Source organism: Mustela lutreola, chromosome 13, assembly GCF_030435805.1.
Source record: "Mustela lutreola isolate mMusLut2 chromosome 13, mMusLut2.pri, whole genome shotgun sequence".
Classification (NCBI taxonomy): domain Eukaryota; kingdom Metazoa; phylum Chordata; class Mammalia; order Carnivora; family Mustelidae; genus Mustela; species Mustela lutreola.
Window position 1 is genome coordinate 80,548,137 of NC_081302.1, and position 72,089 is coordinate 80,620,225.

Consider the following 72,089-nt stretch of genomic DNA (forward strand, 5'->3'; position numbering starts at 1 on the left):
TTTGGGAGAAGTTTTTTGGGTAGTAAGAATATAGGTTGCAAATCCATCTATTAACTTTTTTGTGGTTGTGATATATCCAAGACAGGCAATTTCTCAATGTCAATGCAAATTTTCTGATGTATTCTATGGTTTGGGTTGGTTGTATTTTTATATGTCCCTGGCTTTATGTAGGAAGAGTACCTCATTAGACTCCCCATTCATTAGGCCCTAGATTTTAACTTCTGAATTTTATGTCCTGTAAGAAATATAAATGGCCCTTTTGCCACAATTTCACTATTCTGCTTACCTCTCTGGGTGTACAGTTTCTTATAGTGTATAGTGTATAACTTCTCTACTCAAAATGCTAACAAAACAGGAGGCTGGGTACTGAGACACTAGGAAACAAGCTCAAGGAATAATATAAGCCCATGATTTAACTCTTTGAAGAAATAATCTTGGTTTCCTCCTTGGCTTTTGAAGATTGGTTAACTATCATGAAGGACACAATAACTATCTGGACCAGGAAGTTCACACCATCATACTATCTCAGTGGAAACAAATGGTCATTGATGTTCTTCACTCCAGAAAGGCAGCAGAACAGGAGACAAAAGTTTGGGAAAAACTAGCCAAAATGTATAAGACCACAAGAGACGTCATCTTTGTATTTGGATTCAAAACCCATTTCAGTGGTGCCAAGACAACTGACTTTGGTATGACTTAGGATTACTTGGATAATGCAAAGAAAAATGAACCCAAAAATTGAGTTGCAAGACAGAGGATGTATGAGAAGAAAAAGACCTCACGAAAACAGTGAAAGTAATGCAAGAGCAGAATGAAGAAAGTCAGGGGGACTACAAAGCCAATGTTGGTGCTGGCAAAAAGTGAACTGGAGATTCAACAACAGAAGGAGAAACACTTGGCAGTGACTTTATCTGTGGTGATTGTGCAGATTTTTGATGAGAGAATTAATAAACCAGAAATTAAAGGAAAAATGAAAGTATCCTCATGATTCCTATAATGTACCAAACCACAGCAAGGACAAACACCCACCAGAACAAGAGATGTGAAACATCATCTCAAATAATCAAACTATTTACTAGTAAATGGGTACATTCCTATTGAAACTTGAAGGTATATGCTATAAAATAAATGAACTATGGATTAAAGTCATTTGGAGAATCCACAAGCACTTTCTCCAAGAAATGCTTCTCCAACCTAAGTAGAATTTTTCTGATTTAATTCTTTCTCATCTTTAAAGCTTTTCTGGTTCCTCTCAGTATTTGTCTGACTTGACTCTCAAAGTCTTTTCTTTGGAGTGTGCCATAGCAATTATGTTTCTCAAGGTCAGGTGATAGGTGGCAACTAGGAGAGCTCAGGTCCAGGTCCTGGCTTCACCATAATTCCAAAACTCCTTTGGTTAATGAAATGCAAGTCTGATGGATTATTATTTCTGGATCTTGACTCTGTAAACTGGATTAGCCCTTGCAGTCTCTGGACTGCTACAACAGACTAGAAGGCTAAGACTTGAGCCCTATGGGCTAAGTGCCTAAGGGCACTTTTGGTCACTTACTGCCCACTAAAGTGGGTTTATTCAAGAGTGATAATCTTCTGAAAGCTAAACATGGTGAAAAAGCTAAGTGTATGTAAACTATGTATCTGTATCCAAAACTAATATTTGTAGATGTGAAACTAATTTGTTCATTATTTTTTACAGAGAATAGAGAAAAAAGGTTTAAAATGTGTGTGTGTGTGTGTAAGTGAAGAAATGCCATTTCTCCCCTAAACTGTGCAAGGCTATAAATCATACTATTTGAGACAATTGTGCATGTATTTACTTCCTCTGAATTATATTTTCACAACACAGTTGCCAAGTATAGGTCTATTTCTACTGCAGAGAGTGGTGCCTGGAATTTGTCAGGGTTCCTCTGCTATTACTCTGTGGGTTGTGCGGTTGTCAGGATTACGTTCAGTGTGTATGCGTGGGAAAGGTGCTGGCGGTGGGTGGGAGGTAGGCAGAGGGAGAGGCAGCAGGAAATCTGAAGAGTAAGAGATTTACCTCAGAAGAATATTTTCAAAAAAAAAAAAAAGGAAGAAGAATATTTTCTTTTCTTTCTCAGAAAGAGTAAGTCTGATAAAGAAATATAGTGTATAAAACAACAAATATTTAGGAAAAAAAACCTCAAATTTTTATTTTTTAAAAGACCAATTTATAATATTAAATTTCATGCTGTTAATAATTCTTGAGTAAAACAATTTTATGTATAGCATGACTAATTTCTCATATCAAGATTTAGTAACAATAACAGAAATTTACAGCTGGAAGGAAACTTAGTACTCTCCTAGACCTTGCCTTCATTTTTAAGAAGAGAAAACAGAGCTAAAAGTTTGACTTGCCAGAGGTCATAGTCAGTGATAAAAAAGCTAGGATCCAGGTCTCATCATTTCCTCTCAGATGTCCTTAACACAAATAGTTTTGAAATATTAACTTTTCCAATTTGCAGAGCTTTTCATTTGAGCTCCACAACACATTTTCACATAAATCATATTTGTAGGAGATATTATAAGCATTGCACCACATCCCAACATGAACATATTTCAAATCTGTACCTCTCTACTTTTAATTCATTTTTTTACTAAGAACAGTTAAGAAAAGATGTTTGTATATAAGTATATATTAAGAATGCTGCCTTAGACTATTCTTACCAATTTCATTAACATGAAATATATCTGAATTACTACAATTTTAAAAATTTACAGCAACCATCAATCTCAAAGATAGACCTATTTTCTAAAAGTCATACCTTCTAAAATCAAGCAAATTATGAAAAAGGGGAAGTGAACATGAATCTTTTTGAAAATTACCCAGCACTCTAATTGAAAGTCCTTTACCCTTCTACCGTTTTTATTGTTTTTCATCTTTCCCCAAAACTACATATAAATAATATGAGAAAAGGTCTTCATCAATCCATACAAAGTTTTTAAGCAACAATGTAATACTACATCATTACAAGTCCTCTGGGTACAGAATCTTTTGGTGTGGACATGGAACTGACCGACGGAAGTTTCAGTCTTCGAAATGCTAGCTCAGAATAAAGACCAACATGTGGAGGATGATAAACTAGTCTGGATCCCCTTAATAAAAAGACCAATTTTCAATAAAAATATGGTGAATACATTTGTATGTTTAAAAATGCACAACTGTTTATGTTAAAAATAAAATAGCTTTGGGGGGAAACCTTAATAACGAATTAATCGAATTCATAGCACAGTTTTTATAAGAAAATATTTTCTAGGTTCCTTGTTTGGAGGCTGGGAAACTGTCTTCCTTTTGTCATGGATAATGGCCACTGGCAAAAAGGCAACATGGAGGCTCAAGGAATAAGCCCTCCTCTCCAGAGGAACACAGCATGAGCACAGTACAAAGACAGCATTAGTTATGTCTTCATAAGTCAGATGCTCAGAATCCATAATACCTAGACTCCTATTAATGTTGAATGGGACAATCTATAATAATGTGATCACAGTGATTACAGGTCCGAAAGGCATAAAATAACATTTTGTCCAACTCATAAAAATCTCACCGGATCATGAACATCTAACTAAGTCTCTAGTTTATGTCATATATGTTCCAAATCTCATCACCACTGAAATCTTAGGGTATAGGTATTTTCATCCTCATTTAGCAGATGAGAGAACTGAGAGACTAAGAGAAGACAAAACTCTGGATGATTGACACATCTCCAAAGGCAAGAGAAACAAAAGCAAAAATGAACTACTGGGACTTCATCAAGATAAAAAGCTTTTGCATGGCAAAGGATATAGTCAACAAAACTAAAAGGCAATCTATGGAATGGAAGAAGGTATTTGCAAATGACATATCAAATAAAGGGCTAGTATCCAAAATCTATAAAGAACCTACCAAACTCAAACCCAACAAACAAAAATTCCAGTCAAGAAATGGGCAGAAGACATGAATGTTTCTCCAAAGAAGACATACAAATGGCCAACAGACACATGAAAAAATGCTCATTTCTCACCAACGGGGAAATACAAATCAAGACCACCACAAGATACCACCTCACACCAGACAGAATAGCTAAAATAAACAACTTAGGAAACAACAAATGTTGGTGAGGATGCAGAGAAAAGGGAACCTTCTTACAGTGCTGGTGGGAATGCAAACTGGTAGAGCTACTCCGGAAAACAGTATAGAGGTTCCTCAAAAATTTATTTTTTTTTAAGATTTTATTTGTTTATTTGACAGAGAGAAATCACAAGTACACTGAGAGGCAGGCAGAGAGAGAGAGAGAGAAGGAAGCAGGCTCCCTGCTGAGCAGAGAGCCCGATGCGGGACCCTGAGATCATGACCTGAGCCGAAGGCAGCGGCTTAACCCACTGAGCCACCCAGGCACCCAGGTTCCTCAAAAATTTAAAAAGAGAGTTACCCTATGACCCAGAAATTGCACTACTAGGTATCTAACCAAAGGATACAAACATGGTGGTTTGAAGGAGCACCTGCACCCCAGTGTTTGTAGCAGCCATACCTACAATAGCCAAAATATGGAAAGAGCCCAGATGTCTATCAACAGATGAATGGATAAAGATTTGTTATGTGTGTGTGCATGTGTTATATGGAATATCACTCACCCATCAAAAAGAATGAAATCTTGCCTTTTGCAATGGATGGAACTACAGTGTATTATCCTAAGTGAAGTAAGTCAGAGAAAGACAAATACTATATGATTTCACTCATATGTGCAATCTAAGAAACAAAACAGATTAACATAAGGGAAGGGAAGGAAAAATAAAACAAAATGAAAATGGAGAAGGAGGCAGACCATAAGAAAGGCTGAACTCTAGAAAAGAAACTGAAGGTTGCTGGATGGGAGGTTGGTGGGGGGAAGGGGTAATTGGGTGATTGGCATTAAGGACATAACCTGATATAATGAGCACTGGGTGCTATATGCAACTGATGAGTCACTAAATCCTACTCCTAAAATTAGTAATACAGTATATGCTAACTGAACTGAATTTAAGAATTAAAAAAACGTCTGTGATTCCTTTGCTAAGATGTGCTGAGCTCTATCACAATTGTGTGACTTAAATGAGCTATAAATTAGTGTTCATTCTTTCCTATAGATAATTCTCATTGTTCTTTAGTGTAAATTAACCGAGCCTTATTAAGTGTGGCTAACTGTCAGGCTAAGGATACACGGACAAAACCAAACCCAGAGACCCTCAAAGAGCTCAAACCAGTGGAGAAGTTTAATATATAAACACCCTGTTACAGATGAAGGTGATTGCAATGAAAAGATCACACAGAAGTGGGGTGGTAGCATGGAAGAGTAAAGGATTAACTTCGTTTGAATTTTCTGGGGAAGATTCTTATAGAAGATGACTTCTGAGGGGCACCTGGATGGCACAGTCAGTTGAATACCCACCTCCTGTTTGCAGGTCAGCTCATGGTCTTGGGGTTGACGGATGGAGTCCTGTGTCAGACTCTGCACTAAGTGAAGAGTCTGCTTGAGTTTTTCTTTCCCTCTCCTTCTGCCCCTCTGCTCAGGCTCACTCACTCTGACTCAAATAAATAAATATTAAAAAAAAAAAAAAGCGATGACCTCTGAGATTATTTTTGAAAGATAAACATGAATTCACAAGATTGGGAAGGGCCAAAGAGCATTCCAAGCATTTGGTAGGTCCTGGAGACTTCTCCCTCCTGGCATGTAATTATAAGCTGTCCCGCACTGCTGGTGTATAAAGTAAGAGTGGGGCCTGTGGGACCTGAGGCTGAAGAGGCAAAGGCAGATTAAAGAACCTCACGTGTGCCTGTTACAGTTTGAATTCAGCAGAAAGCCAGTAAGGAATCATTGGTGGGTTTCAGTTCTCGGAGATAAAGTATGTATTATATTCAAGTTTGAAACTGATGATGTTGGTAACAGATGGATTAACCAAACACCCTAAAAGGGCCTCTAGAGATCATACATGATCTGGCTCCTTTGTATTTCTCCAGCTTGATTTTGAGTCATCCTCTTCTGTCCTCTATCTGGTAACACTAAACCACATTCGGTTCTCTTTTCTGGGCTTTTGTACAAGTGGTCCCTTTGCTTGGAAATTCTTTCTTTTCATTTTGAGGGTCTAACTCTTCAACTTATCTTTTAGAGCTTAACAGGAAGATAATTTCTGTTGGAAAGCTTGCACTAACCCTCAAAAATTGGAGCTACCCATCTACCATGTGGTACTTAGTCTGCTTGTACTTCCCTTCTCAAAGCACTTACTTCACTGTCACGTGACCAACTGCCTGTTGATTTTTCTCTCCAGATACTGTGAATTTTCTAAGGGCAAGCTTGATGGCCTGTGTATCTACAATACCTAGTGCAGCCCTGCAATGCAGACAGTGTTTGAAAATAAGCTCCTGAATGGGTGCTGAATATCAAGTGTGCAGCTAGCAGTAGATCAATTGGGTGACCAATGATAAAGGTCTGAACTGAAGAGGGTTAGGATCACTAAAACTTGGTGACTTGCCAGAGTTAAAGGGGAAAGAAAAAAAGGAAAAAGATTAAGTAGTGAAGGATAGTTACCAATTTTTAAGAAAATAGGTAGGACAACACAACCATGGTTGCCTATAAACTCTCTCTCTCTGACCTCTCTCCTATTGCTCCTACCTCAGTTTTCCCAAAATGCGAGACTTACTCTTGCTTCACAATGGGCGACTGCTGTTCCTTCATCCTGGAAAAATATTCCCCAAATGTCCCCATGGCTTACTCCCTCACCTCCTCAGATCTTTGCTCAAATGGTAACTGTATAGTGATGGCTTCCCTGAGCATCCCACTTAGAATCATAACCCTATCCACATCTTGGCTCTCCTTAGTCCTCTTTCCTCCTCTATTTTTCCCCACAGAATTTATATCAGACACACAACAGATTCATTTGCTTTGTCTTTTCCACTACAGATGTGTTCCCTGAGGGGTAAATAGTTGTTAATTTGTTTACTTCACTACTGTACCCTCAGGGCCTAGGACATAGTAGGCATTCAATATATGTTTAATTAGTGATTGAACAAGTGAATTAACAGTAGCATCAACATCGGTACAGAGTGGGGAAAAAGTATGCAGAAAATGATTATGTGCACTTTTAAATATGCTCAATTAGAAGAGGTCACTGAGAAGAAAGACAAAATTGGAAGAGTAGCAGGGGGACCCTGGGTTTGCTTTATCCCTCAAACAGAGGAGCTCAACATCAAATCATTTTGAACAACTAGGAAAATAGATTTGAGGATTAAGAAAATAATCTGCGTAACTGGAGGGAAAGTGGCAGATGTGAGGTTTGGAGCTATGAACTAGGGGAGAGAAAAGCTGTGGTGCTGGGAAAGGGAGGGAGCCATTTGTGTAGAGTGAAGCCAGGGAGAGAGGGAGAGGGCAGGAGAAAGAACAGCATATAGGGTTCCTGCAATATGCTGGGGTGAGGGGATCCCCTGAATGGCACTGAGAGAAATCACTCCCCCTCCTGGAGTACATGTGGAAGAGGGATTTTGCTTTTCTGTGGACAAAAGGCCCCCTAGGAGCCACTGAGTGGCTGTTTAGCAGCAGGGGACAGAAGCATGTGTAGAGGGCAGATATGCTGGTCACATCTTTCCACTGTGGGGCCCAACAGACTCCACTCTGTGTGACTGCCTTTATGGGACAGAATGGTGCTGGGCAAGCTGCAAGCCTCTCCTCCTAGGGAGAGAAGCAGGCCCACACCTTGCTGGGTCCTTTAAGATTTGGAGTTTTCAATACCAGCCATGGGACAAAGATAAAACACATAACTGTGGCATAGCGTGTGCAGATGGCCAGGCACAGGGAAGTTGAGGTGCAGTGATATGATGAAAGCCTGGAACACAGGAGAAGAAGTTGTTCACTTTTTTATCAGGGCCTCCTAAACAGTAGCAGCTGTGAGTTTTCCCCCAGGTTGAGATGGTGGGGTGATAGGATCTTCCACACATTCCCTTCCCCCCACCACCATGGTTGGACTTAAGAGAGAATCAGAACCTCCAGGGGAGGCTGGAGTCCCTTACACCAAACCCTGCCCTTGTGCACCCAACAGGGGCAAGTTTCCTAAGGCAGGTCTGACTGTGAACCAGCACAGGGGGCCTCTCCCTCAGAACAACATACGCTGCCCCACATGTACCAGGTCTACTAATCACAGAGTGCTCTAAAGCATCAGCTTCAGTCCTGGTGGAAATAGGACCAGGTTTTCTTTTCTTAAGAATTATTTTATTTCTTTATTCTTTATTTTCTTCTTCCTTTGGCATTAGGCTTATAGTTTTGTGTTTATTTGTTGGTTTGTTTCTTTTTTTCCTTTGTAGGATCAGCCTTTTTTTGTTGTTGTTGATTCCCCCCCTTTTCCTTCCTTCTTTCTCATTATTTGGAATCAGGGTTATAGTTGTTTGTCTGTCTGTTTTTTCTTCCTTTTCCTTTTCTCTTTTCTTAGATCAGCCCCCTTTTTTTTTTTAATTTTTTTTTAAATTAGGCTTATCTCAACAAACAAATCAAAGCACACCTAGTGAAAGGTTCAACCACCTCCCACTGCAAGCAAGGAGGAAGTCTGAGCAAACTGACCTATGGAAAAGGGCAGCCAAAACACTACATCAGAGTGCACACAGCATACAACAGAAACACTTCCTGAAGTGCAAGACCCTGGACAGTGTGTGACCCCTTCTTAATATAGTATTCCTCTCAGGAGCAGGAAACCTAACATTCTTTCATGACATGCAAAAGACAGAAACCTAGACATAATGACAAGACAGAGGGATTCTCCCTAAAAGAAATAGCAGAAGAAATCACAGCCAGGGATTTCTCAAAACAGATGTAATCAATATATCTGAACAAGAATTTAGAATGACAGTCATAAGAATACTACCTGGGCTTCAAAGCAGCATAGAAGAGACCAGAGAAATCCTCACTGCAGAGATAAAACTAGTCATGCTGAAATAAAAATGCTATAGCTGAGATGCAGAACCAACTGGATGTAGTCACAATGAGGATGGAAGAGGCAGAGAACCAAATAGGTGATAGTGAAAATTATGGAAAATAACGAAGCTGAAAAGAAGAGGGAAAGAAAACATCATGAATACAAACTTAGGGAATTTAGTGATTCAACAATGTGCAATATTATCTGTATCCCAGGAGTCTCAGAAGAATAAAAGTGTGAAAATGGGGCAGAAAGTTTATTTGAACAAATTATAGCTGACAATTTCCCTAATCGGGGGAAGGAAACAGGCATTTATGTCCAAGAGTCACAGAGAACTCCCCTCAAAACCCAAACAGAACAGGTCAACACCAAGATATATTAGAGTGAAACTCACAAAACAAAAAAGATAAAGTGAGAATTCTGAAAGTAGCCAGGGGCAAAAGGTCCTTAACCTACAAGGGTGGACACATAAGGTTAGCTGCAGACCTGTCCCCAAAAATGTAGCAGGCCAGAAATAAGCAGCATGATATATTCAACACGCTGACTGGGAAAAATAACACAGCCAAGCAGCAAAGCTGTCATTAAGAATGGAGGGAAAGATAAAGAGTTTCCAAGATAAGCAAAAACTAAAGGAGTTCATGAACACTAAACCAGCTCTGCAAGTAATACTAAAAGGGATTCTTAGAGCAGGAAATAGATACCAAAAGTGACAGGAACTTTTTAAACCATTTTTAAAAGGAACACAGACAATCTACAGGAACAGCGATTTTACAAGTAATACAATGGCACTAAATTCCTATCTATCAATAATTACTCTGAATGTAAATAGGCTCAATGCTCTAATCAAAATACACACGGCTTCAGAATGGATTAAAAAAGAAAAAAAAAAAACCCACCAAGATGCTGCTTACAAGAGACTCATTTTAGACCAACTGACACCTCCAGACTGAAAGTGAGGGGTGGAGGACCAGGCTAATGGACACCGTGCTAATGAATCATGCTAGTGGACATCATAACAAAGCTGGAATAGCCATACTTACATCAGAAAAACTATATTTTAAACCAAAGACTGTAGTAAGAGATGAAGAAGAGTACTGTATTATAATAAAGGGGTCTATCCAACAAGCTCTAACAGTTACAAATATTTATACCTCCAACTTGGGAGCAGCCAAATATATAAATCAATTAGTAACAATCTTAAAGGAACTCATTGATAATAATATGATAGTAGGAGGGGCCTTTGACACCTCACTCACTCCAATGGACAGATCATCTTAAGGAGATCAACAAGGAAATAATGACTGAATGGCACACAGGACCAGATGGACTTAAGGGACATATTCAGAGCATTCCATCCTGAAGCAGCAGAATATATATTCTTTTTGAGTGCACATGGAACATTCTCCAGAAGAGATCAAATACTGGATCACAAATCAGGCCTCAACAAGCACAGGAAGACTGAGATCATACCATACATATTTTCAGACCACAGTGCTAGGAAACTTGAAGTCAACCACAAGAAAAAATTTAGAAGGACCACAAATGCATGGAGGTAAAAGAACATCCTACTAAAGAATGAATGGGTTAAGCAGGAAATTAAAGAAATTAAAAAAAAATTGGAAGCAAAAGAAAATGAAAACACAACAGTCCAAAACTGCAGCAAATGCAGTTATAAGGAATTTTATCGCAATATAAGCCTTTCTCAAGAAGAAAAGTCTCAAATACACAACCTTAACTTACACCTAAAGAAGCAGGAAAAAGAACATCAAATTAAGCCCAGAATCAGCAGAAGAAGGGATATAACTATGATTAGAGCAGAAATAAATGATATACAAGTAAAAAAAAAAATTAGGACACATCAATGAAAGTAGGACCTGGTTCTTTGAAAGAATTAACACAATTGTTAAATCCCTAGGCCAGACTTACCAAAAAGAAAAGAGAAAGGACACTAATAAATAAAATCACAAATGAAACAGGAGAGCCCATAACCAGCAATGAAGAAATTCAAATAATTACAGGAGAATCTTATAAGCAATTATATGCCAAAATATATAAACTACCAAATATATGGAAATATATAAACTACCAAAACTGAAATAGGAAGGAATAGAAAATCTGAACAGACCCATAACCAGCAAAGAAATTAAATCAATCATCAAAAATAACCCAAAACACAAGGTCCAGGGCTGGATGACTTCCCAGTGGAATTCTACCAAACATTTAAAGAAGAATTAATACCTATTCCTCTGAAGCTGTTTAAAAAAGTAGAAAAGGAAGGAAAACTTCCAAACTCATTCTATGAGGCCAGCATCACCTTGATTGCAAAACCAGACAAACACCTCATTAAAAAGAATTACAGACCAATATGGCCAATGATCATGTGCAAAAATTCTCAACATGATTCTAGCCAATCAATTTCAACAGTAAATTAAAAGGATTATTCACCAAGATCAAGTGCAATTTATTCCTGGGCTACAGGGGTGGTTCAATTTCCGCAGGTCAATCAACACGATACACCACATTAATAAAAGGATAAGAATCATATGATCCTCTCAACAGACGCAGAAAAGCATTTGAAAAAAGTACAGCATCGTCCTCGAAAAAAACCCTCAAGAATGTAGGGATAGAAGAACATACCTCAACATCATAAAGGCTGTATACAAAAGACTAAGAGCTAATATGATCTTCAATGGGGAAAACTGAGAGCTTTACCCCTAAGGTCAGGAACATGATAGGGATGTCCACTCTTACTGTTATTGTTCAACACAGTCCTGAAAATCCTAGCCTCAGCAATCAGACAACAAGAAGAAATAAAAAACATCCAAATTAACACAGAAGAAGTCAAACTTTCACTCTTCTCAGACAACATGATACTTTATGTAGAAAACCTTTATGTAGAAAGATTCCACCAACAAATTGCTAGAACTGATATGTGAATTCAGCAAAGTCACAGGATACAAAATGGACATTCAGAAATCTGCTGCATTTCTATACACCAATTATAATAAAAGAGCAGAAAGAGAGATCAAGGAATCAATCCCATTTACAATTACATCAAAGACAATAAGATACCTAGAAATAAACCTAACCAGAGAAATAAAAGTTCTGTACCGTGAAAGCTAGAGAACACATATAAAAGAAACTGAAGAAGGCACAAAGGAATGGAAAAACATTCCATGTCATGGATTGCAAGAAAAAAAATACTATTGTTAAATGGTCTATTCCACCCAAAGCAATCTACATATTCAATGCAATCCCTATCAAAAATAACACCAGCATTTTTCACAGAGCTAGAACGAACAACTATAAAATTTGTATGGAACCAGACAAAACTCTAAATAACTAAAGTGATGTAGAAAAAAAAAAAAAAAAAAAAGAAACGCTGGAGGCATCACAATTCCGGACTTTAAGCTTTATTACGAATCTGCAGTCATTAAGACAGTATGGTATTGGCACAGAACAGACATATAGATCAAAGGAACAGAAAAGAGAAACCAGAAATGGACCCACAAGTGTAAGGTCAACTAATCTTCAACAAAGCAGGAAAAAATATCCAATGGGAAAAAGACACTGTCTTTAAAAAATGGTGTTGGAAAAAACTGGACAGTGACAGGCAGAAGAATGGCACCAGACTACTTTCTTACACCACACACAAAAATAAATTAAAAGTGGATGAAAGACCTAACTGTGACACAGGAAACCATCAATATTCTAGAGAAGAACACAGGCAGCAACCTCTTTGACCTCGGCCATAGAAATTTCTTACTAGACATATCACCGGAGGCAAGGGAAACAAAAACAAAGATGGACTATCAGGACCTCATCAAGACAAAAAGCTTTTGCACACTGAAGGAAACAATCAACAAAACCAAAAGGCAACCGATGGAATGGGAGAAGGTTTTTGCAAATGACATATCAGATAATGGGCTAGTATCCAAAATCTATAAAGAACTTATCAAACTCAACACCCCAAAAAACAAATAATCCAGTTAAGAAATGGGCAGAAGACTTGAATAGAACCTTGTCCAAAAAAGACTTTCAGATGGCTAACAGACACATGAAAAGAGGCTCAACATCTTGCATCATCAGGGAAATACAAATCAAAACCAAAATGAGATACTACTTCACACCTGTCAGAATGGTTAAAATTACCAACTCAGAAACAACAGGTGTTTGTGAGGGTGCAGAGAAAGGGGAACCTTCTTGTACTGTTAGTTAAAAGGCAAATTGGTGATCCACTCTGGAAAACAGTATGGATTTTCCTCAGAAAGTTAAAATGCGAGCTACCCTATGACCCAGCAATTGTATTATTAGTTATTTATCCAAAGGATACAAAAATTCTGATTTGAAGGGGCACATGCACCCCACGTTTATAGCAGTACTATCAATAATAGCCAAATTATGGAAAGAGCCCAGATGTCCATTAACAGATGAATGGATAAAGAAGATGTGGTATATGTACAATGGAATACTACTTGGTATCAGAATGAATGAAATCTTGCCACTTGCAATGATAATGGATGGGACTAGAGGGCATTATGTGAAATAAGTCAGTCAGAGAAGGACCAATACTCTGTGATTTCACTCATATGTGCAATTTCAGAAAAACAGATAAACAAAGAGGAAGGGAAGGAAAAATAAAATAAGATAAAAAACAGAGAGGGAGGCAAACCACAAGAGACTCTTTAATGTAGACAAGAAGCTGACAGTTGCTGAAGGGGAGGTGGGTGGGAAAATGGGCTCGATGGGTGATGGACATTATGGAGGACACTGGTTTGAATGTGAACTCGGTGTTGTATGCAGCTGATGAATAACTGGATTCTGTTCTTGAAAGCAGAGCCACACTCTATGTTACCTAACTTGAAATTTAAAAGAAGAAAGAAAGGGGGGAAGGGAGGGGCGGACGGACGACGGGAGGAGGAAGGAAGGATGGAGGAAAGAAAGAAGCAAAGGAACAAAGGATATAAAGTAGTGCCCAGAAAAACAAGTAAATGGTTCAGAAACTTGCAAATGTGTTTAACTAATTCCAAAGACATGCCCATCACAGTTACAGGTACCATTTTTCAACCATTAGTAGATTAGTAGAGATTAAAGATTTGGAAAAGACCCACCTAATTAATGTTTTTGGGTTAAAGTCACAATACAAATGCATACCCACATACCATATAAATACTTAAGGCTATAAATGAAGCAAACTCGAAAAGAAAATGCATTCCTTTCTCTCACTTTAAAAAAGAAAGAGGTCTCTGAGCAATACAACTGGTGCTCCGGGAAAAGGTTTCAGCTAGTATAAGAAGCATTATCATACTCACAAACAATGTGCACGGGAAAAAGAAAAATTTAAAAAGCTATAGAAATTGGGAAACAACAATATTTAAGGTTTGGGCAAAGGAAGAAGAATAAGCAAAAGGGGAGCCTGGGTGACTCAGTGGGTTAAAGCCTCTGCCTTCGGCTCAGGTCATGATCCCAGTGGGTTAAAGCCTCTGCCTTCGGCTCAGGTCATGATCCCAGGGTCCTGGGATGGAGCCCCGCATTGGGCTCTCTGCTCAGCGGAGAGCCTGATTTCCTTCCTCTCTCCCTGCCTGCCTCTCTGCCTAGTTGTGATCTCTGTCTGTCAAATAAATAAATAAATAAATAACCTGGGGGGAAAAAAAAGGCTAAGAACAATGCCAGAAAAGGAGAAAGGAGAGAATTTGAAGAGGTTCAGTAGTATCCAGTGTAAGACAAACTATAATAAAGGAAGAGAAAGACCCAGAGTATTTCATAATTAGGTTACTACTGACTTTAGTCAATGCAGTTTTAGAGGATCACAAAGTAACAATGACGAATAACCACCACTTATGGAACAATCACTTATAGGTATATTCAAGGGGGTGATTCAAATGTACTATCGCTAATCTTCCCAACCACATTACCAAGTACCTCTCCTATTATCCAAATTTTATAGAAGAAAACTTAGGCTAAGTAAGATGAAGTGTCTCATATGTTACAGATGAACAAAAAGTGGAGGAGCTAAGGTTTGAGTCCTAGTAAAAATATACCTTATAAAATGTTTTGTTCATATGACACTCTTGATGTAAATTCCACATGCATAAATTTTTGAGGTACAAAAATCTTGCCACTTTAAATACCAACAGTCACATATTTTAAAGATCTTTAAAAGAATTGTTAAAAAACCTTATACTTGATCATTTATGAATGCCATTATGAATGTCAATTGCTGTATTTATGCCTTTGGGAACAGTTGAGACGTTTAGATTTTTTTGCTTTTATGATGAAAGGCACTACGGTTTTTTTTTTTTTTTTTTGAGAATCTGTGTCTTCATTTTATGATTTTTTTTTTTTTGCCTATGGGCTAGAATCATGCTAAGTGCTATACATATATCTTCTAAGGTAATCCTCACCATAACCTTATGATTTAAGTTCTAGTATAAGAAAAAAGAGGAGAGAGTAAATAACTTATCCAATGTCACATATTCAGTCCTAGCAGAGGTTTTAGGTCTCTGAGCCTCCAACTCCAAAGCTCTTAATCTTAATTCTGACTCAGCTGTTTTCCAGGGTGATATGCCAATGAGGTCCTTAGTCACTTTGCAGATAGACCAGATTTCCGGATAAGTATTGCCCTAAATGAACTCTGAGATATTCAACTTCCAAAAATTTGCTGTTAATTGGGGAAAAAAAAAGTTAACCTTTTAGATATTTGGACAAATGCTAACAATTTAAGAAAAAAAAAAAGGAAGCATCAGTATTTGTGAGTACTCTGTCATAATAGTTTAATAATTGCATTAATTTCCTATTTGTTACCAAATTACCATAAATTCATACTTTAAAACAATGCTTTTTATTACCTTGTTGTTGTATAGGGTCAAGTAACCTTGTATAGGTCTCACTGAGTTAAGGCTGGGGACAGCTGCATTCCTTTCTATGGGCTCTTTGGGGGAACCTTCCTTTTCCAGATTCTTGAGATGGCACATCTTCCTTGGCTTATGCTTCCTTTCCTCCATTTTTAAAGCCACAAGAGCAAAATGAGTCTTTATCACATGAAATATATTTCACCTTCTTTCCTGCACTCCTCTTGCTCTTTTAAGAACCCCTGTAATTGGGCGCCTGGTGGCTCAGTGGTTTAAAGCCTCTGCCTTTGGCTCAGGTCATGATCTCAGGGTCCTGGGATCGAGGCCCGCATCGGGCTTTCTTCTCAGTAGGGAGCCTGCTTCCCTCTCTCTCGATCTGCCTCTCTGCCTACTTGTGATTTCTGTGTGTCAAATAAATAAATAAAATCTTAAAGAACCCCTGTAATTACACTGGGCCCACCTGTATAATCTAGAATACTCTCCCTCTTAAGGTTAGCTGATTAGCAACTTTGACCCTATCTGTAACCTTAATTCGCCTTAGGCTGTGTAAGGTAACATACTCACAGGTTCTGCAGATCAGAACATAGGCACCTTTGGGGAACTCGTATTCTGAATACCACAGTAAATAAGAAAATTCTCACCTATAGCATAGTATGTTCCTACTATTGGAGAACAGGATGGAGAACATGTGTTCTCCATTTCTTTTTATTTTTTTTTTAACCAATAGAAGGAGAGGGAAAAAGATACTAGGCTGATTGGGAAATACGAATTTGGATTATACTGTTTGCAGAAATATTTAGGCTGAATTTTCAAAATTTATCTTGCAGATCTTAAAAGTAGTCTTCAGCTATCCTCAGTCTAGGCAATAAAACAGGGGCATATGCTATGGTCCGGAAAGGTGCTTACTTTCTATAAAAGTTAAAGGATCTGTTCGTTAGTCTTCATTCATCCCTTCACCCCTTGCCCTTGCAAGTTACACTTTCACCCTTCCTAGCAATGTCCATGGACTCTAATTTACATATATGACCAAAATTCAAGCTATCTGAATGTAACCCATCTTTGATATTAGTGATTCCTCATACATGTTAGTGAAGCCTGCGGGTTTTCAGAGCTTTTTCTATACTTTAGAAAAACTAATTATTCCAACTAATTTTTCCAGCCCTAGAATCACATGAAGGAAACATTTTTTAAGCCACGAGTGGAAAAAGTTTTATTAACATTTTCTTATCAAAGCTCACCTTCCTCGGGGAGCCTGTGTGGCTCAGTGGGTTAAAGCCTCTGCCTTCAGCTCAGGTCATGATCTCAGGGTCCTGGGATCGAGCCCCGCATTGGGCTCTCTGCTCAGCGGGGAGCCTACTTCCCCCTCTCTCTTTGCTTGCCTCTCTGCCTATTGGTGATTTCTTTCTGTCAAATAAATAAATAAATTTTTTTTTTTTTAAAAAAAGCTCACCTTCCTCTCTTTCCCTAATATGTCCTCCAAATTCTCAGAAAGTAACCTAATATTATTCCCACTTCCATTGTAATAAGTTGAACAGGGAAGACTTGCTAACCATAAATATTTAAAATAATAATTCAAAAATTGCTAAATAATTATTAAATAATAATTATATACTAACCTTTATTTTTTTAAACTTTATGTTTCTAGTACTCTTTTTTTTTTTAAGATTTTATTTATTTATTTGACAGACATCACAAGTAGGCAGAGAGGCAGGCAGAGAAGAGAAGAAGTGAAGCAGGCTCCCCGCTGAGCAGAGAGCCAGATGCCCAGCTTGATCCCAGGACCCTGGGATCATGACCTGAGCCAAAGGCAGAGGCTTTAACCCACTGAGCCACCCAGGTGCCCCTAAACTAACCTTTATTACAATGCAACAAAAAAGAAACTGCAGAGGAATAAATTTAAAACAATAAGTTGTATCAATATAAAGAAAACACTGAAACTCTACTAAGAAAATAGAACATAAATGGAATAACATACCTTGCTGTTAGAATGAATATTGGAAGGATAACAACTCTCTTAAAATGAATACATTTTTACTTCACGGAAGTAGAGTTGTCCCAGACCAGCAGCATCAACATCACCCTTTGAATTTTAGGATACACAAATTCCAAGCCTCAACTCAGACTCAGTGAATTAGAAACTCTGAAGGTGAGGCCCCACAAACTATGTTTTAGCAAGCTTTCCACAAGATTCTGACTGATAGGTGCAAAAATCTGAGATTCCTGTTTTAATGTCATTTTTTAAAAAGATTTATTTATTTATTTATTTGACAGAGATCACAATTAGGCAGAGAAGAAGGCAGAGAGAGACGAAGGGAAGCAGGCTCCCCGCTGAGCAGAGAGCCAGATGCTCAGCTTGATCCCAGGACCCTGGGATCATGACCTGAGCCAAAGGCAGAGACTTTAAACCACTGAGCCACCCAGGCACCCGTTTTAATGTAATTTTAACAAAAGTAACAACGTAAATTTTTCCTCAACAGAGAAATAGAAATAGACAAGCTGATTCTAAAGGTCATATGGAAAAATACCCATTAAAATGTTGGCAAAGAAATCAATGGAAAAGAATAGAGAGTCCATAAATATTCTCTCTACATAAAGGAATTTAGTACCTAAGAAGAGTGGCGTTTTATTTATTTTTTTTAAAGATTTTATTTATTTGTTTGACAGACAGAGACCACAAGTAAGCAGAGAGGCAGGCAGAGAGAGAGGAGGAAGCAGGCTCCCTGCTGAGCAGAGAACCCGATGTGGGGCTCGATCCCAGGATGCTGGGATCATGACCCGAGCCGAAGGCAGAGGCTTTAACCCACTGAGCCACCCAGGTGCACCAAGAATGGCGTTTTAAATCAGAGAGGAATGATGCAGAGACAACTGGTTAGCCCTCACAAACAATAAGCCACCCAAATAAATAACGAAATGGAACAATAAGTTCCTGGAAGAAATAAGAGATGAATTTTTATGAACTGAGAAGAAACAAATGCCCTTCTAAGCAAGACATACAGGTAGGAAGAAGACTGGGAAATCTGACCGACTGCTTAAAAAAAAAATTAACAAAGAAAAAAGTACTGTAAACCACACCGTGTGACCAATAATCAGCTAGAGAAAAGAATATTTGTAATATGTAAAACAGACCAAAAGTCCAACGACTCTAACTCACAAAGAGCATTACAAATTAAAACTCAATAAAAAAATGAGAGAAGGATATGAAAAGAGGTGCTGTGTGTGAAGCGAAGAAGACTCACAAACATATGAATATATGAAATATATGAGAAGGTATTATAAGAGAAGAGAAGTAAAACAATAAGGAGAAATTTTCATCTTTGAAATTGGCAAAACATACTTGATAATCCAATGTGGCAATGAGGAGAAACAGCATTCTCCTTTACCACAAACAGAAGCATAAACTGATGAAACATCATTGGAGGCAATTTTCCAACATCCATCAATATCTGAAAACAAACACACCTTACATTTCCTAGTTAGGAACTTATCGTTCAGTAATAGCACACATGGTCAAAGAGATGTAAATGCCATGGTGTTCATCCCATCATTGTTTGAAATAACAAAATAGTAGACCAAACCAAGTGTCTGTTACTAGAAAATGTGTAAATAATGCCCTATTCATCTTACAATACCAAACAACCACAACAACAAACTGAAATAGCTCTATGTAGCAATATCTAAGGTAAATTACCAAGTTAAAAAAAATGGTGAATAATAGAGAGTACAGTATATTTCTATATGTATAAAAGGAAATACAGATCTTTTGTCTCTCTATATACATGCTTCTCTAGGCATGTATTTATGAAAGACACACAGTAGCTGTTAACACTAGTTGATATTCTGGGAGTACCTGGGTGGCTCAGTCGTTAAGCATCTGCCTTCGGCTTAGGTCATGATACCGGGGCCTGGGATCAAACTCTGCAATGGGCTCCCTGCTCAGCAGAAAGCCTGCTTCTCTGCTTCTCTCTCTCTCTCTCGTTCCCCCTGCTTGTGTTAACTCTCTTGCTGTCTCTCTCTAATAAATAAATACACAATCTTTAAAAAAATATTCTGTTTGGGATCCAGGGTCGAGGTGTTTAGGGTAGAAACCTTATTTACAACACTTTTTTGTTCTATTTCTACTATTTGAATTGCTTTTTATTTTTTTAAATTTCACTATAGTGGATACACATTACATTAGTTTCAGGTGAAAATAGTATAGTAATTCAACAACTGTATACATTATGCTTTCCATACCACAAGTATAGCTGCTATCTGTCCCCATACATTGCTATTACAATATCATTGATTATATTCCCTACACTGTACCTTTTATTCCCATGACTTACTCACTCCATAACCGGAAGCCTGTATTTCTCTCGCTCCTTCGCGGTTTGGTCATCCCGCCCCACCCCCAGCCCTTCCCTTCTGGCCACCATCAGTTTGTTTTCTGTATTTATAGGTCTGATTCTGCTTTTTGTTTGTTTATTCATTTTGTTGTTTAAATTCTACATATAAGTGGAATCATATGGTATTTGTCTTTTAAAAAGTAGAGCTTAATGTTTGGAATGGTGGAGTAAAAGCAATAGCAACAATGGCAAAACTGTCAAAATCATCTTTTTCCAAACTCTGCAAATTGACTTCAGTTAGTTATCTCATTTTTCTCTTAATCCCATTCCCCTATCAGGTTCTGGAGTAGCAATGAAAACAAAGAGCCTCACCACTCTGGTAGCTGGCTAAACTCGCAGCCTATCAATACATATAGGATTAGGGTAGGTTTAGAATTCCCTGAAATGTCCATACCTAAAGAACTGTCAATATTTGCCTATCTAGCATCTCACCAAACGATTCCATTTTCAAGGCATTTTATTTCATGACTCAAGAGCTGCCTCTGTGCAAACAGTGTTACTTTGGAGCGCTTACGAAAGAAAATCAGTGGCAATTAGTTAGCACTGAAGCTGTTGGAGGGAACTTTAACGCTTGGGGCTGATGAGAGGCTGATCAAACAAACACAAATTAAAGGGAAAATTGAAGAATTAAGATGTCCACATGGAACCCTGAAAAACTTCAACATATTCCTGGGATTCTAGAGGCTCATGTACATGCAAAGAGCTTAGTGCATGACCATGAAAGACTTGAGAAGGCTCTGAGCTCTCATTTCTGGCTGACTTTGAGACTCTGTGCAAGCAGAAAGTGAAGGCTAAGGCCAAGGCAGGGTTGTGAACTGCCCGGTGGAGCACTGAGGGAACGCCCCGACAAATATACCAAGCCCCTCAGCAAAGGTTGAGAGACTTCTTCGTTCAACCTCCCATCAATCACTGGCTGACTGCTAAGGCACCAGAACAGAGACTTCAGTGCCCACACAACAAAGAACGGACTTTACCGAACAATCACTTAAAACACAGAGAGCAGCTTTCCGCGTCTCCCGCGGCGAGCGGCCGGTCGCAGCGGCGTGGTCGCGGCTTCCCGGCCCACAGCTTCTTCGCCGGCCCCGCCGCCGCCGCGCTCGCTCCTGCCTCTGGGCCGTGGGAAGGTGGTGGCCGGAACCGCGCCGGCGCCGCCGGCGTCTGCGGGGCTCTCTGCAGCGGGTACTGCATCTGCTTCGGCCGCAAGAGGCCGAGTGACCCCAACTTCGAGAACAGGCTTCGAGAACGAAGAAAGAAACAAAAGCTTGCCAAGGAGAGAGCCGGACTTTGCAAGTTACCTGACCTTAAAGATGCCCAAGCTGTTCAGAGATTCTTCCTTGAAGAAATACAACTTGGGGAAGAGTTGCTAGCCCAAGGCGAATATGAGAAAGGTGTAGACCATCTGACAAATGCAGTTGCTGTGTGTGGACAGCCACAGCAGTTGCTGCAAGTGTTACAGCAGACTCTCCCACCACCAGTGTTCCAGATGCTTCTGACCAAGCTTCCAACAATTAGTCAGAGAATTGTAAGTGCTCAGAGCTTGGCTGAAGATGATGTGGAATGAGAACATGTCAACATAATCTCAATTAAAAATATTTTTAAAATCTGAAGTTGGAAGCTGAGCAGCTCTGGGGGGAAAAGGGCAAATAGGCTTGTTACGGACTGTCCTACACTGAAATCTACCAAAGTTAATTTTTACTTTGTGTAGATCCATTCGCCTGTTTTATTTATTTTTCCCAGTGAAAAGTGTATTTTGATACACTATGCGGTCCATTTTATAAATATACTGATTTACCAAAATATCATGGATTTTATTCCTAAAACGTGCAATTAAAGTGTACATATAACATCACATTACTTAGGTTAAAAATACTCAGTGCTTAGTTTTGAAAGATAGGCCGAAAAAGTATAGGAGAAAGCTGAAGAATGCACGTTCTTTTTAAGCTCGTACATTTGCTCTACATTAAAGAATTGGATGGAGTCTATCAAAACTGAGCATTAAAATCTTTGAGAGATTATTTTTTTCCTTTTAATCTCTTAAATAGGATGTGAGAAGTGCTGCTGTGCTGTATTAATTCACCTCCTCCCCGTGTATTTGTCATTTTAATCGGTGGGCTTAATGTGTTCTGGATATTTATCGTATTTTAGATGTATGTAGTAAATAGCACCGGGAATTAAATCTATGTACATCCTTTTTCTAGCCATGTGAGCCTCACTAATTACTGTCTACCCTCTTTCCTCACTTAAAAAATGAGGGAATTGGTCTGCTAATTCAGAGAAGTGTCCCTTTCAGCTTTTAATTCATTTGTTTCCGTTAAGCACCACCATCTCCTGAGGGATGTATTTGTTTGGACAACCAGGCCTTGCATTTTTTATACTCGGAAGTTTGCATGCTTGCCTGACTTAGTATTTCTGAACTGATTCTCCCACCCCCACCCCTTTTTTTTTTTTAAAGATCTAACTTGTGTTGGTTTTCACTGAAATCATGCTGTTCTGTCATTACTCTTGTAAATCTGAAACTTAACCTTTAGGGTAACTGGGATGATAAACTTGTAAAATGTTTGTTCCCCTTTGCTTTTATCTTCAGTGTATCTCCTTAATCCTCCTTCAATCTCATTCATTTATCTTGTTATGATGAGAATAAGGTATAACCTTATGGCTGAAGACTTGGAAAGAATGAAGGTGTTCTCGAAATAGTGACATGTTATCTGCAGTCACAGGTTCAACATTAGGTCTGAGAATAAAGATCCTTGGTACTTAAAAAAAAAAAAAAACACATATCATAAATATCCAGTTTCTACAACAACAACAAAAAGAGATTATAATAAAAAAAAAAAAGCATAGCCTATAAACAGGAAAAATAGCAGTTAACAGAAACTGTCCCTGAGGAAACCCAAAAGTTGGATTTATTAGCCAAAGATGTTAAATCACCTATAATAAATAAGTTGAAAGAACTGAAAGAAATCATGTCTAAGAACTATGGGAAAGTATGCAAATGATGTCTCATCAAATAGAGAATAACAATAAAGAGACATAAATTATTATTCCTTTTATTTATAAAAGATTTTATTTTTAAGTAATGGTCTACACCCAGTATGGGGCTCAAACTCTAGAGTCACATGCTGTACTGACTGAGCTAGCCAGGCACCCTTATTATTTGAAATCGAAGAGAAATTCTGATGTTGAAAAGTATAACTAAAATGAAAAACTTCTCTAGTCTGAATAATATATTTATTATTTATATAATATAAATGTAAATATAATAATATATTTATTATTTACAGAAGAAAGAATCAGTTAACTTGAAGACAATGAACTGAATACAGGTCAATTGAAACTATCCAGCATGAGAAGGAAACAGCAAAAGGAATGAGGAGAAATTAGCAGAGCCTCAGACACCTGAGGGACACCATCCACCATCCCCAACATGTAAAATGGGAGTCCCGGAAAAAGAGAGAAGGACGGAGTGGCTGGGAAAGGTGGGAGAAAGAGAGAGAGAGAGGAGAGAGAGGAAGGAGCAGATGGAATATCTTAAGAAATAATGACTAGAAACTCTCCAGATACAACAACAACAAAAAGAATTAGTCTTAGAATTCAAGAAGCTCAGTAAACTCGAGTACAATAAATCAACAAGATCTACGCTCAAACATTTCATAGTCAAAATGTCAAAAGAAAAGGACAAGAGACAATCTTGAAAACTGCAATGGAAAACGTGATCCTCAATAAAAGTAAAGACTGACTTCTCACTAGAAAGCATAGAGGCCAAATGGCACTGAGATGACATTATCCCAGGTGCTGAAAGAAAACAAAGAAAGAAGCAAAAAACAACTATTAACAAAGAATCTTACATCTGCAAAACCATTTTTAAAAATGAAAGAGAAATCAAGATATTTCTAAAAAACAAAAACTAAGAGAAGATGTTGCTAGTAGTTGTGTCCAAGAAGTGAGGAGAGTATTTCAGTCTAACACTAGACATACCTTTGTTTTACATAGGGAAACAAAAAGCACCAGTATTTACTATAAAAGTATATAGGTAAATATAAAAGTATAAATAGATATTTTCATTGCAATTCTCTTCTTCTCCTATATGATTTAAAACACAGCTATACAATTTTAAAACTGTGTTGATGAGTTTACAATGTATAAAAATGTAATGTATATGATAGTAATTGCACAAAGTAAAGGAAGTGAATGGAACTATACTGGAGCAAAGTTTCTGCAATGAAATTAAATTGGTATTAATCTAAACTAGATTATTTTATGTAAACATGCTAATAATAATCACCAGGAGAACCATTAAGAAAACAATTCTAAAGCATACAGTAAAAGAAACGAAGAAATTAAAATGGTATACTAAAAAAAAATCTATCAAATACAGAGGAAGGCAATAATGAAGGAATGGGAACAATGGGTGAAGACATAAGAAACACAGCAACCAGGAAAATGGCAGGTGTAATTCTTAATTTTACAGTAATTACATTATATGTAAATGTAATAAACAATCTAAAATGGATTAAAAAACATGATACTATACTCTCACTCTCTGTAAAATATATACTTGAGATTCAAGACAGAGATTGGTTAAAAAGGAAAACTATAAAACGATTATGCCATACAAACAATAACCAAAAGATTATTTTAAGAATCTTGAGATTCAAGAATACTTGAGATTCAAGACAGAGATTGGTTAAAAAGGAAAACTATAAAAAGATTATGCCATACAAACAATAATCAAAAGAAAGTTGGAGTGTGTGTACTAGTATCAGAATAAACTTTAAGACAAAAATTTTCCCTAGAGACGAAGAACACTTTACAATAATAAAAGGATCAACCTATCACAAAGTAATAACTATTATAAATATATGCATCTAACAAAAAAAGCCCTGATAAACCTGAAGGAAGAATTTACAGAACAGAAGGGAAAAATACACAATTAAACAATAATAACTGGAGACTTCAGTATCCCATTTTCAGTAACTAGCCAGAAAGTCAACAGGGAAATAGAAGACTGAAATAGTACTAAAAATCAACTAGAGGTAAGAGATTTATAGAATACTCTACCCAACATCAGAAGAATATCTTTCTTCTCAGATGTGCAGGGAATGGAAATGCACAGACGTGAGGAAGTTAAATGGCACACTTCTAAATAATCAACAAACAAGATATCCCAAGAGAAATCAGAAAATATTTTAATGAATAAAAACATAAACAAAATATACCCAAACTGATGGGACTTAATTAAAGTAGTGCTTAGAGGGAAACTTACAGCTATAAATGCCCATATTAAAAAAAGAAAATCTCAAGTCAAATCAGGAACAAAGGAGGAATAACACTACCAACCACATAGAAATAAAAAGGATTATAAGGGCATACTAACAATAATTACACTTCAAGAAATTAGAAAACCTAGATAAGACGCATATTTATTAAAGTGTTTTTGCTGTTGTTTTAAATGTTTGTGTATCTTAAGTTCTGCAAAGTGTCAAACCAACACACAATTAATTCCTGCCTTCATAGAAGTTGAGATATTGTATTTTTTAAATTGATTTTATTTTATTTTTTTAAATGTAACAAAAAAGTTTTTATTCTTTGATATATAAAACCAAGAAAACTTTAATGTGTAATACATCATAGTTTTTTTTTTTTTAATTTAAGAAGAAAAAGGCAGAAGTGAAGATATGGGTACAAAAATACACTCAAGCAGCTGTTCCAGGAAACTCAGAACTCCTAAAATTATGAACAACAGAATACAAGTCTCAGAGGAGGCTTCTTTTTTTTTTCTTTCTTTAAAAAATTATTCACATTTGCTTAGCTCAAACATGGTAAGAAACGTAATTTCCTTCTTGGTAACAGATCCCAGTACTCAACAAGATATTCAATAACCAGCAATAACTTAGTAAAAGAACATTTCATTGTGATAGTAAGTAGCATTAGGTTTTTGGTTCTATAATACTTACTGTAGTAAAAAAAAAAAAAAAAAAAAAAAAAAAAAAAAAACAAAAAACAAAAGAACAAAACAACCAAAACCACAAAAACACTTCTGACTGCTTGGGTGCCAGAAAAGATGCTCCTACGTTCACTGGCGCCCATCAATCTGGGTGTATCTGAGCTCTTGCCCCAGACCACAAAGAGAGAGCACCTTTGGTCTTTCCTGTGTTTAGGAACAAAAGCGCACAAATAGCAAAATCAAATATAGGCGTGGCAGACCAAAATTACTCAATAAAAAGTATTTCTGCCCAATAAATAGTTTCCAAAAGAAAAATAATTGGCTTTTACACTTAATGGATTCAGCAAAAGTGAAGATGGTGAGATTGTGTTTTCCAGTTGGTGGCCTGAGCCTCCCGAGGCAGGACAGTTGCCACTGAGCAGCAGGTGGTGCCGGACCACAGGAGGAGCCCCTGTGTCTCCACCCGGAGGCTCCTAGAAAAACACGTTATTTGTAGGAAAGCTTTCTTGGGCCCGAGCCCGGTTCTCCAAGTGAAGGTGTCCTGTTTCTTCCTGGACATCGGACTCAAACAAACCAGAGTTCGTATAAAACTGGATCAAATGAGGAAACCTTTACAATGACTCAATTTATAAATATTGCTGAAGATCAAAGCGAAGTGACAATGAATTTAATCTGCGTAAAAATCAGGTTCTAAGCGGCTTGTTATTTAAAACCAGAGACAACAGAGACTGTACATCCAGATGACCGCGAGCTGCCCGGGCCCCTGGAGGCGCGGGGGGGGGGGGGGCGGGGGGGCGCGTCCGTCCTGCCCGCGGCCAGCACCTCACAACGGCCTCGGGCTCCGTCGGGGCGCAGGGAAAGGCCACACGAGCGTTTTCGTCCTGCGGCGCTGGCGCGGCCCGAGGCTGGACACCGGCCGCCTGCGACCACCCACACGCACCGGCCTGCTCCGGGCCCCCAGGGCTGACCTCCGGGCTGTGTCTGCAGAGTCACACGGAAACCGAGGATTTACTCTTCTTTTAAGAAGGTCATTTTAAAGCTTCATTTATGAAAGTCGCTCGACAGCTTCCGCTGAAATCCCTCCTGCGCGCGGCCAGGGGAGCCGGTTCCCGCCTCTGGCCTCCCGTGGTCTGCGGAGAAACCGCAGGAATGATTTTATTTTTATCAAGGTAATACATGTATATAGTTTATTAAGTAAAATTATATTAAGTCTTATAGTGAAAATTACATCCTTCGGGTACACCCCTCTATACTGTCTCATATATATATGTATACGTATATATACATATATATACACATATATATGTCATATACACATATACACGTGTATATGTGTGTATATATATATATATATATATATATATATAAATGTAAGTATTACATTGGTTTCAGGTGTAAAATATAATGATTTAACAATTCTATACATGACTCAGTGTTCATCATGATTAAGTATAGTCTTAAACCCCCTTATGTATTTTATCTGCCCCTCCACCTACCACTCCTCTAGCAAACACCCATTTGTTCTCTGTACTTAAAGAGTCTGGGTTTCTTTTTCTTTGTTTTAATTCTTAAATTCCACGTAGGAGGAAAATCATATGGTATGTCTTTTTCTCACTTATTCCATTTAGCAATATAACCTCTATATCCATCCATGTTGTCACAAATGGCAAGAACTCATTCTTTTTATGGTTGAGCAATATTCCATTTATATATATGTGTGTATATATAATATATAATATATGTATATTGTATATATTATATATATTATACATAATATAAATATATATATACACTTAAATGTAAGTATATATATATATCACATCTTTAGATATATCGATTTATCTAATTTACCTAATCTATTTATATATATCTATATATAAAGAATATATATTCTATCTATATATCAATCATATCTTCTTTATCCAGTCATTAATGGACACTTGGGTTGCTTCCATATTTTGGCTATTGTAAATAATGCTGCAGTAAACATAGGAGTGCATCTGTCTTTTCGAATTAGTGTTTTATTTTCTTTGGGTAAATACCCAGTAGTTGAATCACTGGGTCATATGGTATTTCTATTTTTAATTTTTTGTAAAACCTTCATGCTGTTTTCTACAGTTGTTGCGTCAATTTGCATTCCCACCAACAATGTGCCAGAGCTTCTTTTTTAAATTTCTATTTTTAAATTTTTGAGAAAGGTTTATACTATTTTCCACAGTGGTTGTACCAATTTGCATTCCTACCAACAGTGCACACGGGTTCCTTTTTCTCCACAGCCTCTCCAACTGTTGTTATTTCTTGTCTTTTTGATTTTGCCATTCTGACAGGTGTGAAATGATATCTCACTGTGGTTTTCATTTGCGCTTCATTGTATAATGATGTTGAGCATCTTTTCATGTATCTGGTGGCCATGAGTATGTCTTCTTTGGAAAAATGTCTATTCAGGTCCTTTGTCCTTTTTAAAATCAGATTATCTGTTTGTTCTTTTTTTGGGGGGGTACTGACTTGTATAAATGCTTTATATATTTTGGATATTAATCCCTATTGGATATATCATTTGCAAATACCTTCTCCTACTTAGTAGGTTGCCTTTTTGTTTTGGTGATGGTTTCCTCTGCTGCACAAAAGCTTTTTATTTTGGTGTAGTCCCAACAGTTGATTTTTGCTTTTGTTGCCCTTGCCTCGGGAGACGTATCTAGGAAAACGCTGTGATGGCAGATGTCAAAGAAATGACTGCTTATGTCTTCTTCTATGAGTTTTGTTTTTTCAGGTCTCCCACTTAGGTCTTTAGTCCATTTTGATTTATTATTGTGTATGTACAGTATAAGAAAGTGGTCCAATTTCATTCTTTTGCATGTAGCTGTCCAGTTTTCCAAGCAAAATTTGTTGAAAACTGTCTTTTCTCCCATTGTATACTCTTACCTCCTTTGCCACAGATTAATATTAGTGTGGGTCTAGATGATACCCTTATACTTTATTTCTTCATTTATCAATTTAAAACAAAATTGGTTAACTCCCAATCATATGAAGACTTCACTCTTCTATATTCTTATCCCACATTTCTACCCATCTCTGATATCAAAATAATGTTATAATGTGGGACTATATAAATCACCAATATAAATATAAATAGCTAATGACTACATTATTATGAGTTGCAAATATTTTAAGCAAAGAGGTGAACTAGGACCATGCCTATTATTTCTCCTGGAGTTCATAGCTACTAATTTTTTTACCCTCTAGTTTTCTATGTACTTAATACAATTATTATATACTCTTCCAAATCACTGCTACATGCAATTAATATTTTTTCTGTATGCTCAACATGTTATGTTTCTTTGTTTCCTGGAGAGCTCCTTCCCAAGGTTCTCATTTTGAGAGTACAATATGGAACTGACTGACCTCATGGCTTGTTGAATAGCAGCCATGCTGACACTTTTTTATCCCTCTCCAGAGTCATCTATATCTTTCTCTTTCTTATTTAATCATCTGGACAAATCACATCCTTTAAAAATTTCATAGGCCACAGTCCATGGAAAGTATTTTTTAGGGAAAGGAGGGACCACTCTTTCTTTTGTACCATCACACTTGATTTGGCTGAGTACAGAATTAACTAGTGAAACTGTTCCCCTTACAATTTTGAAGAAATTGTTTCAGAATGTGGTATTTGTGGAGAAGTCCAGTGCCATTCTACTTTTTGGATGTGAACTATTCCCATTCCTTGCATTTGGGAAGCTCTTACAACCTCTTGTTTATCCTTGATATGCTGCAATTTGGGACTTTTTCTTTGGTAAGAGTATTTTTCATTTATTGTGCTGGATATTTAGTGGGATTTTTCCATGTGGAGATTCATTTCGATCAGTTCTGAGAAAAAATAAACTTATTAGTTCTTTAATAATTTCTTGCTCACTATACTTTTTCTATTCTTCCTTTATTGGAGTCTTACTTGCAATATGATGGGCCTCCTGGTTAAGCCTTGAATCTCAAGTTTTTTCTGCCTTCGTTTTTTTTTTTTTTTTTTCCCCAGGTTTTTATTTAAATTAGTTGGTTAACAGATAGGGTAATACTCGTTTCAGGAGTAGAATTTAGTGATTCATCACTTACATATAATACATGATGCCAATTACAAGTACCTTCCTTAATATCCATCATCAATTTTGCCCATCCCCCACCCACTTCCCCTCTGGCAACCCTCAGTTTGTTTTCTATAGTTAAGAGTCTTTTATGGTTTGCCTCTCCCCCACCTTTCTCTCTTCCTTCCCCTTCTGTTTCTCTTAACCTCTTTGCTTCCTGTTCTGTTTTCTAGGGGCTCTTCATAATTTTCTCTTCCAGTCTATTTGTGTTTATAATTAAATTTTATTTATATTTTTAATTTCAAAGTTCTGCTTTTTCTATTTTGAAAATTTTAAGTAGCCCCTTATTCTTATTTAAGGAACTCAATAGTTCCACTGATTCTTTGAAAATATAGTTTGTCTCTAACTTATATATGTTTCTTTTTCTTTTTCTTTTTGCTTTTGCTTTTAATCTTCTAGCTACCTTCATTGTCAGTTTCTTCTGGATCACAGAATACTGTTTGATTCCGATTATCATGTTTTTCATGTTGGAAACTTTCCTTAAATTAATGGACAATTGTTGGAGTGAACTGTTGGACGATCACTCATATAAAGAATGAAGCACTGAAAGAAGTGTGTGGGTAGGTCCTGTCAATTGGTGACTTTCACTGCAAGTTAATCAGGTTAATAAGGTGAAGTGTCCTATTTGTAGAAGAATCTCCAAATGTTTGGATCTGAAAATCTTTTGCTCTGGGAATATTAAAGTGCTATCCAACAGTAAAGTATTATTTTCTTACTTTGTTTTATTACACAGGTTGAAATTCTACTTGGAGCAGACTTTCTAAAATCTATAGCAATCTCAAAGATATTTCATAAACATATTAATGTAATATGGCATTATAAAAATTACTTTAGAATTAATTCTGAATACAATCTCAAGTAATTTGTCAGTTTAAAATGTTTTAGCTAAAATGAAGTTCAAATAATTTAAGACATCTTCGCAGATTTTCACAATATGTTAGACATGTTCTATACATCCTTCTTACCTCTAAATGCGTTAGGAAAAAAAAAAAGGATGACACAGCATTGTAAAATTTAAGTTTTGGTTAATGTGACTTAGAGAAGTACAGAACTAGAAAAGATTTTGAGCTATCATTCCAAATAAACTCTTATTTTATAGAATAGGAAATAGCATTTGGATCCTTCCTTCAGGCAATTAACTAAAATAGAGAATCATGACTAGTTAACTATCTTTATATGAGATTCCAAATGTAAATAAACTTTAAAAAAAGTAGTTATATACTTAAAGTTATGCACAGTGCAACATTGTCTTACCAGCTTTGGTCTAAAACAATATAGGTACTTACAGAATTTAGTCAATACCAAAATTTTCTAGTGGTGTTGAGTGCTTTTGATTTAGTTTTGTAAAAAATAGAATCTTTTTCTAAAATTTTTTAAAAAGATTTTATTTATTTATTTGAGACACACACAGAGAGAGAGAACTCACACAAGAGGGTGGGGGAAGCAGAGGCAGCGGGAGAAACAGACTGCCCACCAAAGCAGGAAGTTTGACATGGGGCTCGATCTCAGGACCCCAAGATCATGACCTGAACCAAAGGCAGATGCTCACCTGACTGAGGTATCCAGGCGCCCCTCTTTTCTTAAAATTTGAAGCAAAAATTTATTCTTGTTATATACATGGAGAAATGAAATGTGCTTGGGATGATACTTAAAAACACAAGTCCAGTAGGATATGGTAAAAGAGCACTGAAAAGGGAATAAAGGAATCTGGGTTCTAGTTCACTACGAGCATTTTCAATATGGGCAAATCACTTAACCTCTCTGGGCCTCAACTTCAAGTATAAAAGTGTTTGACTAGATAATCTCTCTTAGGGCCTATCACTGAAAAGTTTCTTTACTTCAATACAATCATTTTCACAGCAATAATATTATTTACTAATGGATAACCTGAGTGATGGACTTAGTTTTATAATTCTGATGTTTAAGTTCTGTCTAATTATTCATTCTGCCATCACCATTGAATAGGAACTTGAGCTTATAGGCTGGTTAGAAAAAACAGGGTGTGTTGGGGCCCAGCAAGCCAGTAAAGAGCAGGAACCAAAGTTCAGAGGTGAATATAGCCACACATGTCCAATGAGCATATCAAGAGACAAGGAGAGGAGAGGGGTGATAAGAGTATACTGGAGAAGAAAGCCATCTTGTCCCTTCTCACTAACTTGTCAGGTACCTGGTGCTTTACGGAACTGGATTTCTACTTTGTTATTTTAATTATTTTTTTTTAAGGCAGGGTCATTTCCTAGCCTATTATATTATCATAAGTGGAACTTATATATAGATTTTGGAAAAGAAATCAGTATAGAATAGCTGTTAAAAATACAGACTCTATAATCAAAGAAAGACAATTATCATATGATCTCTCTGATAAGAGGAATTTGAGAGTCAGGGCAGGGGTCGTGGGATTAGGGAAGGAAAAAATGAAAAAAAAGTGATGGGGACGGGAGGGAAACAAACCATAAGAGACTCTTAATCTCACAAAACATACTAAGGGTTGCTGGGGGGTGGGGAGGTAGGGAGAGGGTGGTTGGGTTATGGACATTGGAGAGGGTATGTGCTATGGTGAGTGCTGTGAAGTGTGTAAGCCTGATGATTCACAGACCTGTACCCCTGAGGCAAATAATACATTATATGTTAATAAAAATAATTCTTAAAAAAAGAATACAGACTCTCGAGTCAGACTGTCTGGCTTTACATCGTGGAACTGGCTTTAACTCTCTGTGATATTGGGCAAGATACTTAACTTCATTGTATTCCACTTTCTTCATCTTTAAACTGAGGAAAGGAACAGTATTTTCCTCATAACACAGGTGATGCATTTGCTACACTTTCCGTCTCCTGATAATCCCTTAGTAAGTGTTAGTTACTGTTATTACCTCTCCGTGAAAATTGGCAAAAGAAAAACAAGGAGACATGATACGAGACAAGAGTGGGGGAGGACAGCCTGGGACGTGCGGGCAAACTGCGGGCAAACTGCGGATGAGCAGGAAATAGGGAAAGTGACGAACAAGGCGGGAGAAACAGTATACAAAGAAGCTTTATTAAGGGAGTCTTGATGGATGTTGTTTAGTATAATTCACCCAATTCTACCTTCTCAAGAGATCTTCAGTAAGGAGCTATATTAGTTTTCATGTTTTGTTTTGTTTTAAAGCAGGATTTGGTTTTCTTTGGGATGAGATACTCTACCAACACTGGTGTCTAGGTGGCTTGATCTTATTCTTATTTCACATATACCTACAGGAGTAAGTAATTTCACCACGAAGACTGCTGAGATTAATAAGCATTTGCTTTGGCAATCTGTCTGGAGCAGAGCAGGCATTCAAAACATGAAACAAAACAAAACAAAACCAAAAAGCAGACAAACCAAAACAAACCAACACCAAGACAAGTTGAATAAATATTAAAATAAAATAAATATAAATAAGTAAGTAAATAATCCAAATGAGATGCTGGCACATTTTTAATTAGAGAAGAAAACTTAGGTGGTAAGCCTTTGTCGCACATGTTCCTGGTGGAAACAAGGGCACCACCTGTGAAGTAAGTATTCCTGAGAGAGAGAGAGAGCAAGGACTGAAGAGAGGCAGGGAGGGAGGGAGGGAGGGAGGAAGGAGAGAAAGCGCGAGAGAGGAAAGAGAGAAAGAGCAAGACATGAGGGAAGGAAGGAAGGAAGAAAAAGGGAGGAAAGAAGGAAGGGGGGAAGGAAAGAAAAGGGAAGGGAACAGAAGGGAAGGGAAAGAGAAAATCAAGCCCAGCCAAGCTTCTAGATCTAACTACTAGTGTAGAGGAAACACAGGACTCCGGAGGAAAAAATGTGAACTGACACCCAGGGTCAACTAATGGTGGGCACTAGGGCTCTGGGTGTGGAAGATCAGACTTATTTAATGTGAGGATGTCTAGGATGTTATTGAGCTAAGGGAAGTGATCAAACTCTCCTCCTCTGGAAGGTCTAGCTCAAACTGCTTCTCTTGTAGAAAATCGTTCCAAACTAATCCAACCCAGAACAATCACTCCGTCTCCCAGGTTCCACCTGTTCCTGCTATCTGTTTCAGCCTGTCTGATCCTAAGTCACCTGCTAGATTATTTAAGAATAGCTTACATTTTCACATCTTCTCCCCCAAAAGCCAGGATAGGGTTTGATGGGGATGCCGAGCCCTGATTCTCCCGATATGTCTGTCTTCACCAGCACATACCCACCCATACTGTAAGTGCTTGGACAGCAGGGGCCAAGGCTAAGATCCTTTGTGTTCCCAGTGCCCTGCACAGGGTCTGGTCCATAAATGCTTGAAAAATGAACAAGGGCTTTCCTCCTATCCCTACTGTACAGTCCAGAATATAGGGCAAGGCATGGGGGAGCTTCTTGTAGAATGAATCAAAGTTACCTGGAATCGGGACATTTGAGTGATAAAGTCTCTCTTTCTCTGTCTGTCTCCCTCTCTCTCTCTCTATCTGAATCTCTCTTTCTCTTTTGCTTACATGCACATGCATTTTCTTTCTCACCATTGGAACCCAGACACCACGCTGGCAAGAATCCCAGGATTAGAGTAAGGAGTAGAGGAAAGCCATGTCCACTATCCCCGGTCCAAATCCATGACCCATAGAATTTGTGAGCATTATAAATTTTTTTTTATGACATTGCATTCTGGCAAGATAGGATACATAGTCACACTAAATGGAACATTCTCTTTGCTCCTGATCCTTCTCTACATCTCATCTAAACAAGGAAGTAATACCTTAGGTAGGATTGTCAAATTAAATGCGATGTCCCATTAAATCTGAATTTCAGAAAAATAATAAGTGATTCTTTTGGCACAAGTATGTCCCCAGTATTTCATGTAACATATCCTTTAAAAATATTTATTGTAGGTGCCTCCTTAGCACAGTAGGCAGTGCATCAGTCTCATAAAACTATTTGTTTATCTGAAGTTCAAATTCAGTTGGCACTCCTTTATTTTTATTTGCTAATTCGAGGAACACTTACCTTGAGTCTCCACCCTGGACCTTTTCCCTACCCACACACACTACTTAGGGGAGTCAACACAGTCCAAGCTTTATCCTGACAACTCTGAAATTTTTATCTCCAGTTCAGAAATCTCTACCAATCTCCACACCAAAAGAGTGGACTACCTACATGATAACTCCACTTTTACAGCTGAGAGTCATCTCAGACCCAATCAGAATTGTTGATTTGCAACCCCTACCACCCCCCGAATCTGTTGCTCCTCACCCTTCCCCATCTCGGTGAATGGCACTGACATGGACCCAGTTGCTCAAGCCCCCAAGAAGAGCGTCAGCCTTGATTCCTCCCCATCCCGTACTCTGTGTCCAGTCAATCAAGAAGTCCCTTTGGCTCAACCGCCAAAACATATTTCCAGCCCATCGCTGCCTCCTGGTGTCCCCTACAACCCCTCTGGATCAAGGCACACTCTCCTCTCACTTGAACAACTGTACTGGCCACCAAATGGCTTTCCTGCTTCCCCTCTTGCTTCTCTATAACCCTCTCTACTGCATTCTCCCCGCAGTAGCTGGAAGGATCTTTTTAAAGATACATCATGGAACTCGTCTGCTACAAATGCTCCGATGTTTCCTCACTGCACTAAAAATAAAATGCAAATATTCTTCAAGATCCTTCATGATCTATTTCCTGTACCATCTGTCAAAGGACACCCACCTTTCTGTTTTACAAACATCATAAGGTCCTACGGGACCTTAGGATGTTCTGCCTGAAGTACGGTACCCAGGTGGCTCATTCTTACCATTTCCGCCTCAAATCTCACATCACTTCTTCCATTTAGTCCTCCCTTAGCTGGCCCTCCACCCCCCACCCTCGTGTCTCCCAAGGCCATCAGCCTGGGGTATTTCCACCTCCAAGCAAAACCCAGTGCATCTACTTTGGTTTTAGTTTGGGCCTGTGCACTGGTTTCTGTCCTCTTGCATTTGATGTTTTTTTAAAAACAGCAGAGAAACAGATTTTGTTAATTTCCTAATTCAATTTAAGAGTTCTGTCCATTCATATATCATTTGACTTATGGTTTAATTACCCACATTTGTTGTGATGGCTTATATAGGTAGACTTATTTCTACTATATGATTTTTATTTTTCTATTGATCATGCTTTTTTTTTTTTTTTTTTGTTGACAGAGAGAGTGAGCGGAGGAAGGCAGAGGCAGAGGGAGAAGCAGGCTTCCTGCTGAGCAAGGATCCTGATGTGGGACTTAATCCCAGGATGCTGGGATCATGACCTCAGCCAAAGGCAGCTGCTTAACCAACTGAGCCACCCAGGCGTCCCTGATCATGCATTTTTTTTAAAATGATTTTATTTATTTATTTGACAGAGAGAGATCACAAGTAGGCAGAGAGGCAGGCAGAAAGGGAGAAGGAAGCTGGCTTCCCACCGAGCAGAGAGCCCGATGTGGGGCTCGATCCCAGGACCCTGAGACCATGACCTGAGCCGAAGACAGAGGCTCAACCCTCTGAGCCACCCAGGTGTCCTGATCATGCATTTTTAATGTTTCTTTCTTCTCATTTGTTCCCTGTCAAGGAGTTGACATACTTTCTTTATTCTCTAATTTCATCTTTTAGTTTGAAAAAACATATACTTGATTTCTGTGATTTTTGGGTTATCTGTAAAACTCATTTTAAAAAAAGATTTTATTTATTTATTAGACAGACACAGAATGAGAGAGCAAGAGAGAGACTATGAGAGGGGAGAGGTCAGAGGGAGCAGCAGACTCCCTGCCGAGCAGGGAGCCTGATGTGGGACCTGGGACTCCAGGATCATGACTTGAGCCAAAGGCAGTTCCTTAACCAACTGAGACACCCAGGTGCCCCACCTTTAAAACTCTTAAGCCGATGTAGGGACGCCTACGTAGCTCAGCCTCTTAGGCATCTGCCTTCGGCTCAGGCCATGATACTGGGGACCTGGGATTGAGTCCTGCATCAAGCTGCTTGCTCAGCCCAGAGCCCACTTCTTCCTCTGCCTGCTGCTCCCCCTCCTTGTGCGCTCTCACACTCTTGCTGAGAAATAAATAAATTAATAAATAAATGAAATCTTTAAAAAAGCCAAACTCTTAAGCACGTGTAACTTATGTCTGAACTGAGTCTATTACCCCTCTTAGAGCACACAATGAGAATCTCAGAATCCTAATGCTATGTACCTTCAGTTGTTCTAACAATGTGCATTATCATGTCATTCCAACTTGTCACTAACATCTCTCGAAATGGCTTTTTTGTGGGTTTTACAGCTAATGGTGATTCAGATTTCCCGACATGTTGGCTAACTACTTACCCACCGGGCTCCTTGTTTCCCACTCACTCCTGCACGTCTGACTTCCGGTGCTGAAATAATCCTTCAGTTGTCCTTCCAGTAGCTGTTGTGGAGGAACCATTTCTCCATCCTTATGTCAAAAAATGTTTCTCTAGCACCTTAAATCCTGGGCATAATCCACAGGTACAAAATTCTGGTGTAAGTCCATTTCTTCATTGCAGCCAGAATGGCGAGATGTGTGAGACTTTGTGGATGGAATAAGGTGATGTCTGGGCCCAGCTTGCTTCCCAGAGCAGAAAGCCGGGACCTAGCTTCCTGGTTTTCAGCCTTCCTCCCTAACTGATGTCTGGGAACTCGGAAGCATTCGGGCCCTAGCTGGTCTTCTGGGGACCCCCGGGATCCTGAAATCATGCTGTCATACGTGGGATATCGCCCCGCTTCACCGCTTGAACACTTTTAAGCCAGGAATGTCCCCCACAGGGGAAGACCCCTAAGTCTTTCAATCATGCACCTGGTTGTCCATAGAAACTTTGCAGTAGGCCCCTTCAGGTAGGTGCCTCCCCTCGGCTGTATCCATAGCTGTATCACACTCACAACTGGTTCCCATCCAGGCCCCTCGGGCTCTGAAGCTGCGGCAGGCACCACAGTGGGAGCTAGAGGTAGCTCTTGAGGTGGTTCAGCATCTTCTTCTGAGGTTGGGGCTGTCGGTCCAAGAAGAGAAAGTATCAATCCAATGATTGACTTTTCATGTCCCTCCTAAATCAAGGAAAATTTCCCCACCATTCAATGTTCTCTGAGTCCAGGAAGCAATCCCTAGAGGGTCTCCCCTGATAGCAGGTCATGGGCACAGGGATCTGAGGCTACTCCTTATTCCCGGCACACCAGATGACAGAGGCTAGCTCAGGACGGCCTCCACTGTTCCCTGCACAGGTCTATATCAGCCACCCCCTGTCCTCCTCAGATCAGCATCTCTCTGGTTCTCCTCCCTCTACCCCTCCCCCTGCTTGTGCTCTTTTCCCTCTAATAAAGAAATAAAATCCTAAAATAATACATAAAAGATTGAGCATCAAAGTGAACCTTGAGGCCTTCAAGACCTGGCCGGAAACACCCTCCTGTGTGTATTTCCTTGTCATCTTTCTTCTTGTGCTGATGGCATCAGAGGTGCATGTCATCCCAAGGAGGGAGAAGGCCGATGGTGGAGAGACTCTGGGCTCCTGAAGAACACAGAAAGGATTTCAGTCTGCAATCTGAAGATCCACTCAGCACTGTCAAGGCGGGGACCTCTGTGGTGACAGGCAACCAAAACCTGGGGAGTTACATGGTCATTCAGCGTAATGTAATATAGCTCCGTACAGCATGTTGAAATGACCAAGTTCACTTGAATAGTGATCAGCCTAAAACCTTTAAAGAGGACCAAAGAGGCACCTGGCTTCCCAGGCACTAGGATCCTTGATCTCAGGGTTATGAGTTCGAGGCCAACATCAGTCACAGTTAACTTAAAAATAAACAAAAGGCTTACACAGGACTAAAATCAGTGAGGCTCAAACAACGGAGCTGGTCTCTGCTGGGATGGATCCTGTCTCCCGTTCATTCAGCCACTGGGCACTGCGCACTCAGATGGTGCCAGGGCTTATCAGCCCAGCGGGTTCTCCTCGTGAGAGCTCAGGGTCTAGAGCAGAAGATGGACAGACGAGAAACCAAAATGTGAACGGGAAAAGCGATTGCTCCACAGCAAAAGAGCAAGGGACACAACTAAGGCCCGAACTCCACCCGGTGAGGGGTATGACAAGGCTGTGCTGAGATGACACGGAGAATTCCTGTGGGAGGAAAAGAAGGAGACAGCCCTGCACAAATGCGAGTGCATTCCACCTGGCGGAGGGCACCATGGAGCAGAGGACTGGAGGTTAGAAAGGGGGCCAGGGTGGCCAGAGAAGATGAGGAAGGACCAGAGTGGGAGGGGAGGAGGGCCAGGGCCCGGGAAGTTGGTCAGTATCAGTGCCCTTCTCCCAGGGCTGTGTGACTGCACTTCCCCACACTCAGTGGCTGAACCAACAAATGCTGCCTCGTGGTCTCGGGGGATCAGGAATCCAGCAGTGCTCTGCTAGGGGCTCCTGCCAGAGTCTCTCCTTAAACTGGGCTGATGACAACACCAAGGGAGGACCTGCTTCACCGAGAACCTGAGCGCACTCAGGGGCATGGGCCAGATACAGCCCATCTCAAAGACCTGACTTCTGTCTTTTGTGGGCCCACAGGGCTGGGCCATGTGCGTATGTCTGGGTCATGGTTCCACCTAGGGTCTTGTGCTCCAGTATGAATATTGGAGAGAGAACATGGATCCGAGTCAACATGGGGCTGGGCAATGAGTTTTCGAACGAAATCTCAGAAGGGCCTTTGGGTCACGTTGCCACGTTCTGTGTCATGGAAGTGAATCACCAAGTCCGGACCACACTCTGGGGAGGGGTCACACAAACATGTCTACAGAGGAGTTGGGCAACCAATGGAGCCCCCGAAGGGAGACTGTAAAGATCCCAGAAGGGTCCAGGCCTTGCCCAGAATCAGACTGGTAGGGATGCTTAGCAGGCTTGAACCCAGCTCTTTGAGTATCCTCAAAGTTGGGGTCCTGGATGCAACCTAGCCATTCACTGGGGGCTCTGGAAAAGTTTTTCTGGAAGGAAGTGGCTGTTGGCCTGGAAATGTTATCAGGCTGAGGGTGATCATTAGTCTCCTAGACAGGAGACATATGCCCAGGTTCTTGTCTGAGGAGGATCCTGGGTCATGGCGACCCACTGGATGGACCCCTATCTGCATCACACCCTTTGGATAGGAGAGAATGGCCTGCATCCCGGGACAGGCGGTCTCTAGGGCTAAGGGTACATTCTGACCATCAAGGGCCAAGAATCCAGTCCCTTCATTAGGGTTTGCATTGATAATGCAAAGCCTAAGACCTTGGGAACTATTACCCAGCCCTCTGTAAGTGGGGCTGTCCTCTTCTGGGACTCCAGAATGTGAGCACCAATGAACACATGTGTGCACACAGGAGCTTGTGTGCTGGTGCACACAAACACACACACCCCAAGAGGGACTGTGGGGTGGGATCTGATTAGTAGCAGATTCCAAGAAGTTGACAGGAGGGTGGAAATTGGGTAGGAGGTATTTCCTCCATGTGACAGCACTCTTCTAACATCATAGCTATTATCCAACCTATGCCTTTGGACATCTGATAGAAAGACATGCTGGATTCATCCATATTTGGCAAGAAGACCATCCCTGTGTGCCACAATGGCTTATCTAGGATCTGAACCAGGTAAGAATAGAGACTTGTGTCTGAAACCAGGTGTGTTTGCAAGCTGCGTCCCTGGCTGCTCCCAGACCTTCCCTGGGGGCCTGTGGAGAGGGGTGTGTTGGGGTTACTGTGTACAGATAAGATGTGTCCTTGCATGCAGAAGGGAGATGAGGAGATGGCAGACAGGAGCACTGTTCGTGTAGGGGTCCAACCAGGAGTGGGCCCCGATAGGGCATCTCAGGAAGTGATGTCACTGCCTGGCTCACAAAGGCCTTCAGAACTTGGAACCCCTGCAACCAGGCAGCCAGTCTAGTCCAGTAGCAGGGTTACTGGACTCAGGACCTTGACACAGAAAGATGTTTTCCTGTTGTGTACGTAGTTTCCGGGGCTCTGGGTACCAGAACCCCCAGGTAAATGACTTGTTCCCATGCTGCAGACATTGGCTAAAACCACCCCCCCAATGCCACAGGACCTTTCAAGGGAGACGCCATAAGGTACTTACTACTGAGGAGACTAGGCGATGCCCCCCCCCCCCCAACCATCCTAGGGAAGCCCCATCCATTCCTCTGGAGTTTGAGGGGAGGAGGGATATGTGGGGGTTCCTGCCCATGGGCTGGAGGAGGGTGAGCACAGTGGATACCCTGGTGATCCCTTCTTGTTCACACCAATGTCAGGGTGGGCAGGGTGCACAGGGGATTCCTGAGGTGACTCTTGAGCTGTGCCAGAGCACATCCAAGGCCCTGAAGCTGGGCCACGTTTCTCTCCTTGGGGGAGGGCTCTGCCACCTGGGCTGTGGTGTGTCTGGAATGGAGCGCCCGGGGTCTGAACACTAGCAAACGCCTCCAGACAGGGCTCTAAGGCCTCCTGCCTGGCTGCCGGGCACTGTCTTTACAGAACGCCCCAGAGGACATGGTGCAGGAGGTGACCGAGGAGATTGCCTGCTCTCCTTCCTCCAAGGAAAAGAAGCCTCACACGGCCAAGAGAGTTTGGCGCTGGCTCAGGGTGAGTGCAGGTGCTGGGGAGACCCGACCCCGGGGCGCCCATGCAGCACCAAGGGCCCCACTTCCTAGAAGCCAGCCTGGCCTCCTAGAGTCCTGTACTCCCGTGAATCTGCATCCCATCTCTTCCCCAAACTGGCCCACATGGTCCTGCCCACGCCTTGGACAGAAGCACTGCCATTGTCCACATACTTATAGGAGTATCATTAAAGAGACTTTAGACCAGGTCTCATCCCGTTGATTTAGACTCCTTTTGCCCTGGCAAAGGCATTTTTCTAACTCGTGCTCCCAAGTGCCCCCACTGGCCCAACAGTCCTTCCTCAGCTTCTGCAAGTCTTGCAAATGGGAGACTTTGATCCAAAGGGACATGGGTCCCATGGTACTCTGTCTCTTGCTCTGCGCTTTGGTATTGATTGAACACATTGTTGCGCCCCCCCCCCCCCCCCCCCCCAGGAATAGGAACAGAGGCCTCACTGCACTGCACTGCACGGCAGTCCTGAAGGCCAGTCATTGATCACAGCCATGGAGCCCTTTACTGCGGCAGGACTGGATGTAATCCCCTTCTCTGGCCAAGGCACAGTGCTGCATCCTACAGCCTCTGTTCCTTCTTATCCTAAGCCCCCTCGCCTTAAACATTTCTGTGTACTCGTCTCAAGAATGGGATATGTTGGGTGCCGGGGTGGCACAGGGGTTTCAGCCTCTACCTGCAGCTCAGGTCATGGGTCGTGGGTATCACAGTCCTGGGATCGAGGCCCACGTCGGGGGCGTGAGGTCCTCTGCTCAGCAGGGAGCCTGCTTCCCCCTTTATGTCTGGCTGCCTCTCTGCCTACTTGTGACCTCTCTCTCTATCAAATAAATAAATAACAAGTCTTTCAAAAAAATAAAAAGAATGGGCTATGTTATCAGAAATCACAGGATCCATGCCACTCATGCAGGGACGTGCTATCCATACTCCGCTCACAAAGGGACCTCAGATACTAGCAAGTTCAGACATCATTTTTTTCAATTCTTTGTATGGATACCAAGAACATTTTCTCATTGCCTTAAAGGCTTCTTAACTGAATGGCTGATTGATGGATTTGAGAGAGAGACAGGGGGAGAGTGGGGAGAAGCAGACAGAGAGACTGAATCCTCAAGCAGACACTGCCCCTATGGACACAGCCCTACGAGGAGCACAGGCTCAGAAACAGAGACCATGACGTGAAGCAAAACCAAGAGCCTTAGGCTGAACCCAATGAGACACTGAGTCACCCGATTCTTTTTCGGACTCTGGGCTCTCTTGTCCCACCTCTTGCAGAAGTCCCTGAGATCTGGGGGCTCATTCTGCCCTCCAAGCCCCAACCCTCCTGTTGGCCACAGCACTGACTCATGTCTCCTCTGATTCACCTCAGGGGAAAAATCGTTCAACCAGGAAGAGGAGGAAGACCTCGGTGCTGATGGCCAAGCAGGCCAACAAGCTGCAGGCTGCAATAGATCACCTGGTGCCTGCCGTCATCAGACAAGATCTACACTGTGTCCACACCTTTCTGGACACATACCGTCACTTGGCCACCACCCAGGAGGTGCTGGACCTCCTCTTTGCAAGGTGAGCACCCTCCCCTGCCCCTAACTGCTCTGTGAGATTTGGCCAATTCCTGTTGTGAGACTCTGGCAGGTCCCTAAGCTTCCCCAAGCTTTCCTTGCTCCTAACTGGGGCAGAGGTATTATAGGGACTCAGTGGGGTCTTGTAGGGAAAGGACACCTGGGAGCCTGCGCCAGTGGAAAATTCTGCTGGAGGGCCTGTGGGCATGCTCTTTGCTCATTCCTGTGCCCCTCATGATGAAGCCACTGCCTCATCCCTGACTCTCACTATGATTTTGAGCTGGGCTCCTTTGCCACTGAAAGGGAGATCTGAGACTCCTTCTGGGGCCTGTGTCTGGCTGAATCCAGAGCAAGCATCCCTGGGGGTGAGCAGGGGCCAGGCCCACTCAGACGTCGGTGATGGGCTGGTTGGGGCCCTTTTATTCAGCAAGCATTCAGGAAGCCCCAGTAGGTGGAGGCGATTATCTAGGAGCTGAATGGGATCCCTGTACAGAACAGAGAGCACCCCAGGGCTGCAGGCTAGTCGAGGGTCAGGCGGTGAGAGCCAACATCCACAGATATCTCATGCGATGCCCCCTGGCCTCCTCTAGATTCGGATGTGTTTATTCCAGCTATGATGAGGTCGGCGGACCCCAGGAGCAGCGCAACATGTGAGTAAGCTTTGGCTGCTTTAGGAGGGCCTTCCCTGTCCACCAGGGTAGTGAGGGTCCTGTGAGTTCGAGGGGCTGCCGGACCTTCAGACTCACCTCGTTATTCTTGCTTTATGGTCAATGTCTGAGAGCTTCTACTGGAAACTGGGAAGGTGCCCTGGGGGGCTGGGGTAGGTGTGTGAGCACTGTGGGAGAGCAGAAGGGGATGGTGTACAGCTTCAACCCCTGAGAGGGTCATGCTCCATCCCTGACCCCTCCCAGCCCTCTCTCTGCCCCAATTCTGGGACCCAGAACGCAGGATTGAGGAACCATCGCATAGCATTCTGTTGGCACCTACATGCTGGGTGCTCAGAGGGGGCTCAGGGAGACTGGTGACCCAGTAGAGCCCAGGGAGAAGCAGGCATCCCACACCCTGTGGGAGGTGAGTGTCAGTGGAAACAGATCCACTCTCATGGCACCTAGTGACTGGGCAGAGGAGGTAACGGTGGAGGTATGGGAAGGGTCCTGGGAAGGCCTGGCTAGAGACAGAGTCCCTTTGTTCCCTCCTCGGTTGGATCTTCACCGAGCAGAGGCGAGTGCAGTGAGGGTAATTAAGAGGTCAGACACCAGCCCTCCCCAGGCACAAGCAGTTGAATTCAAGTGGCTCGTGGGCAAGGAGACAGACTGAGGAGTGTGACCAGCTCCCCTAAGAAGTCCAGAAATGCCCACGCCATTGACCAAGGACTCCCACTCCTAGCAGCTTTTGGCCAGCCTGCAGTGTGGGAGTAAGCCTTTCTCGGGCAGGACTGCCTGGTCGCACGTGGACAAGGAGTCCGACTGGTCTTAGACAGGAGCTGACAGCCCAGGGGCCCAGGTTCCCACATAGGTTCCCTGGGATTTTGGTTTGGATGCGTGCCCTGTCCTCTGACTTCTCTGCCTCCATGTCTGTCCCCAGGGCCGTCTATGCCATCCTTAACACCTGGGTGGAAAAGTATCCAGGGGATTTTGTGCAGCCTCCGGAGTTTCCCAGCTTGCATACGCTGCTGGCCTACCTGCAGGTCAATGTGCCGGGCTCGGACCTGCAGCGCTGTGCCCAGCTTCTGCTTCCAGAAAGGCAATGCGCTCCTGAAAAGACCACGGAGCCAGAGGCTGGGGGTGAGGAGGACTGGGGGTGACTGGTGTGGGCCTGAGGCAGAGGCAGGGTGGGCCACCCTGAGGAAGCCTCTGTAGATTGTAATTGGGCTGAAGAGAGTGAATCGTCTCAGATCCCTGTCCCCATGGGCTTCCGTCGGGGACACCTTCCGGGGGCTGGGTCTTGAACGCAGGCCACGCTGAGTGGTGGGGAAAGGGAAAGGCAAAAGAGAAGTCAATCAAGCTGATGATGCTTTCTCTTCTCGGAGCTACAGCACCGGCCCCAGAGCGAGATCAGGATGTGTCTCGGGAAGTTGTTCCAGCAGCCACTCTGGCACCTGCGGCACCTCTAGGGCCTGAGCTGGCCCCCGCCATCCCTGCTATGGCTGCTCACTATGGGTTAGGAAAACCAGTGACCCCCCCTGACCCATTGGGGCCAGGGCAGATGGTCGTCAGGGCCCTCGTTCACTTCTCTGCCACGGAAGAGCCACCAGGCCTTTTGAATTTCCTGGATGACCAGCAGGGTCCTGCCACCGAGCTGCCGCCCCCTGCCTCCGTGGAGCAAGCAGGCTCGGCCCCCGAGCTGCCGCCCCCTGCCTCTGTGGAGCAAGCAGGCTAGGCCCCCAAGCTGCCGCCCCCTGCCTCCATGGAGCAAGCAGGCTCGGCCCCCGAGCAGCAGCTTGTGCTTGCTGCAGCTCCAGAGCATGACTGGAGCATGACATCATTTCCTTCTTTATCGTATTTGTTTTCTGTGTTCACCTCTATAATTACTTCATAGATGTTATTTATTAAATAAAGTAGAATTTGAGTTTATATAACATTTTACTCGCATCCTTTGCAGTGGGATATGGAGGTCTCATTAGGTCCATCCAGAGTGTTGCACAACCATGTCATTCTACGACGTTTCCTCACAGAGACATCCGCGCTCCTCATCGCTCACTGCTCTGTCCCTCCCCCAGTCCCTGCAACCACTGCTCTTCTCTCTGTCTCGGCCACTTCACCTCAACTTGGATTTTCCTCTGCCTGGAAAACTACAATATGGCCTTCTGTGTGTGTCTGCAGAACATAAGAGTGATTCCCCTCTTTTCAAACTTTTTTAGAGACGATATAGGTATTTTCCTTTTTGTGAATCTTCTGCCAAAACAAACAATGAAACAGCACAACACAAAACAAATGACTCTTTTGTCTGGTACACCGCCAGCTAACTGCAGAGAAAGACCCTCCCTTTTGAGAAAGAGCAGAGTTGCTACCCTGTGTGGTGTGCGACATGCTGGAAAGAGCCGCCGGTACCCACAGAGCAGTGGCCCTCCCAATACCTGGTTGTGTATACTGGTCTGCACACAACACACAACTTCAAGAAGTCCACAGAATTGTGAGCTTGGACTGATAGATACCCTTTCGATACAGGTAGACTCCCCAAATAGATTTCATATTCCCGTGTACTGTTCATCTGAAATATCATTGTTCTTTGTGATTCACCTGAAAATGCTCCGCCCTGGGGACAGACATGGAGGCAGAGAAGTCAGAGGACAGGGTACGCATCCAAACCAAAATCCCAAGGAACCCAAGTGGGAACCTGGGTCCTGGGCTGCCAGCTCCTGTCCGAGCCCAGTGAGACTCCTTGTCCACCTGCTACCTGGCAGTCCTGCCCAAGACAGGCCTGCTCCCACACGGCAGGCTGGCCAAAAGCCACTAGGAGTGGGAGTCCTTGATCAATGGGGTGAGCATTTCTGGACTTCATAGGGGAGCTGGACACCCAGAACACCAGGTAACAAGAACTAAAGGAGCGCCAGCATGGCCTGGCCACCGGCAGTGGTGTGCACACGCTCGGCTCCTGTGCCGCCGAGGAGACCACTTCTCCCCCATTGGTGTGGTACCAGGCCTTTCTGACATGCTGGGTTTCAAGTGACAGGTCAGTGTATCGGGCTGAGTACTCAAGAGGATAAATGAGTTCCCTCTGCTGGCTGAGCCCTCACCATTAGGTAGAAAGGCCATGGTTTCATAGCAACCATTCCAATCTATGACTACAGGGCCCTGAGATACGAATTCTGTTACTGTTTCAGGCCTTTTTGGTCTTTTTCACTACCACAAGGACAAGTCAGTAAGTTAGATGATAGACAAATGAATTCCATTCATCCTGGATTTTTCTGCTATTCTTTACGTGAAAGTACTTTTAAAATATATATATATATATATATATATATATATATATCTCACATAGCACTATACAAATGCTAGTTATTACAAATTACATCCAAATGAAGCTAGATGTCTCAGAAACTGGCATTCTTATTGTTTATTTTTATTTAAAAAAATCAGTCATTTTCCTACTTGGCTCAGAATCAGAAAGTTTCATCATAGTTCAGTTTTAGGATTCCTCTAAAGTGATCTAGAAACAAAGACAGTAATACACATTCTTCCAACTTCAATACCGAAGTATATACAACACTCACCAGGAGCTGAAACACTTTCATGAGCAGACAATGACCAACTACAGAATGTCCTGGTGGGTTACAGTCCCGAAGGTGGTGAGAAGACCTACTCTCGGACACCCGTGGTTTGGCTGAAGGAGTCTCTCATGTTCAATGAAAACTGAGTTCTGACATCCTGCCTTTTTAGACAGAGTTAACAAGATTAAGAAAGGGGATTTAGTAAAGCTTTTCAAAAGGCCCCACACTTTGACCTGTTTTTTCTGGTGAAAAATGCACACGATCTAAGCATGTACACGTGTGGTAAATGACAGCTTTTCTAAAGCAAGAGCATGAACATCCAAATCTCATGGCTGGCCCACTTGAGAACCTTCTTAATAGTCATGGACAGAGTGGCTTTATTCATTTTTATAAACAGATACACCAAGTCTTTTTAGCTGAGTTCTTACATATTAAATTTACCTTTAATAAGGTAAAGGGTTTATTTTTTAAGAATGTTAATTTTTTAAAAATTACAAAAAATCTTTTTTACAAACTCATGGCCCGGAGTACAAGACCTGAGCTGAGATCCAGAGTTGGATGCTTAACCGACTGAGCCACCTAGAGGCCCCTTAAATTTATCTTTTAAAATATAATAACCTAAGGAAAAAATTACCCTTTTCTTCTATAACTTGATATGCCATTCCCACTTTCATCTCTGACCAGTACCTTCCCCCTCACATCCTGGACAAATGAATTTACTATATTCCATAATGAGAAATGTTGTCATTACGATTATTATATGAAACTGCTGAAATGCTCTCAGTACCTTGGAAGCCCAAGCCACATGACCCACGACTGGGACCAGCTGCAGTCCTACTCATTCTCACTGAAGGTGCCTGGCTGCTCTTTAGTAGCCTGGGCTGCCTCCTCGACAGTCTGGACCTCAAGTGCTTTCAGGACAATAGCAGGGGACGCGGCGCTGACTTTTAGCATAGCCATGGCCTCACTGTGACTTCAATCGTTCAAATCAATGCCATTGATATTCAGCAATATATCACCTGTCCAAAGGAATAAACAAGAAAATGAGATGAGCTACCAAGTCATTATCTTCCCTATGCATCCTGTTATTTGTAATTTTTTCACATCTCTGTCATTCTTACGATATCGAGGGAAAAATCCAATTCATGGAAAACATTCCAAAACAACTCAAAACTTTAAGATATTTTCATCATATATAGGAAAAAATGTGGCTTGAGGCACTGTGATGTGACTGGAAGTCCAAGTCATTAGACCTCGTTTTGCTAATGTGCAGGACCTGGGCATGTTCATTTCTCTTCTTTGGGCTTCAGTGATTTCTGTAGTTCTTTCCTGCTCAAAAATTATTTGATCTTTTGCTCTTAGAAATGAATTTTTAACATAAACTGTTTTAGAGTTACACAGTTTTATAGATATAGTCCTACAGAGTTTGCTCAGCGTGAATGTATCAGAATACTTAAAAAGAAGAGATCCTTGGGTCTACACAAAGAAATGAAACTTGTGATTTGAGCATCTTTTGCTTAAGGAAGAAAAAAAAGTGTTTGTTGCCCTGCCAAGTAATATAATAAAAAAAAAGGGCCACGAGGATTATATAAAAAGTTAGGAAGGAAAAGATGAGTGTTTTATTTTTTGGAGGGTTTTTTCCAACATAAAATAATGCAATGATCTAAATAAACATTAGAAAATAACGGAAAGGGCGCCTGGGTGGCTCAGTGGGTTAAAGCCTCTGCCTGCAGCTCAGGTCATGATCCCAGGTCCTAGGATCGAGCCTGCATGGGGCTCTGCTCAGCCGGAAGCCTGCTTCCCCCCCACCCACCCCCCGACTGCCTCTCTGCCTACTTGTAATCTCTGTCTGTCAGATAAATTAATAAATTCTTAAAAAAAAAAAAGAACGAAAACATCATCAAACTGCAGCAATTTTCCTTCCCATTAGGCGTTTTTCTAACCTTAGAGAGAGGTTTTACACTTATATATGGAAGGGACACTTTAGAAGATTTTTAAAAAATCATATTTAATAGAAAATTTGGGGAATATTTGTTACTTTTTTCAAACATGAGTGGCATGCAGGGAGAAGATGGGAGGAGTTTCACTGTTCCCAGCCCTCCCTATCTTACCTCTCTTGATGCGTCCATCACGTGCCAGACAGCCATGAGCTGGCACACTGGTTACAAGGATGGGCAGTTCACCACTCTTGCTTCCTCTGCCCCCTGCCACTGTCATTCCCAGGGACTCAGGTGGTTCCTTCTTTACAGTAATGTGTTTTTCTTGGCATGTAACACACTGGGTAAGATCCTAACACAGGAGAAGAAAATTCATTGCAAAATAAATAATACATAGCTGAAGTAAAGTAAGGAAACTGAAGGAAAAAATACCATGGCAATGATAAAGTCACTGTTAAAATCAGTTACTGTAGAAATAATACACAGTTCCTCATGGTACAAACATGACACCGAACACTGGGGATCACAATGTCAGACTTTGGACGGCTGTATTTTCATATGACTATGTATGGAACAGAAAAAACTCAGGACTGTTGACATATGGAAGTCAAAATAGGGCCAATTCTACAACGGTCAATAATGCACTTGAGTTTTAAGATTCTGAAGACAAGCTAATTAATTTTATTTCTCTCTCTCTCCTCTATTCTTTGAGAGAAATGGTGACAGAACAGTACAAAAGTAAAGTGCGGATTTTGTTAACTGCCAGAAAAAAGCTATAGATCTATCTTCTGTTTCTTACTCATGAGAATGCTCGGTCATGAAATGGGTGCAAAATCATCTTCACAATCTTCACGGAAAGCTATAAGGATATGAAATAACTGAACTTTTGAAAAAGTTAAGGAAGAGAACAATTTTCCAACAAACTGTGTTCTCAGGAAAAAGCAATTTTTACCGATATTGATTGTTTCTATTTATGGGGACACTCCTAGAAGAAAAGGAAAATTTAAAACATCACCCTTTTTTAAAATTAGAATGCTATAAAAAACAAGGTGTACCTATGCAATATTAATATTAAAATAGCAATAGTAACTAACATTTATTGAAGATTTACTATGTGTATAGCAAATGGCTTCACATGTATTATTTCATTTTCATGGTTTCATTACATTTCATTACAATGGTCCGGAGTGTAAATCCTATGGTTGGCCCCATTTTATAAACAAGGGAATAGCCTTATTAGAAAGGTCATGTAGGGGCGCCTGGGTGGCTCAGTGGGTTAAGCCGCTGCCTTCGGCTCAGGTCATGATCTCAGAGTCCTGGGATTGAGCCCTGCATCAGGCTCTCTGCTCAGCGGGGGGCCTGCTTCCTCCTCTCTCTCTGCCTGCCTCTCTGCTTACTTGTGATCTCTGTCTGTCAAATAAATAAATAAAATCTTTCAAAAAAAAAAAAAGGAAAGTTCATGTAATTTGCTCCAAATTATATAGCTACTCATGATCACACTGGGATCTGAGGTGATTCAAGTTTAAAAAAAATACACATACACACACATAGTGTATATACATAAACATGTATTCATATGTAGTTGTGTATGTTCATACAGCATGATGCTATATGCATCCACACTACAAGGGTGCTATCCCATTAGGTGTAATAATGGAAGCTCCTTTCTCAAAAGGTTCCTTAACACATATACTGTAACAGCATAGTGTAGATAACAAGATATCTATTACCATGACTAACAAAATCAACAGCAGAACTAGATGAATTCTTTTGCTAGAACTGTAACATTTCCTTTAGTGACACTGCTTCAGAGCGGACAGGTACGACGTGTCAGTCAAGCCCTGCACCGGCAGGGGTGTCTGCTCTTCTCTGCTCCTGAAACCAACACTCTGAAATTTTCTTGAGGGCACTACTTAAATAGCCTAGGGTTCCTAGAATTTTGACCTCATAGAAAACCTGTAAACGTCCACAGGTGGTATCATAGCATATGACATCTATGTTCGCATCCTTCCAAACTGGGCAAGACCCACGTTATTATGAACACAATCCAGGTAAACTCAGCTGGGAGCACACTGACTTCAACGCTTGTGTCTGTCAGGTATCGAGTCAATTAGAGGTGGTTGTTTTATTCCTCCATATGGCTGAGATGTATGCATTTTAGCCAAACTTCACAGATTACTCTTGGTATACTTCATGGAAACTTCTAAGGGCTTAACACTGGATGAATGTTTCCAAGCAGGGGCTACGCAGGGGCTTAGTAATAGAGTAATGTGTGCTTTAATTTTTAACAATGATTATCCTCTGAACAGGTTATTTTGATGAATTTGTATTTGTTTTCCCTAGGACACCTTTATTTTTTTAAAGTAGGATTTGACATCACAAATGCTGTATGTTAATGGTAAATTGCTAAATTAATGCTTAAAATTACATTTCATGTGGCTGTTCTAACAAGCAGGCTTACAGAGCACCTAGAGTAAGAATTCAGCATTCCTATTTAAAACACCACCACTTAAAATTAAGGAAGAGGAACTAGTAAAAAGAAAAATATATGTGCCCAAAACAAACAAAAGGACATAAATCGTCCTCTATATGAACGCTAAAATGGTTAAGTAGTTCTTAAAACAGTCTTAAATTTGTAGCATTGTCTTTGAGCACCCATATTTCCACTTTCTGTAGAATTCATGGATTCAGTTACCAACTTTTGCCTTAATTATGATTCTTTAGGAATATGTATATATATGTAACTTTAAAGCAAGGACCAGCGATATGAACAACTCCTATTCAAATTCCTTTTCGAAACAATAACTGCTTTTTGTAGTCATCATTGTCAAAGCAAAATTATAGGTTCCCTTCACACATTTCGTTTTCTGTTCAAAAATAAGATGAAGTTTGTGCTTATAATTTCTTAAAAGTTTTAACTGAACAAAGACCACTGACTAGTCTATACTTCAGCTCAGAAAACAAGATAAACCTGATGGGCCAAAAATACTTGTGCCTTTAAATGATGCTTTCTTGGGGCGCCTGGGTAGCTCAGTGTGTTGAGCCACTTTCGGCTCGGGTCATGATCTTGGGCTCCTGGGATTGAGTCCCGCATGGGGCTCTCTGCTCAGCGGGGAGCCTGCTTCTCTCTCTCTCTCTCTCTCTCTGCCTGCCTCTCTGCCTACTTGTGATCTCTGTGTGTCAAATAAATAAATAAAATCTTAAAAATAAATAAATACATAAATAAATAATGCTTTCTTGGGCTCCTGTGACATTACAGAGTTATTCTCTCAAATTGTACTTACATTAAGAAGCCACTTTAAGCTAAACATGTGTTTCTCAAGTCATTCTCCTTAAGTAAAATTAAATTGCTTTGCTAAATTAAAACTTATTTACTGGTCTACTTAAAAACTATAGGAAGTAAAAACAAACAAACAAAAAATCTATAGGAAGTTTCCGATGTCTGATTTTCACACAGTTGGTAAACAGCATCATTGTAAAAATTCTGGCCTACTAGAAGTTGAGTTCAAATGAAAGATCAAATGAAGTAAATAACACTGAGAACACAGTAAAGTGCCACTGTTTTTTGATTTCTACTGATTTCTGCATCCAAAGTGAGACAGCATCAGAATTTTTGGCACAGATAAATGACCTAGGAATATATTATCAAAGCACTGATATATGAAAGATGCAGCAAAAAGCTCAACATACGGGAATTTAAAATGATCTAGGGTAGTATTCCTATGAACTGTAACATAAAAAGAAATGCTTTCTGTGTTTTGCATGTACGTATCAGAAAGTATGATTTATGCTTCATATTCACATAGAGAATTCTGTTGTTGTAGGCAACCTGCCCAACCGCTAAGTATGGACTTGTTGGTCATTGTCTTTTTTTCAGTTACATAACCTCCTGTTACAACTGCTTGAGCAAACCAAGATAAATCCCACTTTCAAGCAGGACCAAACAAAGAAGTCTTTCTAGAAGATCAAACACTTCTCATCAATCTGGCAGAGGGACCTTCTTACTAAGAAACCACCCCTACTGGCTGAGGAACAGACTGTACAGGGACTCTCAAGGTAGCCAAACACACATTCCACACCCCCAAACACCTTGTGTTCACCTTTTCCAACAGAGTAACAGCCCTCATTTAAATCTTACCAGTTTGTCACAAGGATTCCCTGAGGGCAGATGAATGAAAACATGCAAACTCCAGGCCTCATCTTGTGTGAGCTGGGTCTGTTGTGGTACAGCGTCTGTGCATGCTGCTGGCTGCTACTCTGAGCTCCTGCGTCCTGGACAGGGTTACCAGGCTGGGATTTATCCAGCCTAGCAATTGTTAAATCCACCCTGTCGCCACTAGCCTGGAGAAAACACACATATATAATCACCAGTCATTAATGATGCTTCTCACTTAAAAAAATTATAGGGAGGGTCATTTTCAATGCACTTATCATCGCTGTATCAGAGCCTCACCTGAGTGGGGACTGAAGGACCCTGCTGGAGGTGGGGTAGACGAGGGAGTTCATTTCAGGAGCTAATACTTTAAAACTTCTGCAGGTAAAAGAGCCACACACAGACCTCTTGGGTAAACCTTCCCTAATCCTGGAAATAACAAGGATATAACCAAAGCAAAGCCTGGGTTCTGATCTCCCCATGATTTCTTGAAGGGTAACTGTCTTTTTATACTTCCCTCCCCTGCAAAACTGGCCTTGGCACTGAGAGAAAGAGAGCAAAGAAGATATAAGGACGAACGGATTCTAAACTGGATTACAATCCTTTGTGATTTCTGAAATAAATTCCAAGATGGCTACTTTGAGAGTGATAATCAATGAAACTACATGTAGCTCTGTTTCCACACACTACAGCTTCAAATCGAAAATAGGGATCAGCTTAAACAGTCCTGAAAAGAATGATAACAAAGGTCCTGTAAAACAGGATTAGTATTTATATATATCACAAATTGTGTGTGTATATATGCCATATGTGCACTCACACATAAATGTAATTTTAGAGGTGATGACAACCACGTTAAATTTAGAGGTCCATTATCTGTATTTATAGATCTAGATCTGAAACACAGATTCACATTTATTATACTTTTTAAAGCTATTTTATCTTTGCTTTTAACGTACAGGCCTGGTTTACTTGATGCTGATTCTTGGTCAAGACTACAACTTTCCAAGTTTACTATCATTGCTATGGGAAAATTTGACAGCCTGCGTTCAAGAAGCTGTGGTGGAAAGTAGAACACTCCTCCCCCCATGACTGCAGTCAGTAATGTTAAGAAAGAACTCCAGATTCAGTTCTCAAGTTGGAAAAGGAGTGAAAACCATAATTTTTAAAAAATGATTTTATTTATTTATTTGAGAGCGAAAGCGAGAGAGCAGGGTGGAGGGGCAAAGGAAGACGGAGAAGCTGACTCCTCGCAGAGCAGAGAGCCCGATGTAGGATCTGAGCCGGAGGCAGATGCTGAACCGCGGAGCCACCCAGGTGCCTGAGTGATAACCAATTTTAAGGCCCTATTAGAGTCACTTACTTATTCAAGTATTTCATTAAACTAGTTTCAGACAATTCTTCAAATAACTGAAAGAATAACACTTCTCATGTGGCCAGAGTCTGGGGATTTGATCTAACAGGTAAATGCCAAAGTAGAACGCTTACAATCCAGATATTTGAGATTCTGACACTTCCGAGTATTAGATCACATGGTGTGAAGGGTGAGAAACCCCTGTGATCTCATTTCAATATTAAGAATTGTTTGCTTTACTGCCTAACCCTCACCACTACCAAATACTCTATAACCAGTAATTTAGCTTTATGGGAAGACCCCTGCTCATGCAAACCTATTAACAAACAAATCCCTGATCTTTTTTGATTTCTTAAAAGACAAAATTCTGGGTGTGTGATGGAAGTGGACATATAAGCTTTAAACGATGGGCCAACATTTGGGTTTAGGCCAACTGCCTATCTAACTCTTCAGGGTTTCAAGCACAACAAAAGAATTCTGTTAAAGTCAAGATTTTTAAAAATGCAGGATGCCTAAATGACAATACCTGTATTTCATAAAATAGTGGCATGCCCTTTTGCTTGGAGTATATACTGGTATGATCTTTCTAGAGGGAAGTTAAGCAAAATGTCTTAAACTTGAAAACAAAACATTAAAGTCTGTTGACAGGGGAGTGTTTACGTAAGTTTTAGCACAACACGTCTACTATACAGCTATATCATGGTGCATCTATTTTCAGGGTAAGAAGTCCACAGCATACAGCTGACGTAAAGAAAGGGTGGCAAACTCAGAATTTGTAAGCTGACTGCATGTCTAAGTACCTACGTAAATAGGTACCTATATATTTGTAGGCATATACAGAAAAATGACGATGTTCTTCAAAACTTTAATGTCACTATCTTACGGACTTTAGGCTGACAGTGATTTGGACTTCCTTCTTCATTTTCTGTATTTTGCCTTCCTTAGTCTCCTTTTCCGACATGGAATACATGTTGTTCTCAGAATCCAAAACATTAAGATGGTTTTCACAAAGAAACAACTTGAGCAATATATTATATTTGGTAATCATATAAGTATTTGTATTCAATTTTTTTTAAACCTCAAGTCTGGGACAAGAGACCAACGCCTGAATCTCCCTCCTAATGCAAGATGGCTACCGGGTGTGTGTTCCCATAGTTATAATGAACCAAACATTTGTGAAAAGGAGTAATGAAATGGTATTTAAATTTGGGTTTTCTTACACAGTACTTAAATCTTCATTGTTAATTCTGTTTACTATACACATTTCCCAGGGACTATCAACCTACTTTAATTCCTGATGCTCGATTATGTTACTGCTTGGTTTCCTTTATGTCAGAGTGTTTTCTTGTGCTTACTTAAAACAAAAAAAAAAACAAAACAAAATAAAACACCATACACATCTTTGTTTCACCCCTATCATTGTAGGAGATACCCATATCATTAAATGCTCTGGTAGGTTATAGAACCGGAAGGTCTGGCCTGGATTATTTTCTACTTTTTCTATCTTATTTTTAAAAAAAAAATTTTAAAGCTGTTTTCTTTTTTTAAAGATTTTATTTATTATGTATGTATTTATTTATTTGACAGAGAGCAAGAGAAGGAACACAAGCAGATGGAGTGGGAGAGGGAGAAGCAGATTCCTGGCTGAGCAGAGAGCCTCGATGTGAAACTGGATACCAGCAGCCTGGGATCATACCTGACCGACGGCAGATGCTTAATGACTGAGCCACCCAGGTGCCCCTCTACTTTACCTATTTTAATGCTCTTATTGAAAAATATTTTTCTCTAATAATAACCATCTTTACTTCACAGGGATACTATAAGAACACAAGTTATAATGTGTTTGAAATGCTCTGAATGCTTTATAAAAAGGGCACTACAGAGATAATGAGTTCTTCTCAATAAAAATTGATTTTCCCCACTTGTATGGAGGTGAAGCGGAGAGTGAACGTTACAAGAGCAGGGAAGTCACAACTTTGGAACCACAGCTCCTTCAAGCTTTGCTTGTCTCACCTGTTTTCGGCAGGGAGCCTGCTTCTCCCTCGGCCTCTGCCTGCCACTCTGTCTGTCTGTGCTTGCTCTCTCTCCCTGTGTAAGCTGGAAAAAAGGGCAATCTGGTTCTTTTTGTCTTGGCCACAAAGGTGTCAAAATGTCAAAACCAGCTACAAGAGTTCCTCCACGGAGAATCAGTTTAGGAGCTGGGGTAGAAGGAATACAGGGTAAGGTGTCCAGAGAGCTGTGCCAACCTCATGCAACCAGAATACTACTAATATCGTAAAAGGACAGCAAACACAGGAATGCTGTAAATATGGTAGGATCAGAAAATGGATTTTACATAAGGTGGATTAGTTATGTTTCCTGTATTCTCCTATTGCCTCTTCGGATTTAGTCAAGAACAAAACACTGGAAGTTCAGTCTGTGTCAGCCAGGCCAAGTGCAATGAAGGAGGGGTTTTGGGCCCAAGTGTCGAAGTGGAAATCACAATCTACAAGAGGAAGAATACGGATGGGCGTGGAAACTAAAGCCAGGAACCCCAGTGGAAAGGTCAATCCTTGCTGCTCTTGGAGCCTAGTTTGTCTGTCTTCCCCTCTGGACATTTCTCTTGAAGAATTAAAAATCCTAGAGGTTCTAAGTTTTGTTTTAATGAAGAAGACAGCTATTCCCAACAGGATATCATAACCAAATCCACTCTAATTTTATTGACTCAGCAAGTTTGTCCTGGGTATCGACTCCAGGCACAGCTCTGTGAGAAGCCTGTCCCATAGTACGTAATAATGGCGGCTGCCATCCCCAAAGGAAGACACTGCATTTGAATAACTCTGTGACCAATTATGTATTCAGTGGTGAAGAGAAGGAATGTCTTCAGCACTTAGTGTGAGAAGAGGTCTGAATGGGTGAAAATGGCAGGGCAGGGCTTTCTGGATGAAGGTGGGGAAGCTGTAGCACAATGGGGACAGGCTGGAACGTGGAAGGAAGCAAGGAGACTGCTATGTCTGGCTTTTCTGCTACATTATACATTCTATGAGGGCAGGGCTTGCTTTTTGCTTTTAATTATACCCTCAGCTCTGACCACCATGCCTATGATGTTTCAGTAATACACCGATGGCTACAGCTGAAAGAAAAAGCAAGGGTGAAGGCTGAGGGGACAGGTTGTGTAAGACTTCAAAGAGGACCTGGACTATTAGATTAATCAGTATGGACTTGATTCTCTGGTCCAATCTATCCAGGGAAAGCAGAGTCACAGGTGAATTAACCGGACAATGTCATACCGGATTTCAGAGCAGAGTAGGGAGGCAGGGGTTTTGATTCTCCTGGGTTAGACATGAAGCAGTGAGGGCACAGACCAGAGAGATGGCAGGGAAAAGAGAAGGGGTGAATACCAACAGACTGTGCGGAAGGACCCAGCAGTGAAATCGAGGAGGCAAGAGTCCTTGAGCTTGGGTTCCTAGAAGACATCTTTTATCATTCATGCCTATTTCTTCTCTCCTAAATATCCATTCTTTTAGCTTCAAGTACCACATACACTTGCATGGGTCATATATCCAGGTCAATTTTCACATACACTCTAGAATTCACATGAACAGTGGAATTCTGGCCATCTCACGCTCATCAGTATGCCCTCTAACATAATATTATCTTGCCCGAAGCAAGTTCATTTGTTGGAGTAGCTCATTCTTTTTAAAGAGAAGAGGGAGAGGGTAGCACCAAGGATTAGTGCAGAGTCAGGCTGTTTGTGGATGAGAGTGCATTTGAGAGCCAACAAGAGGTGGTCATGATTCCCGAATTCTATCTTAAATTGAATGCTGTAAGTTTTAAGTAACTTATGCTGTGTGACCCGTCTTTTCTAGATTATAGAAATCCGTGTAGAGAAGGATGAATCAGACAACAAAGGAAACTGATGGATGGTACCCTGGGACTAGGGATAGAGCCAATGGAACAAGAGAATTTAGCAGTGAAGGTGGCCCCGAAATAGACAACCATGGAGACCAAGCCAGGAGGAATCCAGCTGGCCTGGAGAGCCACACAAAGAGGCACATGCGGGATCCAATTTAAGATGGCGGTAAAAATACATTCCATGAGTTTGGGGGAAATCGGAGAAATTACTGATAAATTATGATCTGTTTAGCACTAAAAAAAAAAAACAGTAAAACTTACCTTTTTATAAGTCAGATTCCACAGTACCCTAATTTCCCAAGTTTTAAATTGATGAATAAGAGCAAAAAAAGAGGCAAGCTAACAAAATAATTTAAAAAATTGATACCTGAAGAATTGGGTCTCCAGCAAGAAGTCTTCCATCTTTGGCGATCACCCCATCCCGACAGACTTCCTGGATAACAATGTATCTGTTGTTCAGTGGCGCTAAGCCTCCCCCAACAATCCTAATTCCTAGCTGAATATAAGGATCAGACCGGTGAATTTCAATTGTAGTAATTTTGCCTTCTGGAAAACTAACCGGCTGTTGCATAGCTGCCAAGGTAAAAATGAGAGGGAGAAAAATAGAAAGAAAAACGTTTTATATTTTGATTATCTTCACATAATTAAGTTATCATCTATCATTAGTGATGACCTTATGTTAATAGATGATTCATAACAAAGCAATACCACGGGATAAGAAAAACAGAATGACCAAAACACCAATAGATAAGATTAGCAAAACACTTCCTCTTCGAAAGGTGAATAATCAACAAATAACTACTATGCATCAGATCACTAGGGACCACATAGTGATCTGATAAAGAAACATAAAACAATATCATCTTGTCCTAATTGATCAGAGAAACTCTGACCCATGAAACAGCTGTAAACAGTGCAAGGCAGTACATATGAAATAAAAAAGACAAACTCTGTGACATACAATCACCGTAGTGGTTGACAAAATAACCACATTAAGCAAGAAGAGGAGGGTCTTGATCTGAGCAGTAGGAGATAGAAGAATTGTTATAGCCATGGCTGGGAAAACTGGGATTTTTAGAAAAATTGGAATTTTCATAAGAGATAAACCTATTTAAAAGTAAGACAAAGGGCCAACTACTAAGATATGCCCAAGATCTATGACTAGAGGTTTTCTGCGTGTTTCCTGGTGGGTCATGTAGACAGATCAGTGGCTGCTACCAGAGGACAGCAAGAGTCAGACACATGGCCTTGGGAGTCAGATACATACCTAGCCATTTCGTGGCTCTCAGACTTTGACCAATGACTCCCTGACTAAGTTTCCTCATCATTAAAAAAAAAGCCAGTATTGGTACAAGCATTTAATAAGTTAATATATGTAAAGTGCCTGGCACAGTGCTGACACAGAATAAGCACATAGGCTGAGGTATTATTTTTGTTCTTTTTTTTTTTTTTTTTTTTTTTTTTTTTTTAAAGATTTTATTTATTTATTTGACAGAAGGAGATCACAAGTAGGCAGAGAGGCAGGCAGAGAGAAAGAGAGGGAAGCAGGCTCCCTGCTGAGCAGAGAGCCCGATGCGGGACTCGATCCCAGGACCCTGGGATCATGACCTGAGCCGAAGGCAGCGGCTTAACCCACTGAGCCACCCAGGCGCCCTTATTTTTGTTCTTGATGCTGTGGATTTCTTAGTCGAAAAGCAATAGGCTTCAAAACAAACAAACAAAAGAAGCCTGCTGATGACCAGTGAATTTGTGGACTACAACAGAAGAGGGGGAGGGGGAAGAATAAGCCTCAAGGTAAGACTCGCTTTCTGTTTCTAAACGGCAAACTGTTAGACTTGTACACTTAAAGGGTGAATATGTGATACGTGAAGCATATCTCAGTAAAATTGTTTGTTGAAGAGGAAAAACAACAACAACAACAACAACAACAACACCCCATGTAGGGAAAGTAATAGGGAGTACTGAGAAGAAAGGAAATATCTGATTTGAAAACAGATGAAAAGCAAAAGCAAGGTGAAGAGCACATACTGTCAGTGGCCGTGTTCTCCTCCAAGGCGGGGTTGTCCAGGCCAGGCTCCTCAGGCCATGGGGGCAGAGACGCTGATATCAAACTGCACTCAGCAGGTGATATGCCTGTCCCTGAACAGTCCGTTTCGAGGGATAAAGTACCTGGAAGATCTATTACAGTGGTTCCATTTTCATTCTCAATCTCTGTCTGAGCTTTATCAGTTTTCCTCCTTTCTAGGGCAAGTCTCCGATGAAAAGCTCCAGGACATCTAGAGAGAGAGCATTAGGGGGTTCTCAGATGATTTGAAAGGAAAAATGATTGACAGCTTGTGCCCCAACAGCAGAATAGCCACTGCTTCATTGCCAAACTCACCTAGAGGTAATCCACAAGTGGTATGTAATTCTGATTTTAACCTCTGCTCAAACTAAGTTCCTACCACACTGTGTAGCAAACTTAAAACAGGCGTTGGCATAAATAGTGGCTTCGTGCATGTCTCAAAAAATACTTCAATAAAAACCTGTATTCAGATACATACTAGTCCCAGAAATACACCAGCACAGTTGACGGTACCCTGCAAATACTATTCTGAGATCCTGATTGCATAACCCCCTTTTCACAGGGATAGCTTAACTCCTTAACAGGAGTGGAAACAGCAGTTTTCTTCCACAATGTGCTCCTGCATCCAGACTTGGACCCTGAGTGACACTGTTCCTTTCCAATCTCAGGGCCAAGGGTACACATTCATTTATTAGTGAGAAGCAATACATCTGAGGCTCTGCCACTTTCAGAAAAGCAGAGCAAAGGCTCAAGAGGCTGCGTATGGTGGGTGGCGGTCTTATGTCTAGCACTGCAGACTTCATTCAATGATAGTGTTTTTTAAAATCTCAAATTTCATGAAAAATCAAGTATAGGATAAATTTATTGAAAACTGGAAGCTATCCCTTAGCTGTAAAAGTAATGAATGTCCCCTCACAAACTAAAGATAAGTTGTGGGTTTCAAGTTCTTGCAAAAGATTACTATGGAATTTCTTTCTTTATATTTTTCTCATTCCTGGTTTCCTCATCACCTTATTAAGAGGACAAAGGATTTCCCTTCTGCACTGTTGTGCCGCACTCCAGGAAATGTTCCTGCAAGGACCTGACAAGTAACTTGGAATATTGTATCACTGAGAAAAACGATTTTTGTCAAGTAAGTAGATTGCATGAGAAATGCATTTTAAAACTATTTCATTCAATAAAAAAATGGTGACAAAAAGTGGATCATAAAACAATACTTGAGATTAAAACTATAGGGAAAGATTCAATTCCCCAAATGCATATCACACACTGGTATCCATATGCGTAACAGCCAGTCTTCGATGGAGAAACAGACTAGGAACAGGGTTTGGGAAGGAAACATAAGCAGAATGTGCACAGCTGCGAAAGAGCCTAGCTAACAACTACAAAATCCTAAAAACTAAGTAACTGTAAAGCCCCTCTTATTTTATCCAAGAATAATTTTTTTTTTCTGTTCTTTCTTTTTTTTTTTTTTTTCTGTCAGAGAGAGTGAGCACAGGCAGAGGCAGAAAGAGAAGCAGGCCTCCTGCTGAGCAAGGAGCCAGATGTGGGACTCAATCCCAGGACTCTGGGATCATGACCCGAGTGGAAGGCAGCCTCTTAACCAACTGAGCCACCCAGGTGTCCCCATGAATAAATTTAAAACTGGATCCCTGAAGTTGTTAGGTAAAGAACCAGGTATACTCACATCTCAATGGAATAGCAAATTGCTAAGAGGGACTAAAGACAGGTATTTTGTGTGATATCACAGAGAACTATGGAAGAAGGCATTCATCTAGCACTCAGGAAGGTTACAGAAGACTACGCAACACCCACCTTTAAACAGATGGGGAGCTGGGCACACAGAGACGGAACATTTAGCCAGGAGGAGACAATGAAAGACTTCAAACTACACAAGGGAGGCAAGAGTGTCAAGAAAAAATGACATAGATTATACCATAGAAAGAAAAAACAAGTACATATGAATGGAAAAAAACACAAGCCTCATTAACATTTTTAACTAAGACATAAGACTGGCAAGTCATCAGAATTTTTAATAGTTAAAAAGCTTAATATAACTTTTATTTAATGGATGACAGATTTTTAAAAACATATTTTTCTACCTTGCTTGCATGATATAGCAATTTAGCCAGCAAGTACTCTTAGGAAAGAAACTAGTTAAGAGTATCAGCTCTTCCACTTATTGACAACCTCTTCCATTTATTAACAACCTCTCTGCCCATATTCTTCTTTATATAACAAAGATAAGACGGCCTAACTCATAGAGCTGTCATGAAAACTAAACTGCTTAAAATACTGCCTCATAAATAATAAGAACTCAATACAAACTAGTGACTACTAGTATCATAGCAACTTAAAAGTACTCAAGCTAGGGCTCCTGGGTGTCAGTTGGTCAAGCGACTGCCTTCGGCTCAGGTCATGATCCTGAAACCCAAGACTGAGTCCTGCAACTCACTCCCTGCTCAGCAAGGGGTCAGCTTCTCCCTTTGACCCTCCCCCCTCTCATGCTCTCTTTCTCTCTCTCTCAAATAAATAAAATCTTTTTTTAAAAAGCACACATGCTATACAGTTTTCTTACAGAACATCTGTATCAAGTCTTATAACCTATAAGACTTAAATAAAACGAAACAAAACCCTACAATAAAATTACTTTAAGTTAGTTTACCTGAGCAGTTTCTGTTTTCAACTTGTCAATACTGGGGGTGTTCCTCTGTAATCCACTGGCAGCCAGTGACAGAGTTTTAATATCTTCTTGTACTTCAAGCATGGCTTTTGAAGACATTCTACTAATTTCTTCTTGTACCTGTTTCTGTTCCTTCACAAATTTCCTAAAAAGATACATAAAACTGAATTCCAAAAAAATACACCTTTGGTTTCCTATAGGAAAAAAGTATATTTACTATAGGCTGGTCAGAGTCCTAGAGTTTTTTAAAAAGGAAATATTAAAAATTCATCCACAGTTCACATGCTTTTTTCAGATTGACAATAAAAGAATTTTAATTCCCATTATTCTGCTTTGTATATAAAAATATTAAAATTTTTACCAACACCCAAGTTAAAATGTTTAAGAGGAAGAAGAGATGTTCCCCTTAAAATAGATTCTAACATTCTTCAACATGATATATCTAATTACATTTGACACACTTACTGGAGGTTTTCAACATCCTGGCAGATGACAGGAGGGAGATTTTCATCCTTCAGTGCTTTACTATCCCTGAGAAAAACGCCACAGATAGATTAAATCCATTGAGGTTCTAAAAAGCTGACAGCTGAGTTCCACTACATAAGTGTTAAAGGGGAGGAGGTAAAACAAATATTCCCCATTTATAGCTCTTATGGTTGATTTCAAATCTCTTTATTAAAAAAATGTTGTTTCCTGACCTTTAAAATAGCTTTAACAATTCATCTGACAGGGAGATTTCTCTTCTAAAAGGACTGGCACCTATCATAAGTACACTAAAATGCATCTGACCAAATGTTTAAGAAAAAAAATTAGAAAATACAAGAGATTAAATAGTGAACTTAGTTCCCCTGGCTCAAAAACTGTATGACTGACCTTTTATTTCGTTCAAAAATATTAAAGCATTCATTAAAGAAAGTCTACAAACTTCTCATAATGAGATTCTCATTGTATTTTACTTGATTTTTAGAATTTCAATTTATTCTTCAACAAAATAAAACCTAGGGATAGACTAAGGGAATCATAAATATTTAGTGAGAATAGGAAGAGGTGAAATGTGGCATGGTGTAATGGAATTATGAGTTAAAATTCAGTCACAGATCTGCTACTACTTCCTTGATAGAACCTGAAGCAAACCTCAGTCTCCTACAGCTTTCTTCTTTATGAAATAGGGCTAAAGTATACAGAAGATATTTTGGAGGCATGAACTTGATCATTTATTTACAAATGTTTTATCTAATGTAATACAAATTAGGTGAGAAAATGTAAGTGCTAGTAAAAATAGTGATCTTCAAACTGATCTGATGTATATTATAGATAGAGGCTTTTCTCCCTCTTCATCATCAGAAAATAAATGGGACTGGTATAGTAGTTTATATAGAAAAGGTATATATACCTAAAACTGAGCATAAAGTATTCCAGAAAGCATTGGTTATAAACTTTCCTAATGATTAAAAATTAAAGACCTGACCTGCCAAAATCTTTCCAGAGCATATGTTTATTATTTTACTTTAGACAAAAACTGATTCAAAGAATTTTTCTTCTAAATGTCTATATAGATTTTTTTTTACTTCCGATGAGACCACCTGCCTATAAATTAACAAATAAAATTCTTCAAATAAAATACTTTAAAATTTAAATTGTAAACCTACTCTGGTCTTGTTCCTGTTTTATCACCTAGAAAATTCAAGAAGCTTTATGTAAAAACAGGTCATTTATCAATGTATTCCAAATTCAAGTTTTAATTTAACACAAACTTAGGTATAAATAGAAACTTCTAAGCATTTTACAGACAGACTTGTAGACATCATGTGAGGTCACTTGTCACAAACTCCAAACAACATACTATGGGGACATGTTTGTATACACATAAACACATAGTTACGTAGCTGATTTGTATCTATTTCTTTCAAGGGCGAGATTCTTCCTCTTTGAACTATCTTCTATGAAAAATATTCTTGCTTAGCACAGTTGACCTCCTGCAAGTTCTACTGGTTACTTTCTTAGGTTCTATCAGTTTAGAATACTAAAATATGTCAGACTACCCGGATGTCTCTAAATATTTTACAAAAGCAGCAATTTTTTAAGATGATGTTTTTAATGTGTGCAGATAGATCAACAGCTTTCTTATGAACACTTATTTAGTGGCTATCATTATTAGTGTATGTCTAAAAGTAGAAAAGTAAAAATGCTCCGTCAGCAAACTGCAGTGAATCACTTTCTGCTTTTCCAGAATTTACTTCACACTGCAAAATAAGACCTGCTTAATGAAGGAAATACAGGAACACACAAAACTTCATCCCATCAGAGAACCTTAATGGTTCCTCTTTCAACCTGTTTTGGCACTTACACACACATTTTTAAACGTGATCAGGATGACATAAGTTATGTGCACATATTTTCTCAGGATGTTGAAATTAAGTCTTTTTCATGTCACTTAACATGATTTTAAATGACCACAGAATACTGATGACATAGCTGTATCAGAACCTTTATGCCCAACCCTCTTCTTAACATGTACGCATTTACTATATAAACAATGCTGCTACAGTCAATGCCTTTATCTCCAAATGCTTGTGCATGACTTTATTTGTATTCCACAAAAAGAGGAATTTATAGGTCAAAGATTACATCAAGGAAAACCTACATATTATCAAACTGATCCTTTAAAACAACTGTTCCAATTTATCTTCCCACCTACTACGAATAAGTAATTTTTCCGACACACCCTCAACAACAATGGACATTTTTCTGAAACAATCTGCCAGTACATAGGTGAGAAATGCCACTTCATTATCATCTAAATTCATATTTCTGACAGTACTAAGTAAAACATTTCAAATATTAATTAGACAAGTCTATTTCTCCTTGAGTGAATGGTCTATTCAGGCTATTTGAGGTATATCTGAGGTATGTTTCTCACTGACTTCTCAGAGCTATTTTAACATTAAGCATATTAATTATCTCATACATATACGTTATGTGCCTATTTCTAAAATGAGACCTTAATTTCAAGATACATCTCAATTTCAGATGTTAAAATGTGAAGAAAAAAAGCATCTAAACAGCTAGTATTTTAGTTCCAACCTGTCCTTTACCTTTTGCCTTTGTCCAGAAACAAGATGGGATTGGGAGGGAGACAAACCATAAGTGACTCTTAATCTCACAAAACAAACTGAGGGTTGCCGGGGGGAGGGGGTTGGGGAGAAGGGGGTGGGATTATGGACATTGGGGAGGGTATGTGATTTGGTGAGTGCTGTGAAGTGTGTAAACCTGGTGATTCACAGACCTGGGGATAAAAATATATGTTTATAAAAAATATATGTTTATAAAAAATAAAAAATTAATAAAAAAAAAAAAAAAAAAAAGAAAACTTAGGCCTGTTTTTGGCCGACCGTGGGCCCTGACTAGTCCATCTAGCTTGGCATCTGTAATACCTGTGGACTGCTGTCAAAGCTCACTGTCAGCACTCCACCTCTGTTCCTGCCCTCCTGCACATTATCTTCCACATGGCTGCCAGAATGCTCTTCTTCAAACACGTATCTCATGTCCTATTATTCACATCAAACCCCTAGTGGGTCTCAACTGTCCTCCGTGTAATTACAAAACTCTTTAAGATGACATACACGACCCTTCCCTTTATGACATCTGGAATCTGATCTTGCCATGCTGCGGCTCGCTGGTTTTCCAGCAGTTCTTCAAAAGAGTAAAGATCATCCTTGTCTCTAGATCTTACTCCATGCTGCCCCCACTTATAGACGACTGCTTCCAAGCCCTCTTCATCTATCAAACCCAATACAGCAGGTCCAGGCTAACTGATGAAGCTGCTAGGGAAACAGAGAAATCCTTTAGATTAATAAAGAACCCCTGGACACGTATAGCAGGTTAAAGGAACTGGATGTGCTATATCAGGTCATGTGCACTTATTCTACATACTCCTTTGGTTCAACTCTGAGGCACAACACAAGAAGAAGACAATGGGAGAAGGTGGAGTGGCGCGGGGGTGGGGGGGGGCGAAGGGAGATTAACTCCTTATATTTCTCTTACTCCTTTGCCTCTATCAAGTCTTTCATGTGGAGCCTAAAAGCAATTGCAATAAATAGAGAACCAGTTTCATAATTAAAATCAAAGTAGTTCAAGGGTACCAGACTGCTTCAGCTGATTAATAAAAAAAGCTGCTAAAACATCTAAGATAATTTCTTCTAATTTTGATGCGGCTACAAAGAAAACTAAGTAAAACCAAGAGACAAATCCCTATGTTTAAAAATCAATTTTCGGGGCGCCTGAGTGGCTCAGTTGTTAAGCATCAGCCTTCAGCTGAGGTCATGATCCAGGGTCCTGGGATCAAGCCCTGCATCAGGCTCCTGGCTCAGCAGGAAGCCTGCTTCTCCCTCTCCCACTCCCCACTTGTATTCCCTCTCTAGCTGTCTCTTCTTCTCTGTCAAATAAAATTAAAAAAAAAAAAAAGTAAAATAAAATAAAAATCAATTTTCATTCAAAGTTATCCTAAATTTTCTAAGTTTAAAAGGATTTTAGGATAGCTAGCTTTTAAAACAGTACTTTACCCTAGAATTGTCTACATCCAAATAAAAAATTCTTGCACAGATATATGGACACCTTCAACTGTAATCATTCTAAGTTTTTCAGAGGATTCAATGCAATACGAGAAACATGCTTTCATCAGAGGCAGAAGACACAATGCAAGACAAAACAAAAAAAATCATGCACAGGAAATCAACAAAACTAAAACATATTTCAAAATGAATCTGGATTGGTAATTTTTAAAAAGAATATCCAGCATTGCAAGAGCACAGTGAGAACGGCATTTTCATACTGGCTGGTGGGTAATCAATTGGGAAACTCCTTCTAGAAAGTAATTTTACAATATTTACGAAGAGTCTCCAAAAATCTCCCTCTCTTTAAGCCAGTGATTAAGTTTCTAGGTATTTGTCTTTAAAAAATAATCAAAAATATGAATGAAAATTTATAAGAAAAACAAACACATAGAGAGCATTCATTATGTGCCTGGCTCTACTGAAGTCTTATAAACTGTAATCCTTGGGCCAACAATGTCAAGTAGTTACTGTTCTTTTCCCCCACTTTACAGATAAAGGAACTAAACACAGAGGGATAAATAACTTGAACAAGGTGACAGAGCTTATGAACAGTGGAGGGGATCTGAAGCCAGATTTCAGCTCAAGTCTATCCCCTTAAGCTACAATACCACATTGCCTCTCCCCATAAAGATGCTCAATATGTTGATACTTCCTAGAATATACGAACTGAATACAAACACTAATAATGGAAGGACGGCTGATTAATGATGTATCGATTCATAAAGCTGACTTAAGCAGCAATAAAACACTCCTAAAGAATTACTGAACTGACAAATATTGGTGATATAACATATGAGAAAGAACAGGTTACAAAGCAATCCAGTTGACCTTTGAACAATGTAGGGATTAAGGGTCCTAAACACCTAGGCAGTTGAAAATCTACACATAATTTGACTCCCCAAAATCTTTACTAATAGCTTCCTGCTGACCAGAATGTTTACTGACAATATAAAGTCTATTCACACACACTTTGTATGTGATATGTACGACATACTGCATTCTTACAATAAAGTAAGATAGAGAAAAGAAAATATTAAGAAAATCATAAGGAAAACACATTTACAGGACTCCACTTTTACTGGAAAAAATTCACATATAAGTGGACCTAACCAGTTCAAAGCATGTTGTTCAAGTATCAACTTATATACCATACATGTGTTCATGATCCCAACTTAAGAACATATATGAATACACACACTGATAGCTACATAACCGTATGCATAAACAAAACTCAGTTTTCTAGGGAAATAAAATCTTAAACACATAATACACAAAAAATTTGTGAGATATAAAGTAAATGTATAAGTAAAAACTTTACTACTGAACATGTAACTAAAAATCTTACTGACATAGAAATTTAAGTTACGGTTAGAATAGAACATTACTTACTCTTTTTATCTGATGAGGTACGAAAATCTATACCACCAAGACCTTCATTGCCTGCAGTTGAAGTAGCTGCTGTGGTTCCCAAAGTCAAGCCTAAAGTATTCTGTCCAAGTCCTACAAATAAACCAAATATAATTTACAAAGTCTTCACAATGATTTTCCCTCAATGGACAAAATTCTCAAATGCTTTCAAGCTGGATCCCATTTTTCTTCATAATTGGCTTAAGCAAATAACATGGAATAAGTCTAAAGCTGGGATTTAATGGTGTATGTAGTCTGGATAATATGATTTTAACTCCTTTACGTTTTAGGTAATTTTTTAAAGTGTAGACACACAATGTCACATTAGTGTACAACAGTGACTTGAAAACTCTATACATGCTATGTTCACCACAAGTGTCACTACCTTATCTGTCACCATACAACCTTATTACAATACCACGGATTATATCCATCCCTGTGACTGATTCCATAACTGGAAGGTTGTACCAACTCCCCGTCAGCCATTTTGCCTGTCCTCCCTACCCTTTCGGGCAACCATCAGTTCTCTGTATTTATGGGTCTATTAATTTGTCTTTACTAAAAAGGTCAGAGTTTATCTGTTAATTCAATAAATGTGAACATACTACTTGTTTTTTTTAAATCCTCCTGAAAAAGCAGTTTTAGTTTGTATATTTCCAGGTGAATACTTCTTGTCCTCTAGTCATGCTTTGTAATTGGATACTTTTTAAATTATCAAGTATTGGATGTGTTAATTAACTTGATGGGCATTTACAATGTGCACGTATATATGAAATCACTATGCTCTACACTTTAAATATCTTACACTTTTACTTCTCAATTATACCTCAGGACAGCTGTTAACAGATAAATAAATTACATAATAAAATAATCTGGTAATTATTTATAAGATTTCAGCAAATATTATAAATCTTATAAAGCAAATAGTTTCATTATTCATGAAATCTAAAGAACTGAGAGTTAGAAGCCTTACAGTTCAAACATCAAATTTCATACTCCCAAGCTTTTTCAAGAAATATTTAATGAAAGAAATAGACTTCATTTATTTAAATCCTACCTCACTGACAAAAGGATTGAAGGGGCTAAACTACAGTTAATCTTAAGTCATGAAGGTATGCTTGTAAATCAAGTAGCAAAATTTTAAAGACCACGCATTGGTAAATCATCTAAGTCTATGCATTACCAAGCTCACATAAGTGTGGTTCTTTTTGGACAGATGCTATTTACTTTAAACAGAGGAAACAGTAGAGGCACTGAATAAAAGCAGGGGATATATGAAGAGTGGATTTAAATACTGACAATGTGTGAAAAAAAATATAGCTAAATGAATGTCCATTAAAAAAAAAAATGCAGGGGTATGTTTAGTTAGCACAGCCATAAATCAAGCACTGACGTGTGTCTAGAGCCTAAGAAAAATTGTAGCAGGCCTAAAAACTCATTAGAAAGACACAAAAACAATCCTCCACCTCCCCTTTCTGTTATTTTTGTGTTTTGCTCTCATAGGACTCTTTAGGAGAGATGTTTAAACACTTATCCTACAAAGAAATGTATGTTACAGTCATCCAGTGATTCAGTTATTAGGAGATATTTTGAATACCTACAAGGTGAGACTACAGTGACAAAGACAAGTATCTGAAAGATAATGCAAACCTGAATGCTACAAATTTTTACAGATTATCTTCACCAACTCCTTTTTTCCCCTTCCACTGACCCAGAGTTTCTTCACTAAATTTAGTACCTGAACGGAGGACATGAAAGAGCTGTTTAATAGAAAACACTAGGTCATACTCCTTCATCTCTCCCACACGACCAAGTAATAGACACCTACGAGGTGTTGAGTAAAACTTCTGATATTAAATAGCCATTATACATGAACCTATGTATTACTGGGAATGCTATGATTTTCACATGTTTCAATGCCAAAAACTGTCATCCTACTTACTCACATTCCCTTCGGCGTATCGCTACAGAGAACCATGGCATTTTTGAGCTGGAAAGAAATACAAAAACCTTTCAGTCCTACCCTTGTTTTACAGATAACCAAAAGCTGCCAGATACTACATGACTACCTAAGACCTCACAATGATTTGGAATTACAACCAGGGCTTAATTCTAAGACTTCTGGTCTAGAGTTTGTTGTCTTTTTTTTTTTTTCCACTAAACGGGTTCAAATGACTATAAAAATACAATGTAAACTAAACCTCCTGAGAAAAAACCATTTCTTTATTTAAAGGTTTTTCCTGAATTAAAAAGTCATTGACTTTTTTAAAAACTCCAGTACTGAAAGGCTGTATAATGAGTCAGTGTCTGTGATCTATTAGGTTCCTTACATGCTTCCTTCTATAGCCCAGCTCTGTGAGATAATAAGAAAGAGAAGAGAAGAAAACCACAGATCTGGGATCTTTTCTCAAA

General features: G+C 40.0%; 2 protein-coding genes and 2 long non-coding RNA genes across 4 annotated transcripts in view; 2 read left to right on the forward strand and 2 right to left on the reverse strand.

Annotated features, from left to right (window-relative positions):
- Nucleotides 1-841: 841 nt before the first annotated feature.
- On the forward strand, nucleotides 842-22,179 carry LOC131813646 (mitochondrial import receptor subunit TOM20 homolog). The gene is made up of 2 exons (XM_059144005.1): nucleotides 842-976; nucleotides 21,033-22,179. The coding sequence occupies exons 1-2, from the start codon at nucleotides 842-844 to the stop codon at nucleotides 21,723-21,725; spliced, it is 828 nt and encodes a 275-aa protein (XP_058999988.1). The 3' UTR covers nucleotides 21,726-22,179.
- A 3,147-nt stretch (nucleotides 22,180-25,326) lies between these two features.
- LOC131813857 (uncharacterized) lies at nucleotides 25,327-37,674 on the reverse strand. The gene is made up of 2 exons (XR_009347005.1): nucleotides 37,521-37,674; nucleotides 25,327-27,238 (listed from the first exon to the last, which is right to left on the reverse strand). It is a non-coding gene; the product is annotated as an uncharacterized LOC131813857 (long non-coding RNA).
- Nucleotides 27,138-30,942, forward strand: LOC131813859 (uncharacterized). Its single transcript, XR_009347007.1, has 2 exons — nucleotides 27,138-27,277; nucleotides 30,641-30,942. It is a non-coding gene; the product is annotated as an uncharacterized LOC131813859 (long non-coding RNA).
- An 11,925-nt stretch (nucleotides 37,675-49,599) lies between the features above and the next one.
- Nucleotides 49,600-72,089, reverse strand: part of LOC131813647 (ligand of Numb protein X 2-like) — a 28,168-nt gene continuing 5,678 nt past the window's right edge. Inside the window, exons 5-8 of the mRNA XM_059144006.1 lie at nucleotides 64,123-64,188; nucleotides 60,938-61,185; nucleotides 59,277-59,482; nucleotides 49,600-49,860 (exon numbers count right to left, since the gene is read on the reverse strand). Coding sequence (XP_058999989.1) covers nucleotides 49,615-49,860; nucleotides 59,277-59,482; nucleotides 60,938-61,185; nucleotides 64,123-64,188 — 766 coding nt within the window. The 3' untranslated portion in view covers nucleotides 49,600-49,614. The remainder of the gene's footprint in view (nucleotides 49,861-59,276; nucleotides 59,483-60,937; nucleotides 61,186-64,122; nucleotides 64,189-72,089) is intronic.

Bases quoted from the DNA above. Each gene is read 5' to 3' on its own strand.
- LOC131813646 (XM_059144005.1), top strand. From the start codon at position 842: ATGTTGGTGCTGGCAAAAAGTGAACTGGAGATTCAACAACAGAAGGAG. The intron at 977-21,032 runs GTATCCTCATGA...CAAGCCCCTCAG, and splicing joins AAATTAAAGGAAAAATGAAA to CAAAGGTTGAGAGACTTCTT.